Raw genomic sequence first — 72,089 nt, forward strand, 5'->3', positions numbered from 1 at the left:
TGGAAAATTCCACGGACAGAGGAGCCTGGTGGGCTACAGTTCACGGGGTGGTAAAGAGTCAGATATGACTGATCATGCATACACATGACATGACATGTCATGACAGAAATGCTTCTGTCAAAGGCCTTTTTTGAAACTTAACTGAGATATTAAATGTAAGGGGCTTAGAATAATACATGGGCCCAGCGTAAGCTTTCAATAAATATTAATCACAATTTTGAGATAGCACAGCATGGTGTTTGAGAGTAGGGCTCTGAAGCCAGGCTATCTGAGTTCGAATCTCTGTTCTACTCATTCCTTCTAATTTTTCCAAGGTGACCTTAATTCTTTATGCTGTTTTTATATGACATACATTCAACAAACACTAATATTATATTGAACAGTTAAATGAACAATTTAAAAGTTAAAATTAGTCCAAGGTAAGTAGTTAAAACAATGCTAATTCTGACATCTGATTTGGTTTGTGGCCTTGTTTTTCACATTAATACTGACATGAAAACCTTAGTCAGATGTGCCTGGTTTATAAACCACAGGACAAGCTTTTGCCTTGTCTTTCTTTTCCATTGCCCACCCTCAAAATATGCAATTCAAATGATGAGAAATTGAAATATCAAAAAGAACACATTCAGTGCACTTCAAAATAGCAAGCATTTCCCTAATTAGTAAGTTGTTACAAACTGAAGGATTTGGGAAATGGAATGGATTGACAACATTTTATAGGGAAGAAAGAATTAGATTTAAGAACTTTAGTGTTTATCCAGGAAAGATTAAAAAAATAAAATAATATCCTTGGAAACTACATGGCAGTTTCTAATAGGAAAGATTTTTAGTCACTTATCACTGTTTGCAGGAGTGTTTCATAGTTTCTGACAGTAGAACGCTTGCTTAAGGAAAAAAAAAAAAGATACCACCACCCACATTTTGTCTGGAGTTAATATGTATTTTTCCACTTGTCAGAGTGTGGGAGGCTCTCTGTTTATGTAATTACAGCTTTCAAAAATTGCTTAAATAGACATGAGTAAAGAAGTGAAACTGCATGTGGAATATTCGGATGACACTGAATATGTTGGGTCTATGGGATTTTCTTAGAAAAACTGAGATGTTTTTTCAGCTCTCGCTTGGCTAGAACTGTGCTTTATTGGAGGTTCAGAAACAGATTTTCCACAGTTGCTGACAATCCTGACAATGGTCTTGATGAGTTTTCCATATAAACAAGCTCCCCGAAACAACTGAACCCACCTCTGTCAAGGACACTTGGGAAAAAGCCACGAATTCTGTCTTCCCATATAGCCTGGGGTGTGGCGTAGCCAAGGAGATCAGGAGGAGGGAGGCAAACCCTGACCAAACTTGCTACAGTTTTCTTCTTTTCCTCATGGGCTCATCTTTATATCATATTAAGAACAGAAGAATTAGACATGAGTGTGAGTGCAGAATGAACAGGAGGTTGAGAAAAAATTGGGCTTGTGTTTTTGAGGGGCAAATGGTCACCCTCACTCACCTTTATTCATTTTTTTGAACTGGTAAAAATATGATGAGTATGTTTTTCAAAGTTCCTTGTGTCTTTATCATGGTTCATATTTTTAAATCTATTTTTTAAATTTCTAAACAGCTTTACTGAGGTCAATTAATATACCCTAAACTTCATATTTTAAAAGTATACAATTTGGTAAGTTCTGACATATGTATAAAATCAAGAAATAAATATATTCATCATGTCCAAACATTTTTGGGCCCTCTTGAAATCCTCCTTCCTGCCCCTCCTTGTCTTTCTGCCTCACTTCTCCCCATCACCACCTCCTCATCCTCTGGTAAGCCACTGCTCTACTCTCTGTCTTAGTAGATGGGTTTGCACTTTCTAGAATTTTATAGAAATGGAATCACACAGAATGTATTCTTTTTTGTAACAATTCTCTCACTCAGAAAAATTATCTTGAAATTCATCCATCTTCTTGTGAGATTTCTTTCTTTCCTTTCGCTGAGTAGTATTCCAAATCGTGTAGGATATATCACAATGTGTTTATCCACTCATCTGTTGATAGACATTTGGATTGTTTCCAAACGTTAGCTATTACAAATAAAGCTGCTATGACATTTGTGTACAAGTCTTTGTATGGATATGTGCTTTTGATTTCTTTTGGATGAAAAACTAAGAATGGAATGACAGAAACACATGGTAAGTATATTTTTAAATTTTAGAGAAACTACTAAACTATTTTTCAAAGTAGTTATACCATTTTAGATTCACACTAGCAGCACTGAGAATTCTGGCTCCTTCATATCACCAAACACTTGGTATGGTCAGATGTTTCAACTTTAGCCATTCTAAGAACTGCAATTTTAATTGACATTCCCCTAATGACTGGTAATGTTGAGCCGCTCTTCATGTGCTTATTTGCCAACCATATATCTGTTCAAATTTCTTTTTACCCATTTTTTGTTGAGTTGTTTGTTTTCTTAATATCAATGTACATTTTATATTTTTAAATAAATTATTCTATTAAGAAGGTTAACTATCCTGGCTCCCAGGTTGGGTGGGGCTGCAGGCTATGTTCAGCAACTGGGTAGGGCCATATGCTCAGCTCTACTGCTAGGTGAGATTGTAGGCTGGGCACCATGGCAGGGCAGTACAATAGACTGGGCTCTGAGGATGCTCAGTATCACTGTTTGGGCTCCCCTGTCATGCCACTAATGGTTATGCTGAGTATGGCCAGGGCTGCTGGCTTAACTCCCTGCCAAAGTGGGCAGTAGGATGCAGCTTCTGGGTATCTGTGGCCAGGCTTCCCAGAGGGGTGGGACTTGAGACTGTGCTGAGCAGTTGGGCAGGACTGGGTGGGTTCTCTATCCGCTGAATGGGTTCCATATCCGCTATGACCAATTGACTGGGAGTCCAAGTCAACCTAGTTCCCTGGCCAGAGGGGGCCATTGGCTCTGCAGATGCGCAGAACTTCTGGCTGGCATGTCTGGTCAGGTGCTGCTGTGAGCAGGGACATTACCCACAAGATCTAAGTGCTGTTTACTGTAAGCCCACCACAGTCTTCTCCATCTATATCTGATCCACAGTAGTCGAGCTCCATATATCCCTCCAGTGATACCCATGAGAAGAGATTGGAATGAGCCTTCCAGGAAGTATCCCACAACTTTGGCCAAGCTGGATGTCTATCTTGGGCTCTCCTTTATCCACTGGAGAAACTGTAGGCCCAGGAGGACCCTCTCAAAGCAGAGCCGTGCAGGCCTGGGGGAAGGCCTGAGGTCAATGTAAAAGTACTCCTCTTACCTTTACATTGTGGTCCTTCTCAGTCCATGTTGTCTTGGAGGGTGTTCCAGCATCATCCCTGGTTCTGGGAGTTTCATCAGCTAACTCTAAGTTTAGTGTGCTCTTCTTGTGCTAATAACTTAAAGTTGATCCTGAGGTTACTGTTTGAGACATATTTTTCTAATATTTTTCTAATATTTAATTCAATAAATTTTCTTCTACTGTAAGTCAGTCAGTCAGTTCAGTTGCTCAGTTGTGTCCAACTTTTTGGGACCCCATGAACCACAGCACGCCAGGCCTCCCTGTCCAGCACCAACTCCCGGAGTTCACCCAAACCCACGTACATTGAGTTGGTGATGCCATCCAACCATCTTATCCCCTATTATCCCCTTCTCCTCCTGCCCTCAATTTTTCCCAGCATCAGGGTCTTTTCAAAAGAGTCAGCTCTTCACATCAGGTGGCCAAAGTATTGGAGTTTCAGCCTCAACATCATTCCTTCCAAAGAACACCCAGGACTGATCTCCTTTAGGATGGACTGGTTGGATCTCCTTGCAGTCCAAGGGACTCTCAAGAGTCTTCTCCAACACCACAGTTCAAAAGCATCAATTCTTCGGTGCTCAGCTTTCTTCATAGTCCAACTCTCACATCCATACATGACCACAGGAAAAACCATAGCCTTGACTAGATGGACCTTTGTTGGCAAAGTAATATCTCTGCTTTTTAATATGCTGTCTAGACTGGTCATAACTTTCCTTCCAAGGAGTAAGTGTTTTTTAATTTCATGGCTGCAATCACCATCTGCAGTGATTTTGGAGCATCTTCTATTGTAGTTTACTGCTAAGTACTATCCTACAAATTTTGATATGCTTTTCTGTGTTCATTAGTTCACAATTACTTTCTAATTTACCTTTTAAGTTTTTCTTTAACTCATACAATATTTGGAAGAGTATTATTCATTTTCCAAATACTTAAGACTTTTCCAGAAACCTTTCTGTTGTTAATTTCTAAATTAATTTTGTTAAGGTCAGGAAACATACTTTGTAGGACCTGAATATTTTCAAATTTATTGAGATTTGTATTCTGTTTTAGAATATGGCCCATCTTGGTTGATGTTTAATGTGCAAACTTAAAAAGAATGGGCAGCTTGGTTGTAATTGTTCTTTATGAAGAATTCTAGTTTGTAAGTAGAAGGATAGCTTCATATCATTATTATTGCATCAAATATTCAAGATTAACCTCCGAACACTGCAGTGTCTACTCCATACTAGCAAAGACTTTAGCCCAAGCATGGGCTTGTTCCTACAGAGTCATAAATGGCTATGATCCCACTCAGACTCTCAGGCTATTCAGTCTATCAGACAGTATTAGACAGCAATCTCTGGAGTAACAAGTACAAATCAAGATCCCTGAGTAATCTGTTTGGCACAAAGAATGTTCCTATTCTTGAATGTGTATCTTTGAATTTACTATCAGAGGAAAATCAGATGGTGTATAGGTGAGGGAAGAAAACATTTACCATGTTCTTGGAAAGATATATACAGTTGTTGGGGAGATTTGTCTTCTCAAAGTGCTCAAATCAAACTTTCATTTTTCCTTTTACTTGTTAAAGAAGTTTTTCTAATTCCTCCATTGAAAAGCATAGAGACCTAATATCTAAGATTTGCTGTTGTTGTTTTGAGAAGAAAAATAATGTAGAAGAAATGGCTTCTAAATTAAGCCTTTCAGGATTCAAATCTTGGCTTTTCCACTCAAGATGACTTATGCCACAGAAGATTAACATGCAGATGGAAAGAATTAATATATTTAAACACTTAAAACAGTGACTCAATAAGCATTAGTTGTTATTATTGCTGGAAATTTTTTAAAATGTGATGAATCCAAGGTAAGTAAATCTAAACTTGGCAAAGTAATTAAAAATCATTTTAATTCTAGTATTCATCTGTACAGTCTTTTTCTTCATTTTAAAGGAAAAAATATATTGCTTCAACAAAAATGGGAGTAGCTTTCTGTGTCTGCTGGGATCCAGTTCTGCACTGCGAGCTGTCATGTAAAGGCAGTGTGGCTTAGACATTCATACAACGTGTACTCATATTCTTTTGCATCCCTGCCAAAATCATTTAGAGATAGCAAATCAGGGCTGAACAGCAGCTTTCTATACACAATTAGATATCAAATTATTACCAATTAAACCCTGTACAGTTATGGTCCAAATTAAAAGAGTTTATTGCTCAAATTAAGGTTTTTGTGAATAAAGAATATTCAGCACTTTCTTATAATAGAATGAGCTCTAAGTATGCTCACAATATTGACTTATGAATATTTGTTCTTTTTTGATTGTTGTTTCTAAGGATTCCCATCTATATAACCAGAATCAAATGGTCATATTAAGTATATAGGAAGAAGAAGATTGAATGAAATGAGGAATCAAGGTTTTGGTTTTGTTTTTTTTTTCACATCCAGTAGTACAGGATGAAAATGAACTCCAACTAATTTGGACTTTCTTTCAATTGTATTGATTCTCCTATGAGGAGAAAATAAGAATTATGTTTGACTTTCTGAAATGTGTATTTTTTTAACATTATAGAAAGCCTCAGTACTATTTGTCAATATTAATTTTAAAGTGCCCTGTTCCCTTTGTATTATGTATGGTGCCATTTCTAAAATTAAACTAGATGTCACATCAATTGCTTATATCCTCATTAGTAGGAATCATGTTTTATATTACACTATAGGAATTAATTCCAAAAATAATTTCTTGGATGGTAATTGATTTAATAGAGTTAATGTGAAGTTTATTTTTCTGTAAATTTACTAGGAAGTGGTAGAAACAATGATTTGGGGATTTTAACAGATGGTAAAGAGGCTAACAACATTGCTTTTTATCTTGAAGATCTCTGTCCAGCAATATATTTTTTTGATCAGTTGAGATTATTGAAGTGGAAGACAAAGTAAACATATGAAGATGAATTGAGCTGATGTAAGAAGAATATGATTCTGTAATGCATGTGTGCATGTTAAGTTGCTTTAGTCATGTCTGACTCTTTGCAACCCCACGGACTGTAGCCCACCAGGCTTCTTTGTCCATGGATTCTCCAGGCAAGAATACTGGAGTTTGTTGCTATTCCCTCCTCCAGGGGATCTTCCCAATCCACGGATCAAACTCGCCTTTCTTATGTCTCCTACATTGACAAGTGGGTTTTTTACCACCAGCGCCACCTGGGAAGGCAATGGTTCTCTAATACTTGAAGTTTTTTCTAGTTTATGAACTTCTTAGTTAGATAATGTCTTTTCCTATTGGTTTATATTTTTCTGATTTTGAATCTATTATCAATTACCTACTGCTTATTATATTAATATTTGTATCTGGGGTTTTGAGAGTCATAATCAGTAAACCTCACTGAAATCTGGTTTTGTGTCCTGATGCATTTGATATTTTTTACTTCTTCAACAGACCATCACTTTGCTTTCATAAGAGAAATGGAACTTTATTTATTTATTTATTTTTTTAAAACCATGTTGTGGGGCAGCTTTCCGCCCCCGGGGGGCGCCTGCCGAAGGCCAATGCAAGAACCGTACGCTGCCAGCTCTCCTGCTATCCCCTGCGGAGTGAATCTAACATGGCGGACCGAAATGGAACTTTAGACAATAGTAGAATGGTACCTGCTAAGAAGTACTTTTTTATACAAACAAGGCAGAAATGCTACTAGCTTGCTGTGGTGACGGGGCATGTTAACTTCTCACTGTGTCTTTCTGCTTAGGAATTAAAGACAGACTTGTCAGTAATAATTTCCAGAATAATTTTTAAAAATCTGATTCCCTCTCTTGTCAGTTTTAATAAAGAGTCACTACTCTCTGAGCTTGCTTGGAAAATTGTTACCTATCAGCAGGATAGAAGACAAACATATACAATATTGACAGCTGTAGAAAGTATGTCCCTAATGATGGCAATTAAGAGGTAAAAATTGCTTTTTAAAAAACACAGTCATTTGTAAATTTTCTTTTGAAGATATAACTTGAGTTCTAGAAAGCTGACAATTGAAACTAGTAGTCAAAAACTAATTTTATAGTCTAACCTAAAAGCAAGTTTGCTCTGATGAGGGGTCAAACGGTGAACTAGACAGAAAAAGACTCCATAATGCTTGAATCAACCCAATACATGTATCTAATCACTGATAGAATTTGTGTGAACAATGATCTTTTATCATAAAATTTAAATATATCATTATTGAGAAACAATATAAGAACAATAAAATTCTCCCTGTGTACTGAGAGTGAAATCATTGTCTTATTTCAAACAAGTGTTTATGTTCCTCTGGTTAACTATAATGATTTACATTTTTAGTTAGACAATTTAGATCTGTTCTTAGGTTTGTCAGATTTATGTCATTATGACTATTGAACCTAACATTTTGTGTTGGTACTGGGGCAAGTTCAACATCTATGTAATCAACTTATTGTACTTCACTTCACTGTGTATATAGGAAATACAATTCAACTTGCAATATAATAAATATATAATATATTAAGTCATTTTATAGTGGTATCTAAGTAGAAATATAAAGTAGAACTCTGAGACTAGAATGAATGAGTAAATGGCCTGCAAACTTGCTGGATGAATACATGAATGAGTGAATGAATGAGTAGAATACGTTGAATTTACTGGATCAGACTCAGTTTTAAAAATTTTGTGGAAGTATAAGCTCCCCTGAAGTGCATCTCTGATATGAACATTGGCTGCTCTGTAGAGAGGTTGTGCTCGCAGTGGGCTGATTTGTTCCGTAAGGTGCATACAACTCGAGTGGGATAATAAGTTAGGTGCCACCCACCATAACAGAACTTGTAAGGAGGAAAGTTCAATAATAAATGATTCTGTGTCAAATATGGCTAACAATGTATGAAGAATTTGAGATGGCCCCTGGTGTAAGGAGACCAGGAAAAGGAGAGCAGGGTCTGCTGTCATGAAGTCATGTTTTACAGCTTGATACTTTTCCTACTGCCATGCAGCTTAGCAGGAGAGACACCAATTATTGTCAACATGTTATTCAATTATTTTTTTTTAACCATCAGCTTGGAGAGAAATCATCTCAATGTCAATGTTACTTTTTGGGAGAGATGGATGGGGAGAAATAATTCAGGTTTGAAAATAGTCATCTAAATTTACAGCTGTATATGGTCAAACAACTATTGATGCTTGAGAGTTTCCAATTGCTGGTAATAGACTGGAAAAAAAGATAATGTGTTTGATCGATCAGCATGAACAAATTTCATTTAGGGGATCAATAACAGTTTATACTTGACAGAGCTGAGGGACCACATTTATTTTTTTCCTTTGATTGAATAAATGTTTTCAATGGGACTGCTAATGTAAAGCAATCCTAACTGTTTCTTAACTTGAGGCACAGCTTTGGCTGTGCTGTTATTGCAAGCTATGTGTATTTAAAACTAATATACAGAAAAGTGGATAGCCAGGGGCTGGAGCAGTTGAATGAAACTAATGTACAGTTTATTAAAACAACACATGGCAAGAGAAAGGTTTCATTTTCTTGGTGTCGAGCAATGGGAAAAATAGGAGAGAGACATCACATTTCATGGTGCTAAGCTTTTCTGGTGTTTATTTTCTTTGTCTCCCCCTCTTTTGATTAAGATTATACCCTTCACTGAATGAAATAAATTATAAGAAATATTAAGTAGCAAAAAAGAATCAAATACCTGTGACCAATAACCTCAGGGTGAATCTTCTCAAAGCACTCACAACACTGCCTGATTTAGCAATCTATATACACATCTGCCTGGCACTTTTTCCCTAGAGCCATCTTCCTATCAAATATAGCACTTAGCTCAGTAAAGGTTTGTTGAGTGAATAAACGGTTGAATCAATGTCTAGTGATGATGGAGGATAAGTCACCTCAGTTGTGTCCAGCTCTTTGTGACCCAATGGACTGTAGCCCACCAGGATCCTGTGTCCATGGGGTTTTCCAGGCAAGATACTGGAGTGGGTTACCATGCCTTCCTCCAGGGGATCTTCCCGACCCAGGGATGGAACCCGTATCTCTTCCTACTCCTGTATTGGCAGGTGGATTCTTTACCATCCTGCCAAATAACCTTATTGCTGATCCGTTCATTTGGCTCAGTTGGTAGGCCTGAGTTTTGGGATATCTGCCCACTGTGCAGGATGGAAGCTCTCCTCACTTTCTGGATGCAAAGGTCGTGTGCAACTCACCAAATGGTATCACTACAGGAGAGAGGTTTCCCACTGATTGTCTAAAAAATGGAAGTGAAGGTGAAAGTCCCGTGCACTATACAGTCCATGGAATTCTCCAGGCCAGAATACTGGAGTGGGTTAGCTTTTCCCTTCTCCAGGGGATCTTCCCAACCCAAGGATGGAACCCAGGTCTCCCACATGGCAGGCAGGTTCTTTACCAGCTGAACCATAAGGGAAGCCAATGATGGGTAGGTATTTGGGTAGTTCTGGTTGCAAAAAGATGAAACTGGCATTTTAAGCAGAGGAATTTCCTGATCACTTTCTTTTTCTTTCACATCGGAGAGAAATAGTGCCTCTTTGAGCTGGGAGCCATTTTTATTAGCCTTCAGGATTCCTTCCTCTGAAGGACTGTCATTTCTACCACCCTGATTTCCTCTCTGGGATTAGAAAACAGAGATTTTAGACACACAGCTTTTCCTTTGTCTTCCATGCATCCTAAGTCACTTCAATCATGTTGGACTCTTTTGCGATGCTGTGGACTTTAACCCGCCAGGTTCCTCTGTCCCCCGTATTCTCCACGCAGGAATACTGGAGTGGGTTGCCATACCCTCCTCCAGGAGATCTTTCCGACCCAGGGATTAAACTCACTTCTCTTAAATCTCCTGCCTTAGCAGGCGGGTTCTTTACCACTAGCGCCACCCGAGAAGCCCTTTCTCAGCCTTAGTTATAGTAGAAGAGCTCTCTACAGAGGTCTTGGGTCAAGTTCCACGATAGTCCAACCACTCTATTGATGTTTCCTTTCACAGAGATATGGCGGCACCACTATCAGGAACAGGACAGTCAAGCTATTTTATGCAAATACCTTCAATTAGAAAAAGAGGGGGTAAAGTTTCCCCAGCAAAGAGTTTCCTTTCTCTGAACAATGTATACAAATTCTTCCCCAAGAGGCTGGAGTTGCATCGCCCTGTAATTAAGTTTGCGACGATACAGATGACAAGCGTGCCTTGAAAAGTGGGGGAGATGCCAATAGTACATACAGCGCCTGGTTCCAGCTGCCTCCGCCAGCTCCAAGTTCCCCGGTATGTGCCTCCGAGTGAGAGCGGAGCTGGTGAGAAGCTGCTCCTGAGGAGGAGAGCTGTGCCAGGTCTATTTTAGGCACCGGGGCTTTGAATTGTTTAAAATGCATATTGTTTGCGTACATCTCACAAAGGGAAATGCCAGCTCCCAATGCCCCGGGGCAGCTTGTATGTCAAAAGATTAAGTCTTCAAGTCCTACAGCCGAGGGGTCATTATCAATGTACTTCCAGGTCACGGTGGATGCAGCAGAGTTTGAGGCAATGGTTGACCTTTGGATGGCTCTTTAGGGGGATGTGGCTTCTTAAGGCATAAATAATCATTTTTAATTTGTTTGTCTGAGTTCTGTTTGTTTATGAATGCAAATGTATTGCAACATATGTGACTTAACTCTTCTTGGGAAGAGAAAAGCAGTTTTCATAGCATTTCTCTCTTTCTAAACAAAACACTTAATGCAGGAAAGAAGAGGACAGAATAAATAATAGCGATTAGTCAATTATATTCTGTTACTTGGCAGTTTGAGATGATCATTTTAAAATTGTGCTTTAAAGTGATCAGTGTTAAAAAACTCCCTCAGTATTACAAAAACAGTCTTTGTTCCTTTCCTCACATATTTGCTAAAATTTAAAATAACTTGAAGATGCGTTAAAAATCTTCCAACTATTTATATACTTTTGCCTTTAAATCAAAGTTTTTTGTTTTGGAGGGACTAAGTGTTCATACTAGGCTTATCTGGGACTGAATTAATTTCTGATATCTTTTGTGATCTCTTCACTTCTGTGGAGGTACAAAAGTTGAATATGAAGTAAAATAATAAATCCCAGAACAATAAGCAATACTCATGATTTCAACAAGCTTCCTTTTACTGCTATCAACTAGTGTCTACTATTCTTAAGGCCCTGAAAGTTAAAAAAAAAAAAAAAAAGACCTGCAACTTATGCCTAAATGAGGGAAATAAAGCAGAGGGGATCTTGGAAATACAGTGGTGAGCAGTAATTAATTACATTATTCTAATTTAGCTATTAAAAGCAATATATTTAATGGAGCATGAGTGATCTGTTCCTGTTGTAGTGAAAATTCACGTTGGCTTTACAGACAGTAGAAGGTCTCTGAAGAGTGTGTTATGAAACACAGATTATATCAAGATAACTATTGTAACAGGTAAGTGACATTAGCTATTTTAAGAATAACAGTGACAAGTTTGTAATGGCACAATATGATAGAAATTTATATTTTGGTCTCATAAAAGCCAAAACAGGTATTCTGAATTGGTGGCTGCCTGTCCTCTAAGTGGTGATTCAATGAGCCAGACCCTTTTCATCTTGTGGGTTTTGCCTTCTTGATGCATGGCACCCAAACACAGCCAAGACACTCCGACCCACCCCCAGGCTGGCAGAAAGAGCATGAAGGACTTTGTGTGGGAGGCTTTTGTGGGTCAGTCACTTCCACTCAAAAGTTACTCACTGGAGCTAAGTTTAGTGGCCACACCCTACTACACAGAAGGGAGGAAAAGACAGTCTAGCTGTGTTCTGAGGAAGAAGAAGAAATAAGTTTGGTGAAGAGCTAGCCAGCATTTGGCACAGCTATGACATTTTAAAATGACATCACATCACTATTAGTTCCAGTGATAATAAACTCCACAGTGGATGTGACACTTTATACCACAATACCCAGAAGAAAGCCATTTACTTCTTTCAAAGTAAAAGATTTTAAATAACTGTACTTTGCACTGTCTGTAGTGATATATTTACTTTTGAAAGAAGATATGGCAAGGGTCCCAAGCCCTCTTGGAGAATTGCTGCAGCCATGGAGAGTGGTGATGGAAGCAGAAGTCAGCTCCGCTGTAAACCTTATGTTGGGTCTCTGGCTTCCAGACAGCCCTGGTTTCTATCCAGACCCACTGAATGGTCATGCTTGGAAACAAGCAGTCCCATCTAACATGCTCCCATTGGCTTGGCTCTTGCGACACCAGCTAGTTAGGCAGTAGGTGGTAAACATTTTCTAAAAAATTCTATTTTTTAGTAGCTGACTTAATTTTCTTTTGATCTTTCAACAAAACTTAATAGAAGTAGTTGTACATATCATAAATGACAGTGACATGGGTACATTTACAATGGCATATTTAGCTGAATCATTAATATTTAGATCTTTAATATAATTTACTTAAGTAATTTATACTGATTTTAAATATGTGCTGATTTCCAGGATCATTATTGCTATTCTTAAGCCTGTGACATTTGCAACTTCACATCTCTGTACTGCTCCAGTTGTTATCTTGTCCTTTTTTTTTTATCCTTTTTTTTTTATCCTTTTCTTTCTCTTTCTCATGTTCCTTAACCTCTGGCCCGTAGACTAATAAATTAAGTTTCTACTTTGTGGAGGTGCTGTCTGTTCCTGAGTTGTAATGAATGCCTCCTCATTAATCAGAGAGCAGAGATCTTGATGGAGATGTCCCCTTTTCTCCAGTAAACCTGATGTCACAGTGCTATGTCAGGGACTTGTACTGGGTCTTTGGTCTCTATTTTTTTTGTGTGTATAACATCCAGATAAAACCCACAAAAGGATGCAAGGATTATATAAACAATTATCAAAGTGGTATCATTGACAGTATAGAGCCTGTGCTGATTTGAAACATTCAAAAGGGTTAAATTTTTCTTTAGAGCAATGGCATAATTTAATAATTAGTTTAGATATGTATTTCACCTATTATAGAATTATAAAATTTCTCTGAGAAGCTGAGAAATACCATTTGTATTTATTATAATAAGATCAATTTAGTGAATAACCTGATAAATTCATCTTATTCTTCCAGACCTCAGGACAAATAAGGATCAAGAATTCAAGTTGATTCCTTGATTCCAAAAGAAATAGTACAAAATGAATGAAATTTTAAAAAGTAATTGCTTCTCTAGTCACTTGGCCCAGGTACTGTTGAAATAAAATTATTTTTACTTGAAATTAGGAACTTTTTATATGGGTGAAAAATATGGAATTCAGACCATGTGGATGTTCTGTGTACATTAACTCACTTTTTCAAAATCCTGGATGTCCAGAGTGACTTCAGATTGCAAGAGAATGATTGGGTCTAGTGTTTCCATGAAGGAATTTCTTCTTGGTATTTCTTAGGAGAATTAATGTTTTTATGAATCTTAAATTCTAGAAAAAATCAATTCAGAAATCGAGAAAAATGTATTATTTCTATAGGAATTAAAGCTAAACAATCCTCATAGAAACATTAATGGGACAACTTCACAGCAGAGGCAAGAGTAACAAATGCTAACATGTGAAGTCTGAGAATAAAGCTGATGCTTCTTGGAACAGGGGATGGATCAGGGGAAATAGAAGTGGTCAAGATACTAATGAGTCAGGCTTGTTTAGTTCTAGAATAGCGGAAGTGAAGTGAAAGTTGCTCAGTCGTGCCTGACTCTCTGTGACCCCATGGACGCTGCAGTCCGCTAGAATAGTTGCCAGGTTGTAAGCTGTGTCTGTGGTCCTGTCTTTAGTTAGTGGTTCATCATCCTTGTAAATAAAATAAATATTAACAAGTTTATACATGTGGTATACATTGTAGAAATCCTGTCAGTGATGCTCCAAGAATAAACAAGTTTTGGAAGGAATATAAATACTTAAATTGGTAATTTCGACATTTGATTCATGTACTGCCTTTAATTTTGCTGTGTGATCAAATGTTATTTTGTTCAAATACCACCCAATAATATTCACTGGCATTTTCTAGTGTTTGAATGTACTCCATAGGTTACCATTCTTTGTAAGTAATACTAAACTTAATAGCTTTTATTTATTAAGTAATTTATGACCCTATAATATCAACTATAGAATATGAAAAGTTTTGAAGGTATCAAGAAACAGAAAATCAGTCAGCTCATTGTCAGACATGTTTTAAATCAAAATAAAACATTCATTTAATACTATATCTCTTTTTAACAGAGAAGTTCTGAGACTTTAACCCTGTCACATCGAATGAGTCATGTTAATATGATGGTCACTCATTACCATTATATAAAGACAGTGTTATGAAAAATACAGTAATAACATATTTTTTAAAAAATTCCCAAGAATTTGCAGAAATTCCAGATTTTCGTTCCCAAGTCCAAGAGATTTGTGTTTATTGAGAATTTGGAAATCCTATTCAGCTCTCACAGTAAGTTGAAGTGAAGGAATACTTTTAAACTCAACAGCTAGAGTGAGCAACTGAACCTCTAGGGTACAGTTTGAGTAAATTCAATGTTAACAGCTCCACTCAATACAGAGCAATGCTTTTAACTCTAGTAATACCAATGTGGGTGAATTCAGGTACTATCCTCTGAAATGTGAGGGTAAAATAAAAATCTAGCTGATGGGTTTAAGATTAAATTGCCAAGGCATTTGTTGAAAACATTAAACATAGTAGGACAGAATGTAATCCCCTGTAATAATTTAATACTATTCAAAGCAGGTTATTGTCTAAGACGTGATTTATCATGAAGTATACTCCTCAACCCCAAAGAGGTCCAGGTTATACCACATACTTCTCTCGTGAGAACTGGAACTCTTCATGTTATTGATATATTTAGCAAACGTTCCTCTGCAGGCCCTGTTTTTCTGGATGGAGTGACATTATTTGACTGGATACAAGGCAACTCTATAAGCCTTCATTTAGTATCTGAAGATTTATCTTAAGACTGAATGCCCTGGAAAATAACAAACAGCTTTCAGCTGCAGGGACATCCTTCAGTTCTCCACCTCAGTTGTGTTTTACTTGATTACATGATCAACAAGTCATTAGGCTTCAGTGGGAAACTACGAGCAGACCAAGAGAAAAATCATCTTTCTAGGTAATCTTTTCAGATAGTACAGTCCTACCATTTTATGAAATAGGATAGAGGTAAAATTGAGGCCTTTTTCTATGTTGTGATAGATGGGCTGGAACAGAAATTATGGGATCCAAGCTCAGGCTTTGTTTCTGTGTGCTACTGGGTAAGTCAGTTGTTCTCTTGTTAAATAAATACAGTAATAACATGATTTTTGAGAATTTGAAGAAACTCCAGGTTTTTGATCCCAGAGATTTATGTCTATTGGGAATTTGGCAATCCTATTCTCGCTTGCTAACTTTGAAGTTCTTGTTCATAAAAAAAATAGACTGAACTGGATATATTTTTGATATACTACAGCAATAAAGGAGCTTGATTTTCACTGCCACTGCCTTGGTCCATGCCCTTATTCACTCCAACTTAACTATTTCACTTTTGATGATTCTAGTCTCACATTTCTCTATCTCATCTTCCACGTTACTGTTATATGTCTCTCTAAATACAAATATGGTTATTTCACTATTCTGTTTACAACTCCTCAATGGTTTCCAACTTTCTATAAAAGAAAGGAGAATTATTTTGGGTGGCATTTAAAATTCTTTATGACTTGGTTCTGTTTCTATCTCCAGCCTCATTGCTTTTTATTCCTCATAATACATCCATCATTATATCTTACCCTTCTACATAAAAAATGAAAGTATATGAAATTGATTTTGTTCTCAACCTACTCTTAATTTTGACTTTATACTTATACTATTACACCTGGAAGAAATCCCCTTTCTCACCATTTGTACCTAGTATCCTTCCTTTCATTTAAATGAAATTTTCTTTGCGTTTCCACTCCACAGGAAGAGTTGATCATTTCTGACTTTAGGCCAACCACTCCATTTAGCACAAACTTCTATGTGACTGTGCTTATCACAGAGTATTAAAATTCTTAATTTTTTTTCTTATAGGTAATCACTAAATCTTATTTTTATACATTTAAATTTTTATCTATCTAGAGACTGTTGCCTGGTTAGTCCTAGATACATGATGGTTTAATGGAATTAGCATTAATAGATGCCAGCTCATTAAAATCAGGAAATGTAATTATTTTCTTCACTACTGTATACTCAGTACCAAACACAATATCTGAAAAAATGTAGATGCTCATTGCACATCTGTTACATGAATGATAAGTAGATTAATAAATGATCAATACTTTTTATGAGAAGATACCAACACAGGTTCATTTCAGCTGTAGTTATTGCCACTCTGGTCTTATGAAAAATTTACATTAGTAGATTATGTTAATTTGATGGGAATATGATCTTTTGAAAGATAGTATTAGTTTAACATGAAAGAGGAGAAAGTTAAATTAAAAACTTAAATTATCCTCTTAAGTCATTCGTACTCCAAAAATGGGCTTCAAAACTGGTCCTTTTATGCCTCTCATTGTGTGCTACACTCGAGATCAGAAGGCGTTTAACCCTCGTTTCACCACATATACGCTTTGTTACCTGTTCCGTGTGCTACCACCTTCAACTGTATACTTTTGATCAGTCTCCTCATTTCAAAACTGGAGACGCAAATTATTTTAGACTTTACAAGGAAGAGTAAAGCCAATCTGTAGAATAGTCAGCTTGTAATCCATATACTGCCATGCAAAGGAAAGAAATTATTCTTCTATCTATATATATCCTTAATTCTGAAGTTATTCTTCAGGTCTAAACCAAGTCCTCTCTCCTAAACTTTAGTTCTAAGAAATTTGTGTCCTGTGAATGTGAAGATTAACCACTTACCTCCATCTGGGGAAGGAGTGTATGTTCTATTTAAAATAAAGAGAGTGCTTCTATACTTTCAATTTCCTCTTCCCCAAATGTATTGGTCAGCTTGGGCTCGCATAACAAAATATCATAGACTGGGTGGCTTAAACAACAAAAATTTATTTCTTGCAGTTCTATAGACTGAGAAGTCCAAGATTAAGGTGTTGGCTGATTCACTTTCTGGTAAGGTATCTCTTCCTGGTTTGCAGACAGCCATCTTGTCACTGTGTTCTCATGGCAGAGTGAGCGAGCTCTGTGGTATCTCTTCTTATAAGAATATGAATCCTGTCAGATCAGGACACTACTCTGATGATCTTATGCAACTTTCATACTTCCATAAGATGCTATCTCTGAAAGTGAAAGTCTCTCAGTTGTGTCTGACTTTGTGACCACTAACTGTAGCCTGTCAGGCTCCTCTGTCCATGGAATTCTCCAGGCAAGAATACTGGAGTGGGTAGCTGTTTACTGCTCCAGGGGATCTTCCAAATCCAGGGATCGAACACAGGTCTCCTGCATTGCAGGTGAACTCTTTATTGTCTGAGCCACCAGAGAAGCCCAAGAATACTGAAGCCCGAAAATACCGTAGTCTATCCCTTCTCCAGAGGATCTTCCTGACCCAGGGATCCAACCGGGAACTTCTGAATTGCAGGTGGATTATTTACCAGCTGAGCTCCCAGGGAAGCCCCAATACCAGGTAAACTGTCATCCCAGGGGAGGGGTGGTTAGGACTTCAACATACAAATGGTTAGGGGACACAATACACAGTAATACACCAAATAATAACCATGAAATATTTTTCATTTTCATACATCAGATTTTCAGTGGACACTTATGCCTCATCCTGGTTATATGTGTTTTAGTTAATCAGCAGTGTGTATAGATTATATATAATTTATTGTGGCTTTTTGTATTTCATTTTATCTCTTAAACTTGTAAACCCCAATATTCCCATCCCTAAACCTCTATTGGCTATGATTAAAGCTTAATAAAGATTTTTTGGGCAAGGAATAAAAAGATTCTCTTCTACATTTTTGTTAATTTTATGAATTAGCAGGAGATATTCAGAAATAGAGTTGCCTACATGTTGTTTGAAAATTGTTTACAGCAAATAATGAACAAAGCAAATCAGATTGCCAAAGGCCTAGCTGTTTAGAAAGTGTAACACATTATTAATTAAAATACAAGTCAGCTTTTCCAGCACTTGTAGCCCGTGGGTATCGAATGTACTCCACTTGATTGAATCAGGTAGTGGCAGCACAGGCATTTTTTATTTTGTGCTGAAAGGGGTAACAAAAATGTAAAGCTCTTTTCTGCTACTTCATTTGAAAAAATATTATTTTGGAATGAAGGCCTACCAGCTGCAGCAGACAGGCAGAAATAATATAAAATCTACATTATACCCTTGCACTGTGATTTTAAACAAGGGGTCTACAACATCAGACGCTCTTCTGGCATTGTATTAGAGGCAGACCTTTGTCTATGGCCAAGGAAACAGTTTCCATGGAGATGCAAGAAGGCATTTGACAATGGTCACTGTTTTGGTGAAGAAAATTAATCCAAGCAGGAGACCAGTTTATAGTTATAAGATTTTTTTTCTGTGCAGGAGGAGGGGAAGAAAGTGTTGAGAAGTAGCAATGAAGAAAAATACACCTGCCTTTTGGGTATTCTTTTTAGCATGCTGAAGTCAGTGAAATTGTGAGAAACCACAAACTATGTTTCCAGTTTCAGCCCTGATGAGAATTCTCAGGTAAAAGAAAAAAATAGTAAAGAGAATGTGATCTTTTATAATACACTTAAATATTTAGTTCACCCTTAGGATAAGTCAGGGAAATAACGATGAGAGTTTTTGTTTTTAATTCAAACACTGTTAACCATTAAAGTCAGAGCTAGCACTTTTTCATTCTGCCTTGTTCCAAGCTCTTCATGGAATTTTTATTCACTTTTTATTCATCTCTGAATTTCCTTTATCCCCCAAACTGGGAAAATAATTGAAATAGCCTTTTCATAAATGTTTGTTGAATGCCATGAACACATCAAACCATGATGCTCCATAGAGCAGTAAATACAATAATTTGAAAGGATTTGGGGTGCTACCTATACAGTCAGCTTTACTCAAGGCAGAAGCCCCTCTAGGTTCAACTTAGACAGTTTTGAAATATTCATTAACACTTTGAGGCCACTAGTGTTGGCCTCAAAAGAGAACATTTACAGTTTTAAAATAGTTTTAAAACTGTCTGGAGAATCCCAGGGACGGGGGAGCCTGGTGGTCTGCCATCTATGGGGTCGCACAGAGTCAGACACGACTGAAGCGACTTAGCGGCAGCGGCAGCAGCGAAGAAACAGGCTTTGTAACAATGGGCAGAACACTATGGACAAAAAGTAGAACAGAGTGAGTCAAGTGCTTTATTGACCTGTGGGAACTTGGTCTCATTCCTCACTGTCAGGGTATTTCTGGGAGAATTAGTTACCCCTGGTCAGGGGATTAAACTTCTTCCTCCCTTATTTCACTCAGGTTTGAAATTTTTATACCAATGGATCAGACTGATTTCTGTCTTTTGCAAGCAGATTTCCTAGATTTTTAATTCGTGTATCCCTACAGTTCTCAAGTTAAGGCATTCAGTGAAGCAAATTGAATAGCAATCAGATTCACTCAGTTCTATTCCCCGTTTTAGTCCACGTCTGCGACATTCTAATTCATGATCATTCTCAAGGTAGGTTTTGCTCTGAGAGTTTAGTTGAACTTTGCTCATAATTTTGAAAGCTTTACCTGAGTAAGGAAGCTCTTCCCTGACCCAGGCTCACGATGGCCTGACATGTTCCTTTGGCCTCAGAGAGGGTTCAGGTATCTGTCTGCAGCCACAGTGAGAAGGAACTGGCTCATGAGTCAGTATTCCAGAAGCAACTTCCTGTCTGGCCTCCTAGGAAGGATGCTCTACAATGGCAAATTACATGTCTCCACCCTCCCTCCCTTCTTCCCTCCCTCTCTCTCTCCTGTTTTCCTCTTCTTATAAAATACATGCTAAATCTGTCTGTTCCCCCCCTCTCTTTTGTTCTCTTCTTTCATTCCTTCTTTCCCGTGTTCAGTATGAGGTCATGTTATTTTTTTCAGTCATTTTTAAGCCACTGCCTTGTCAACACTCCTTCCTGAGTTCCCACCTTTCCTTATTTCTTTTCTCTGCTTTAGGTCCAAAATGATTTTTTTCCTACCCAATGCCTGTTCTGCCTAAAGAACTTGCCTTAGGATTTAAGGGCACATATATACAAGATTGCAAATTGATCGTTGAAAAATAGATGGCCACATCTTTTTTTTTCCTCTTGTTTCCCAGGCTTGATAAGCTGTTTGCTGGGCCATGAGATGACAGACAGTTTTCAAAGCTGTCTTGGCCTTTCTTGTTTTTTAACTTCTTCTCTCGTGGAAATGTAAATCTTCACTCACTGTTGTAGAGCAACTGATTGTGACCTAATGTGTTAGCAGTTCTGTTCCCTGAAAACTAAAAATAGGCCCTAATCTTCTCAACATGTGAGGATCCAAAAGGGGTTCTTTGATTAATAGCTGCCTGTATATACTGGCACCCGTGTCCTCCTTCCAGCGCCCCGCTGGTGGGGGAGGGGGTATTGTGAAGGGGAGGCAGAGTGGCAGTGTTCCCGTTTGTTGTGGATAACTTGTCTTGTGTCCAGGTTCTAGCTCTTCCCTGACTTCTGTGCTCCATTGAGGAAGCCACTTCAGTAAGCAAACACTAAAAAATATACCACCAAACATAAGCCACATGTTTTTCTTTGATTTTGAAGTTTATTTCATTTTTTTCATTTTCTATGTCAGTCTTCAAAAGTTTCGCACAGCCATATTTCGCTGCCTAGAATTCTGGAGAACCTAGTACTCAGTGATGCTTAGTAATTAAATAAACCCTCTCCCCACAAAAGACCTTGGCATCAAAGTTCAAATTATCATCTTTTTTTTTTTTTAAATCACTGGTGGCCTTTGCGGGGGTGAATGAAATGCCCATTGCTAGTAGTTCTGATAGGCTCAACACCTGCCTGTATTTGAAATCCTCATTCAAGTACATATTGGGTCAAACCCCAACCAGATGTAGGTACACAGCCAAGTTATTGGATTTCTTGATGATGAATGGAAAACAGACAATGCACCTGTCTGGTTGCAGAAAGGATTTGCATAAAAATGAAGGAACAGTACATATGCTTATGTAAAGTGTTGATGAACAAGATCACCTATATATATGCAAAAAAAAAAAAAAAGCCATACAGTTTTTCTAAATGAAATCATGTGAGATGGTGTAAAAACACACACACACATTTGGCAACAATTAGGAAATGTGTTGATAGGCTGGGGCCATGTTAGAATGATTTGATTTCCTGGCACTTTTATCCTCTGAAGAAGGGAAACACTATTCTGCCAGTCAATTAGGTATTAGATTAGTGAGGGAACTAATTACAAAATGCTCTTTGTCATTTGATCGTCAGTGGTTAAGGCTGAAGGTGGTGGGTGGTGAAGATTAGGAAACACACTATCCATAGTGATGTGAGATAACAAAACAGCAACACTTTTTAATGAACATCAAGTCTCCAAAGTGGATAATATGGCTGGTATTAACTCTGCTGTGAAGATTTCAGATTCTCAACTTAAATCAACTGACTTTTTTTTTTTTTTCTTTTTGGCCACTCTGGGCAGCATGCAGAACTTCGCACGGCCTCTGAACTGGAAGCGCAGAGTCTTAACCACTGGACCACCAGGGAATTCTCTGAGGAGGAGTTTCTCACTGAGAAATAAGTGATAAAAAAGATAAAGAAAAAAGTTTTCTAGCTTGTTCTATCTTGTTTTTAAATCTGAAAATACCATCAGTTTGTTCCTGAAGTTGCTCTTGCATGGCGTTATCTGTCTGGAGCAGCCCCTTCTTTATCCTACAGGCCACCATACTGTTTAACTCTTTCCTAAGAAATCCTCTTTGTTCTAACTCATCGATTTTCTAGAACATCTTTGTAATGATACTCTGATTCTGGCTGAAAATGCATTGACAAAATAGACTTCATGCTTTGAATCTCATTTTTAATATGAAAATATACCTAATAATTAAATCAGTTATGAGAGATAATTATCTTTATACTCAAGCATCATAGCTATTGCCATAAACATCTAGACTAGGTCTTTTGTTTTCCAGGGTTTGTTTTTTTCTTTTAAGAGAGAGTTAATGTAAGATCTATGATTTATAGTTTAGAGTGTAAATGGAAGCTTCACCATAGTGATCCTAAATATATTACTCAGGAGTCTAACAACCCAGATTGCATGTATTCAGTTATTTCTCTGGTGTGGATCACTCCTCAAGTGATACAATCAGAAAACTCTCAGAGCACTTTGTCATGAAGGAACAGTCAAGTTTGTTCATATTTTTCAGATATAGATACATTCCTTGCAGTGGGAACATTCAGCCTCAGTCACCTGACACTGTTTTCCTGTAATGAATTGCTCCGCCTTTGTTGCCAACTCCAATGGGCAAGGCTAGAGAAAGCAATCAATCAGTTCTCAATTTAGTGGCCCTGAAGGGTGCTCTCCCCTGTGACTAAACAGCATCTGTTGTTCCTTTCCACTGCTGGATCCAGAGGCCGGTGGTGGAACCACTTGAAGTTGCTTCATGTGGACCTCCCTGCTGCCATTGCCTCCGCCTCAGTAATGAGTTTCAGGAAAGCAAGTCAAATGTAGAAAGACTGAAAAGTCCCTCCATGTCTTTGTTGCCACTGCTAGCATGGAGATCACATTTCCACTCTTCTTCCCTGGGTGGGTTGTCTGATTGCCATTCCAGATCTGTTCTCTTCTCTTCTCTGCCGTGGTCTACACCTTAAGATGCTGGTGTCAATGGACCTTATACACATGCTGGTTTGCTTTTTTTGCCTTCTGGTTGGGTTTGAGTAATAGGAGGGAGACTGTGAATATGGGAAAAGAGAAAGGTCACAGTAATTATTCCTCTTCACCCTCATTCTGGGATGTAGCTTTAGAATTGGCTGCATTTGGTCTTGTAGGATTTTACCTTGATCTTTCGTCTGTAATATATTTTTTGTGGTCTCATTTTTTGTTTGATGGGTTGGCCTGTGTTCCTGTCTTACCAGTTGTTTGGCCTAAGGTTTCCAACAATGGAGTTTGCAGGCTGTTGGGTCGAGCCCAGGGGAAAAGTGGAGGGGATGAATTGAGTGAGTGAGTGCACTGACATATATAGACTATCATGTATAAAATAGATGGCTGGTGGGAAGCTGCTGTATAGCACAGGGAGTTACCTCGGCGCTCTGTGATGACCTTAGAGGGGTGGGATGGCGTGGGGAGAGGCGTAATAGAGAAGGGATATATGTATACATATGCCTGATTCACATTTGTTGTACAGCAGAAACTAACACAGTATTGTAAAACAATTATGTTCTAATAAAAAATTTTTCTTAAGAAAAAAGTGCTGGCTGCATTGCTTACATAAGGTCTTTGTTCCTTTTGGTGACTCCTCTCCCACAATCACAGCACTCAGTGTTTGGGGGGAATATTGTATCCTACCTTTGATCCTTCAGACCTAGGCGTGGTAATAGATTTTGCACTATTGCTGTTTTCTGGGTGCTGCACCATTCCTGGTTGGTTCCCATAACTCTGTCCACATTTATGTAAATAGTTTCTTTATTAAATTCTTTTTAATTACCTCTTTTGAATATGACATTTATTTCCTGCCAAGATCCTAACTGATACATGACGAAATGTTTATTCCTGAGAATGTCTTCCTTTGTAGCAAAACTACAATGTAAGGGTCAGTCCATTAATATCTTTATGCTTTCATGGGGATTTACTCAGTACTTTATTGGTTTCTCCTAAACTTTGTGGATTTTCTGTGTCACTCTGGCTGATTTTAATAAATATGAATCTAATTCAGGTAGTTTTGGGGGAAGAATTTTCCTCTATCCTTTACCTTTCAACTGACCTCTGTGGTTCATATACAGATTGGTCCACCCTTTCCAACAACAACAAGTCTATATCAGTTATTTAGCAGATTAAAAATAAATAGATATTAGTTGTCCAAGATGGAGAAGGAAATGGTAACCCACTCCAGTGTTCTTGTCTGGAGAATCCCAGAGACGGGAAAGCCTGGTGGGCTGCCGTCTATGAGGTCGCACAGAGTCGGACACGACTGAAGCGACTTAGCAGCAGCAGTTGTCCAAGAAATACGTATCAAAATCATGGTGAGATACCACTTCACAGGGATAACTATAATTGATAAAACATAATAACAGCAATTGGCATTAAAGTGGAGAATTGGAAACTTATCAACTACTAGTGAAACAATAAAGTGATACTGATAGTCTGCAGTTCCCCCAAAAGGTTAAAACATAGATTTACCCTATAACCCAGCAAGTGATTCCACCATTATGTTTATTTCCAAAAGAAATGAAAACTATGTCTGCATAAAAAATTGTACACAAATATTCATACCAGCATTATTCATAATAGTCCCAAGGTGAAAACATCCCAAATTTCCATCAGCTGATGAGTGGATAAATAAAATATGGCACAGACATATAATGGAATATTATTTGACATAAAAAAATTACTGATACATGCAGCAGCATGGATGAACCTTACAAACATTACGCTAAGTGCAAGAGGCTAGTCACAAAAGGCCGTGCATTCTTAATCATTCAGTTGTGTCCACCTGTTTGCAACCCCATGGACTGCAGCCAGCCAGGCTCCTCTGTCCGTGGGGATTCTCCAGACAAGAATACTGGAGTGGGTTGCTATGCCCATGCCCTCCTCCAGGGATCTTTCCAACACAGGGATCAAACCCAGGTCTCCTGCATTGCACATGGATCCTTTACCAGTTGAGTTACCAGGGAAGCCCCACAAAACGCCATGTTTGTTTAATTCCATTAACATGAAATGTTAAGAAAAAACAAATCTGTAGAGATAAGAAAGTAGATTAGCAGTTACCAATGGCAGGTATGGGAAAGACTGAAGCAAAATGAAGAGTCACTTCTGTGGATATCATGGTTCTTTTCAGGAAATTGAAAATATTTAAGAATTTATTGTGAACCCACTAAAAATCATTGAATTACATGTCTTAAAAGGTAATTCTTGTGGTATGTGAATTATACCTCAAGTATAAAAATAGGTAAATGGATGAACAGAAAAAAAGAGACCTCTTCTTATAACTACCTTCCAACATATATAATTGGTAAAAAGGAGAATTTATGAAATGAAAAAGAATTTATAAAAATGAAAAAGATGTAGATTTCTAAAAGAGTTATAAAAAGCTAATCTAATAAAATACATACCATCATGTAAATATAATCTATCCAAATCTCTCACTTCTAACACTGAAAAGTTTCAGGTTCTTTGGATTATTTCACATTTTATACCAAATGAAAGGGTGAAAAGCAGGAAGAATTTGAACCAAGAATGCTAAACAACTTCTGCAGTAATTTCATTCTTACTCAAAATAAAACTAGTGTTTACAACACAAGAGTTCCAGATGGCCATGCAAATGAAGACTCAGGAATATGCCACATATCGTATTATTGATGTTTAGTATTTATTGAGCACTCACAGCATGCAAGGCGCTGAAAAAATAAACTATATTCCCAGTCATGCAAATTATAACCTAAAAAAGTATATGAAGTCATATTACCTACTGTCTTCAATGGATTAATAATGCATGTAATATTCCAAAGGTCAGGCTCAGACATATTAATATTGGTGCTGGGAATATATCCTGTTCAAATTAACCTGTTTTCTTTATCCCCTCTCTTTTCAGGTTTTTTTTTTTTTCTGATATAGTTCTAATATTTTAATACCATAGTATAATCCCCAATATTAAAGTTCCACCAGTAAATGATTTTGCAATATAAAGCAGTATCTGTAAGATTTTGTTCGAGTTTCATTTTTGCCTTTTATAAAGATGCTTCTAAATCTACATCATTGACTTGGATCCTCCCTTGCAAAAGGGTTAGTTAACTAATAGTAAGTTTCACTAATTGAGAGAGCAGCAATTTAAAACATTTAAAACCAAAAGTCTCTTAACTACATGTAGGGGCTGAAAATTATTTCCTAAACAGATATACATCCATTTTTCATTTCTTAGTTTTAAAAATGGACAGGAAACTTGTAAAAGGTGTGTTAGAATAAATCTTCATAGGCTTGTGCAACATTACTCATTATAACAAGAGAAGACAATTACATGCTTTTACACCTATAACATACCTAGGCTGCCATGTACTGGATTTGTCTACATGGGTGCATATCTCTTGGGAGTTTGAAGCTTGTTCATGAATGCTGTGATAAATGCTTATGTAGGTGAAGTAAATTTTAGTTTGGGTTGGTTTACACAGCAGGGATAAACAGAGAAAAGAAAAATTAATCAAGAGATTAGCAAAGAAGATAACCCAGATGCTATAGCTTACGTCTGTGTATGAAATTATGCTTTCCTTATATGCTTACAGCATACTTTGAAATCTGACATCTATAAAGTGCAATGTAAAGGATAAATCCACTTATCTTCTCTAAGTTTTAGATTAACACTGAGTGATTTTAGTAGTAACAATGATTTTAACCTAGGCTATCTTTTCAGTATTTCCTTTTGCAATTTTCTTGTAGCAAGAGGCAGGGACTCTGTATTTCTGTGATTTTTTAATAATAATTTTATTATAATTGTTACTGTTGAAAATATGCATTCTTCTAATTCTTCATCGTCTAATTTACTCGTTAGAGAGAAAGATGGTCTAAGATAGCTACTGTTGTGGTGACATGCTGACAAGTGGTGACAGTAATAGACAATTTACAGTGAAATTTGCATATGATTGGCTTCTGGGCATATATTTATTCTATATTCTACATACACTTGTCATATATCTTACTATATGAACACTTTGTTTGTGGTAAGGGATTTAGATTTTATTTTTTCAAATCTGTCTCAAGATCAACAAAATATCAAATGCTGGAATATCAGTGACTTGAATTGGCAATTCCCGTATATAAAACAAAAGAAAAAAAGGCTTCTCAACTCGAAGATTGTCCCTAAGATCTCTGGTTCTCGGATGGCATTTAATTACTTAGGACAGCAAATGGTATCTCAAAAGTAGCTCACTTTTCTTAATTTAAAATATTAATGATCAAAGACTACCCTAGTTACATAAAAAGCACAAGGAGAAACTTTAGATATAAATTTAAAATAATTTGTATAATATTTGTACTCTAGATTTTTCATTTGCCACTTTTGTATCATTCCAGTGAAACGTTTTTTGAGAGATCAAGAGAATGCTTAAAGAAATGCTAAGTATCCAGAGTCCAGTTTCTGAAACTTTCTTTTTTTATGACATCCTGTTGCCTCTCATTCCTCATTACCTGGTGAGCACTTCTGTGAGGCGAGGACCATACAAAGGGGATGGAAATCTAATATCAAGTGGGTTCATTGTGTTCAGAACATGAAAAAAAAAAAAAAAATATATATATATATACACAAAGTAGTTAGGAGGAGAGACTGCCACTGCCACCTGATCTCTTTCTGTAGCTCTGTGGATCAGAATAAAAATCTGAATAATTCTTGTTAAAATATGATATTATTGAATAGAGGACAAAGATTCTCCATTGCACATATGCTACACACGCAGCTAGAGCTAATTTTCTGCATTTCCTTTCGATATTCTCTTTCATCCATGCCAACCTCTCCATTCTACCACTATTGTCTCTTTTCAGTTCATTCCAACTGAGTAACTCACACCTTGTAATGTCATCTGTCTTACTTGGGCTCTTATCCAATTTTATCTGCTAATCAAGGCATAGCTGAAGTGGCACTTTCTCCATGAATCTTTCTTTGTTTACTCTTGTCTGCACTGATTTCTCTCATTTCTGAAGTCCAACAGCATTGAAGTATGAAAGCTTATATATTATCTACAAAGATATAGGAAATAATTTCTTGTTTCAATCTACCTTCAACCTCTTGATTTTCTAAACTATGTGCAGTTTTCTGACGTCTGGGGTCCCAACCATTAATTTGGTACATAGTAGTACATAATAAATAAATGTTGATTAATTGTGTCATCAATGAGCTTGTTCTTGGCTTCCTTCACTATGGATGCCTTTGTCAACAAAGAAATCAACATATGTGGTTTGCGGAATCCATTGCACATCTTTACTTATGCTGTTAATGTAGGAAAATAAGATAGATAAGATCATCGTGATTATCCTTATTTCATTTTATACATGGTGAGGCAAGGAAGGGAAGAACAATACACAACAGTATAACCAAGGGTTGGAGGGTGGGTTTTGAAGATCAGCCTGCTCTTCATCCACTGAATAAATAATACATGCAAAACTCTGAAGGGGTATATATTTTTCCTACCCTTCAGCAAATAAAAGAATGTATAAAGGCTTTCATGAGCCACTATGTATAATTCTTTTTTTAAAGACCAACATGGGTTAAGCTGAATCAGTAACTCTTCTCTAATACTGAGTTCATAATCTATGTAGCGGCTACTATCATATTATATAAAGGAGCTATATATGTCTCTTTTTCAAATGTAAATATTCACGAAGAAGTAATAAGCATAAAGATTTTATTCTTTCCCTACCAATGAGATGGGAAAACATTTGTTGCTGTTTAGTCGCTAAGTCCTGCCTGACTCTTGTGACCCCAGGCACCATAGCCCATCAGGCTCCTCTGTCCAGGGGATTTCCCAGGCAAGAATACTGGAATAGTAGAAATCCCTTATAATAATAACCTCATTTTGCCAAAATTTTGTTTCTGTGTGAATAAAGTGATTTTTGAGGGAGCATCATTAACAAAGAAAATGAGAGGCTATTTCCAGAGAGACTACTAAAACAGGTGGAAAGATTCTGATAACTGTGTAATCTACCTACTAGCATAGCACAAATAGAAACTTTCTGTTGCAGCTCAAGAATATAAATAGAAGTAAAAGGTGGCATTATTACATGAATAAATGAGTTAGTCAATCAATCACTGACAAAGCATACTCTGTAATCAAAAGATTTTTCATGTTAAGATTAATTTCATGTAATACAAGTCTAAATATTACATAAACCTCTGTGACATTGAGTTATACTTCATAGGATAAAAAGAGCACTTGGAGCAGCCAAAGAATGGCAGACAGTCAGGAGCAATTCTTTTGGATTTCAGGATATCTGGGTGGCCCCTAACCAAAATCTGGGGATACAAATTCAAAGTATAGACTTACACTGTCTAATGCCATAACCAATAGCCACGTGCAGTTACTTAACAGTGCTGGCAGAGACAGAATTGAACAACAGGAGCAAATTCCTTGGAACTAAAAATGTTAGCCTGTCACAAGCATGAACTATATGCTAGGTAATCTAGTTCAACGGTAGAAGCATTGACTATTGAATAGATATTTCTCCTCTTGTATCTAAAAACAGTAATAGCATATATTGAATGTATATGTATCATTGCAAGGCTTTCACATTCTACTGGGAAATCATTCATCCTGAGCATCACATTGACACAAAGATCCACCAGAGAAGACTACACATTTCAAGTCAGTTAATTATACTCACCTCTTTGCAGGTATGCTCAAACCTGACTCTCTCAGTACACAGCAAAATCTTCTAGCAAAGTGAGGATGATAATTGATACAAGAACCACTTTAAACTCAAAATGGTTCTATATGATAAATTAAGCCAGAATGGAGGAATCCAGAAAAATAGCTCTTTGCTTTTGCCTTGATGTTAAGAGGTGATTTCCTATAAAAGAGTCAACAGACCTATTACCATTGTTGTTGTTCAGTTGCTGAGTCATGCCCGACTTTGTGACCCCATGGACTGCAGCATTCCAGGCTTCCCTGTCCTTCACTATCTTCCGGAGTTTGTTCAAACTCATGTCCATTGAGTTGGTGATACCGTCCAACCATCTCACCCTCAGTCACACCCTTCTCTTCCTGCCCTCAATCTTTCCCAGAATCAGAGTCTTTTCCAATGAGCCAGCTCTTCGCATCAGGTGGCCAAAATATTGGAGTTTCAGCTTCAGCATCAGTCCTTCCAATGAATATTCTGGACTGATTTCCTTTAGGATGGGCTGTTTGGATCTCCTTGCAGTCCAAGGGACTCTCAAGAGTCTTCTCCAACACCACAGTTCAAAAGCATCAATTCTTCAGTGCTCAGCTTTCTTTATGGTCCACTTCTCATATCCATATGTGACTACTGGAAAAGCCATAGCTTTGACTAGGTGGACCTTTGTCAGTAATGTCTTTGCTTTTTAATATGCTGTCTAGGTTTTTCATAGCTTTTCTTCTAAGGAGCAAGTGTCTTTTAATTTCTTGGCTGCAGTCACCATCTGCAGTGATTTTGGAGCCAAAGAAAATAAAGTCTGTCACTGTTTCCCCATCTATTTGCCATGCACTGATGGGACAAGATGCCATGATCTTAATTTTTTGAATGTTGAGTTTTAAGCCAACTTTTTGACTCTCCTTTTTCACTTTCATCAATAGGCTCTTTATTTCCTCTTTGCTTTCTGCCATTAGAGTGGTATCATCTGCATACCTGAGGTTGTTGATAGTTCTCCTGGCAATCTTGATTCCAGTTTGTGATTCATCCAACCTGGCATTTTGCATGATATACTTTGCATATAAGTTGAATAAACAGAGTGATAATATACAGCCTTGTTGTAATCCTTTCCCAATTTTGAACCAGTCAATTGTTCCATATAAGGTTCTAACTGTTGCTTCCTGACCCACATACAGGTTTCTCAAGAGACAAGTAAGGTGGTCTGATATTCCCATCTCCTTAAGAATCTTCCTACTACTATTACTCATCCAGTTAATGCTGAAAGACAGCTGCAGTTTCTTTTTTCAGATGGGAACACTCGCACAAGGCACATGCTGATAATTCTTCAAAACAGACATTGTTCTGATAGCTTCTCAATCTATCTGTTAACTTCTATTTGCATAGATTTTTCCAGAACTGAAAATTTAGGAAAAGGATAAACTCCCCAGAGATTCAAAGTATTTCAATAGAAGAACTTAGCCTAACAACTCTCTGGGAGAATCTTGGTAAATACCCACAATCAAATTTTATTACCATACATGCAGTTTTAATGTCTTCTATGAAGTCAAGGTCATAAACTTCCTCAGAACAATGTCCCTTTACATGGACTAATGGTTTTCAAAAGTTTAAGAAATCCTAGATATGACAAATATGAGAGGGCGAGTCTTTATATGTTCTTTATTCCCCACCTACAAGCAGAATAGTGAACAAATAGGTATTATTATTCAACTGGTCATGTGAAACTATAAAATCTGCACTTTATTGTGAACAAGAGAAGGCATTTTATAGAGAAAAGGACACAATCCACTATTCTGAGAGGCATTTATAAATAAACTGTTTTTGAGATGGGGAGTCCAATAACTGCCATAGTCTTTCCTCTCCACCTGGGGACTCCGAGATGGCGCCTAAACTAAAGTTCTTCATGACTTTTTTCCTGTTTTATTTCCAAGTTAGATGCATGCAAACCATCACCAGGATGGCAATTTACCTTTTCTTTCATTTCATAAGCCTTTCATAAAGTCAGAGAATATTAGAGCTGATAAGACCTTAGCATACATTGAAACTTTACCCTTGTTTCATAGGCAAGCAAACTTTAAGGAGGAATGAAGACTTGACATCTGTCAGCTGGAGAAAGAACAAAACCTAGAGTCTGAGTCTGTTAGTACTCAATCAGTTTTCTTTGATTTCTCCAAAGCACATTTCTTGAGTCCTCGATACCTGGAACCATTGTAAGACTGCTACCTCAAAGCACCAAGGAATCTCTACTTTGTTACTTTTACACACCCCAATATATGGAGAATGATTCAGCCATAATATGGTCAAGTTTTTCAATAATGAAGGATTTATTTAGTGTGGACTTTTATAATTCTAAAACATTATTGCTGAGAATGGTTTTCAATACTTGTATATGGAGTGGGAATAGTGAAAGCCTGTTCAAGGAGCTAAATAGATTTTGGGGGCCATAAGCCTTATGGTCTAAAGAATCCCCAAAGCTTGGTTTGGCTCACTTTTCTTTGTATTTGTCTGTGAATCAGATACCCTCTTTCGGGAAGTAAGTAATCCTGTAACGCCCAGATGAAAGATTTGAACTGTGTCTGTTGGTAAATACAAAGATAGAAAGGATTCCTTTACATTTTGGTAGGATGAGAAGATAAAGCTTAGGGGCTTGTGTGTTGATTAGGAAGGGAAACGTTCATGAACACACTCGTTCTCAGTCGTGTCTGACTCTTTGTGGGCCTATGAACTGTAGCCCTCCAGGCACCTCTGTCCATGGGATTCTCCAGGCAGGAATATTGGAGTGCACTGCCATTTCCTCATCCAGGAAATCTTCCTGACCCAAGGATCAGAACCATATCTTCTGTGTTGCATACACTGGCAGGTGCCTTCTTTACCACTGAGCCACCCAGGAACCTAGGAATTTATCTTATTTTTTGTAATGATATGAAAATATGATTTGTTTCTCTGTTACTTAAAACATAGTCTGTTCAAAAGAGTACAAGATTATAAACCTCTTATTGAAGGCTTTTAAATCATATTACATACATCTTCATTCAGCAGATTTTTCAAAAATGGAGGCTCAATTTGTATTGCTTGATAAACTAATAGCTTGTTAATTTAAAAAGATTTCTTTACACCAATTAACTTAAAGTAATGGACCAATAACCTACAAAAATGCAAAAAAAAAAGGAGTCTCAAGAGATTAATTACTTGCCATTAAAAATGAAGTTATTTTTAAAGGGAAAAAATAGATTCCTTTCTTACATTCTGATGCTTTTATCTTTGCAGTTCTATAATAATAGGATCATTGTTGAAACATCGATCTCACAACATGCATGTCATGAAGTCATATGGATTTTGTTAGTGTCTTTGTAAAAGTGCATCTCTTTTTTCCATCCTTGCTATGCTCAGAGCCCCATTACCACTGGCCTGAATGACTGCGATAATCCCCTCACATGTCTACCTTTCTCTTCTAGTCCATCTTGGTGACAGTGCTAACTCATGAGAAACAGACCAACAAGCAGACAAAGCTAAACAACCTGGACCTGTCATACCCTTCCTCAACAGCCTGCCTGTTTCAGATGCACTTAATCTTTATCACAAGCCTTTCCCTTTCCATCACCCCTTAAACCTTGAGCTTCTCTCACAGATGCATTCTTACCACCCTGGAAGCATAGTGCTCCCTTTCAGAACGCTTCTCACTGTTGCTTTCTTCTAGGAATTGCCTTGTGAGATCTCCCTCTCAGCTTCAGTTTCATCATTTTGGACCCAGTTCATATATCAAGGCTTCCCTGCTGACTCAGATGATAAAGAATCTGCCTGCAATTCAGGAGACCCAGTTTCGATCCATGGGTTGGGAAGATGTCCTGGAGAAGGGAATGGCTACCCATTCCAGTGTTCTTGCCTGGACAATTCTACAGACAGAGGAGCCTGGTGGGCTTCAGTCCATGGAATTGCAAAGAGTCAGACACAACTGAATGACTAACACTTTCACTTTCAAATATCAAGATTCCTTCTACAGTCATTTCCAACTCTCCAGGTAGAGGTAGTTACTCTCTCAATTTAGATTTTCGTGTTACTTTCTACATCTATAAAAAGGCCATTTGCCTTGTTTTTTTTTTTTTTTATCTTTTTTAAGTTACCTACTTAATTGTCTACCTCTTCTGGTAATTCTGGTAATTGTCTGCCTCTTTGGGGGCTTCCCTGATAGCTCAGTTGGTAAAGAATCCGCCTCCAATGCTGCTGCTGCTGCTGCTAAGTCGCTTCAGTTGTGTCCGACCCTGTGAGACCCCATGGACTGCAGCCTACCAGGCTTCTCCATCCATGGATTCTCCAGGCAAGAACACTGGAGTGGGTTGCCATTTCCTTCTCCAATGCAGGAGACTGCTATTCAATTCCTGGATTGGGAAGATTCACTGGAGAAGGGATAGGCTACCCACTCCAGTATTCTTGGGCTTCCCTTGTGGCTCAGCTGGTAAAGAATCTGCTTGCAATGTGGGAGACCTGGGTTCGATCCCTGGGTTGGGAAGCTCAGCTGGCAAAGAATATGCATGTGTTATGGGAGACCTGAGTTTGATCCCTGGCTTGGGAAGATCCCCTAGAGAAAATACCCTAGAGAAGGTAAAGTCTACCCACTCCAGTATTCTGGCCTGGAGAGTCAGACAGGACATTCACTTTCACTTTATTCTGGTGAATTCTTTGACAATGGCTTTCAAACTTGTTTAATGCAACTACCATTAGAAATACATCTCTGCACTGTGATCTAGAACATACACATATACACACATGCACTCACACAGACACATGCTGAAACACAGCTTCCATGAAAGAATGTATTTACTTACTGTAGGTGATGCCCTTTGATATTTCCTACTATATGCTTTAGCCTATATTGATTTCACAACTCAGTAATAGGCCAGAGCTCTCAATTTGAAAAGCTATTCCCTAGATGACAAAGAATTGCGTCACCTATTTTGCATCCTCAATGCCTAGCCCATGGAAGGCACTCAATAAATATTTGTCAAATGGATGACAAAGCGAAGATAATATTTTCAAAACTATTTTTTGAACTGTTTTTTTCTCAGCCATAATACGTTTTATTGTATTTGTTCTCTGTCTTGAGCCTAACTTTGAGCTGTGTCCCTGTTTTTCTGGTGCTTGGGAAGAGAGAAGAGAATAGAGGTAATCTGGCTCATATTTGCTGCTTTAAGGCTCTGTTAAAGAAGCATGAAGCTGATGAGCAGAGGAGCTAAACAGTGGTCTCAATGAGTTTTGAACCTCTTTAGCTTATTTCATTGATGATTTTTCATTTCAATGGGCTTTTTGACAATGGCTTTCAAACTTTTTAAGTGCAACTATGACTAGAAATACATTTCTACATCAGGAAAATCAGAGAAATACATTTCTGCAAAATCAGACATTGTAAGTAAAAGCATTTCCTGTTCAAATTATTTAAGTTGATTTTGAACCTCAAGATACTCCCATTCAACTCAAATATCCTTGATAACAAAAAATTAATATTGGTCAATAAAGTTGGTAAGGCTGGTTCTCCAGTTCATTGATATTTTTACATTTAGTTTGCTTCCTGTTTTTAGTTTTTGACTTTCAGTGTTTGACAGACTGTAAATTTTATATTATAAATTTTATGGTCACAATCCAGACTCTGGGTTCTTAACAGATATTAATAATCACACCAGAAACATTTTTCTTGGTTCAATGGCAACCTTGTCAGTTTGTAACCAGGAGTAAATAGAACCTTCAGTTCAGCCCATGTGTTCATTTTGAAGCTTAGAGAGAATCAATCAGCCTTTTCTTGATGCTGAGTGCAAGTGGAAAGCTTGCAAAAAGTCAGTTACAACTAACTTTTGGATTTAGCTGTCTATTGAGTTTTTATGATTATTTCTATAGAATTCTGTTTAGATAATAATGAAATGAAAAGTATTTTCTTGTGCGTTTTAGGTAATGGACTTAAAATGTGATCAATGGGTTCTTACTAGCACTTATGATTACCTCTTTAATTTTGAGATTTCTTCAATTTGAAACATTCCTAATATCATATCTTCTTTGTATTGGAGAAGAGGGAACACAGCTAGGTACAAAACTGGCTTTAAAAAAAAAAAGATCAGAATTAACTCTTTAGCCTCAGTGAAATCCTTGATATTAACTCTAGGTGTGGTTTTGAAATAATTTTTTTCTTGTCTGTTTTCTTTCTTTTTTTTTTTTTTCAGACTCTATTCTCCTCTGAAAAAGTACTCTGTGGAATCTCACTTTTTTTTTTTTTTTTTAAGTAACATAAATAGAGCTTTAGTGAAAAGCTTGAAGGGAAGTGCCTGCTTATTTAGCCACACAAAAAACTTTGCAGCACTTCCTAAGTTTGGGGGGCTCCACCCAATGTAGCCTTCAAACCACAATTTTAGAACAGAGCAAGGTTAGGGGGCTATCACAGGAAACTCTAGCTGTTCTTTCCAAAAATACGTGCTCAGCTCTCTATCTTTCCGAAATTCCTTTTGTGTGTGTGTGTGTGTGTGTGTGTGGCTGGAGAAGCATCCAGGCACATGGATTAGAAATAGCTCCTCAGGACACCAGTCCTTCCCCTGGCTTTCTAGAACTACTGGCCATGTTATGTTTTTCTAAGTGCAGTTACTTGGACCACCTGCATTAGAGTCACCTGAAAATTCAAAATGTTCTGAGTCCTGTTACAGACACACTGAATCAGAATCTCTGGGGTAAATTCTGATGCACACTTGAGTTTGAGATCCTATGATGAGGAGAAATATGGACAGATGCCCCTTCATAGTCTTAATAATAGGCTAAGCAATGAATCCTTTACAGAGGATGTGAAGGCAAGCTATCAAGAGCCAAAAATATAACATCTCAGCCCCCCCGCCAACCCTGCACCAAGCATATCCAGGGCTCTTGGCTCTGGTGTTTTATGAGTCAAAAAGCACAAATACCACCAGACAGAAGCCAAATATTTTCTAAAAAGGAATGGGCCTCTCTACAGTTCTATCCTTTACCTAGGAGAACCGTTGGAGAATGATACTGACAAAGAAACTATAGCATTGGGACTGTACTGCCAGGGCAGGTGCAGAATCCAAAAGCTGGGTACAAAGCATACAGGAGGGGTCTCCTCAGATTCTACTTAAAATCCATCTGAAATTTAGAGGGATGATCATTTGGGAATGTATGGCCACCAACAGAATGAATGTAAAGAAATAAAGATTAATGACAATTATAGAAACAAATCTGTTTCCTAGATAAATTTCATTTCTTTGACTGGCATTTCAATTATGTTATTGTGTTTACATGCACAGGTTGAGTTGTCCTTTTTATCTTGTGATACAAGTTTATTTAACAAACTTGGAAATGGAATGTTGTTGGATGATCTTGCCCAATGATGATGCTGATGACAGCAGTGGCACCATCGCAGAATGACCTTGTAGCTGACAGCAAAGACTCTGCCCTTGGATTGCCTGAGACTGAACGCTGGCTTCAGAAATTATTAGCTACATGCCTCTGGGGATTTACTTAATCCGTGTCTCAGATTTACCTGTTAAGGCGAAGGTAATGATAATACATTAGCTACCTTTTAGAGTTGCTAGGAAGAGTAAATTGGCTGATACCTCCTTTGAACAGTGTCCATGCCATAAAGGTGCTCAGTTCAGTTCAGTTGCTCAGTCATGTCCGAATCTTTGTGACCCTTTGGACTGCAGCATGCCAGGCTTCTCTGTCCACCACCAACTTCCAGGGCCTACTCAAACTCATGTTCATCATGTCAGTGATGCCATCCAACCATCTCATCCTCTGTTGTCCCCTTCTCTTCCCACCTTCAATCTTTCCCAGCATCAGGGTCTTTTCAAATGAGTCGGTTCTTCAAATCAGGTGGCCAAAGTATTGGATCTTCAGCTTCAGCATCAGTTCTTCCAATGAATATTCAGGACTGATTCCTTTAGGATGGACTGGTTGGATCTCCTTGCAGTCCAAGGGACTCTCAAGAGTCTTCTGCAATACCACAGTTCAAAAGCATCAATTCTTCGGCACTCAGCTTTCTTCACAGTCCAACTCTCACATCCATACCTGACCACTGGAAAAACCATAGCCTTGACTAGACGGACCTTTGTTGGCAAAGTAATACCTCTGCTTTTTAATATGCTATCTAGGTTGGTCATAACTTTCCTTCCAAGGAGTAAGCATCTTTTAATTTCATGGCTGCAATCACCATCTCCAGTGATTTTTGGAGCCCCCCAAAATCAAGTCTTACACTGTTTCCCCATCTATTTGCCATGAAGTGATGGGACCAGATGCCATGATGTTAGTTTTCTGAATGTTGAGCTTTAAGCCAACTTTTTTCATTCTCCTCTTTTACTTTCATCCAAAAGCTCTTTAGTTCTTCTTTGCTTTCTGCCAGAAGGGTGGTGTCATCTGCATATCTGAGATTATTGATATTTCTCCTGGCAATCTTGATTCCAGCTTGTGCTTCATCCAGCCCAGCATTTCTCATGAGGTACTTTGCATATAAGTTAAATAAGCAGGGTGACAATATACAGCCTTGACATTCTCCTTTCCCTATTTGAAACAAGTCTGTTGTTCCATGTCCAGTTCTAACTGTTGCTTCTTGACCTGCATACAGATTTCTCAGGAGGCAGGTCAGGTGGTCTGGTATTGTCATCTCTTTAAGAATTTTTCACAGCTTGCTATGATCCACACAGTCAAAGGCTTTGGAGTAGTCAATAAAGCAGAAGTAGATATTTTTCTGGAACCCTCTTGCTTTTTTGATGATACAGCAGGATGTTGGCAATTTGATCTCTGGTTCCTCTGCTTTTTCTAAATACAGCTTGAATATCTGGAAGGTCATGGTTCACGTACTGTTGAAGCCTGTCTTGGAGAATTTTGAGCATTACTTTGCCAGTGTGTGAGATGAGTGCAATTGTATGGTAATTTGAAAATTCTTTGGCATTGCCTCTTTTGGGGATTGGAATGAAAACTGACCTTTTCTAGTCCTGTGGACACTGCTGAGTTTTCCACATTTGCTGGCATATTGAGTGCAGCACTTTCACAGCATCATCTTTTAGGACTTGAAATAGCTCAGTGGGGATTCCATCACCTCCACTAGCTTTGTTCATAGTGTTGCTTCCTATGGCCCACTTGACTTTCAATTCCAGAATGTCTAGCTCTAGGTGAATGATCCCACCATAGTGGTTATCTGGGTCATGAAGATTTTTTTGTATAGTTCTTCTGTGTATTGTTGCCACATCTTCTTAATATCGTTTGCTTCTGTTAGATCCATACCATTTCTGTCTTTTATTGTGCTCATCTTTGCATGAAATGTTCCCTTGGTATCTCTAATTTTTTTGAAGATATCTCTAGTGTTTCCCCTTCTATTGTTTTCCTCTATTTCTTTGCTTTGATCACTGAGGAAACCTTTCTTATCTCTCCTTGCTATTCTTTGGAACTCTACATTCAAATGGGTATATCTTTCCTTTTCTCCTTTGCCTTTAGCTTCTCTTGTTTTCTCAGCTATTTGTAAGGCCTCGTCAGACAACCATTTTGCTTTTTGCATTTATTTTTCTTGGGGGTGTTTCAGGCACTAGGTGGCGCTAGTGGTAAAAAAACTCACTTGTCAGTGCAGGTGACATAAGAGACACAGGTTTGAGCCCAGGGTCGGGAAGATCCCCTGGAGGAGGGCATGGCAACCCACTCCAGTATTCTTGCTTGGAGAATCTTGTGAATAGAGGAACCGGGCAGGCTACGGTCCATACAGTCGAAAAAAGTTGGACACAACTGAAGCAACGTAGAACGCACACACATTTGCTGAATCATTGTGTGTGTGTGTGTGTGTGTGTGTGTGTGTTAGTCGCTTAGTTGTGTCCAACTCTTTGAGACCCCATGGGCCCCACCAGGCTCCTCTGTCCACGGGATTCTCCAGCAAGAATACCGGAATGGGTAGCTATCCCCTTCTCCAAGGGATCTTCCCAACCCCAAACTGTATGAAAACCAGGGTTTGTTTCTATGTACTGGAGACCACTCTAATGCTTTGCAAGCATCTGGTCCATTAACTGTCCTCACCACTTTATGTAAATTAAAGCACAGGGAGGTTATGAAACTTATGCTGGATAAACTCAAGAAAGTCAGTGGCAAAATCTGAATGAAAAACAGCGTGGGCATCTTTAACTTCTTTAGTGATTAATATGGTTCAGGTTCCCAGTGTTGCTGGCAGAGTTCTGACATGACTCTTCAAGATGATGAGATATCATCAAGACAGGGCAGGAGAAAGGGAGAGAAGAAACAGAACACCGAGGAGAGAATGCCTGATGGTCTAGCTTCTCCAATCTTTTTTTTCTTATTTTCTACTTAATATATAATCATTTCAGTATTAAATTTTCCCATGAGTTTTTGATTCTTTAGAAATTATTATTTGATATATCTTTGTGTATCCATGCTTGAGTGTATTCAAGTGCATGGGACTCAAATTATAATTCCATTTGTCTTTGTGTTTATTCGTTATCTTTGAGTGTAACAGTTGGGAGGACTCTGCATGATGTCCCTGGCTCAGTCCTTTGCCTTAAGGGGAACAGCGCTGGATGGGTCCCCTGACTAGAGCCCAGCAAGACCAACTTTTCAAGTGGGTGCGTGCTCAGTCACTTCAGTCCTGTCTGACTCTGCAACACAGGGACTGTAGCCTGCCAGGCGCCTCTGTCCATTGCAATGTCCCTCCTGTCTAGCTGAGAGGTGTTCCTGTCTAGCTGAGAGGTGCTGTCTTCAACAACCTTCTGGGAGAGGCAGGCCCAGGCTTCATTCAGAGTTGTATGACTTTATTTCCTCTAACCCCCTATTGGTCATAGGCTCATCCCCTTTTTTATAGTAGATGAACAACTCTGTTTGCATCTTGCTGGACTTCAAAAAGATCTTTGTATGCAGAGCTGTTACAGAGCGGCCAACGATCATGGGATCATTTATTTATATTATTACGGCACAATAGAAGTTACTTTGGTCCTTGACTATGTTCCAGTGACTCATGGTATTTTTTTCCCCATGTTCTTTGACCTCTGCTCCTTTCCATATTCTCCCATCTCCCATAAACTTACTTCAAAACCACAGAAAAACCACAGCTGTGTTTGTTGATCAGGGACTCAAAGAATGAAAGTAACTGTTTCCATGAGGAATCTTCAAAGGAGCTAAAATTAGTTCTCTATTGTCCACATATAACCAGATATTAAAGGATTTCGGAAATGAAAGTTGTCATTTCTTGTTTGGAAAATATTTCGCATGATAAAAAATAGAAAAGTTACAGAGACATCTCCAAGATCAGCAGAATTGTCTATTTTGTTATTACATTAGAGCATTACAAATGAGATGACAAACAAATCACGATGAATGCAAGATAGAGAGTAATAATAGATTAAATGTATTTAATCATTGTAAGAGGCAAACATGATTATCAGAACATAAAATATGAAATGTCAAAGTCAACAAAAATATGTAGAATTAACAAAAGAAGATAGTGATTTATGGAAATTATGCAAAGTGTTCTAGACCTCCAGAGGGTGCTATTGCATTTACACAGAAATATATATAATTATGTACACATTCTTCTGAAATTAAAAAAAAGGAGAATTTTGAGCATCTCTAATTTGTTTCCACATAAAGTGAGGAAAGAATCAATAACCATAACAATAATTTGTCTTCTAAAAGATTAACTGAAGCTTATCTCATTTAACAAACCTGTTTTTTTTTAACCTAAAGATCAGTTACCTAATAAAAGAACGAAAAAAATCAAATCATTTCAGATAGTATTTACAGTAACTTTCATCTGAACAAAATGAAATTTGCATTAGTCATAGATATTAAATTGACTATATGTTTCAAAATACATTGAGAGATTTAAAAATCTTTTAAAGTTTTTGGAGCATCAAGAGAGAAATCACAAATTAAAAAAAATTTTTTTAAAGGAAAAAAACTGCAGATTTTGAAAATACACATAACGTCTTTACCCAAATAAAATTATTTTGCATTGTTATCATCTGGAGTTTCATACATATTCTTACAGTATGGATGTTTTTACCTCTCAAGGAAAATGAATCTGAGAGGCATGGCAAATAATTAGTAAATTGGGTCTTTGTATTTTTCCAAAGCTACATGAGAACAGTGGATGGATATATCTTATAAGATTTTAAATTTATATGACATGGCTGTAAATTTGTATACTGAGCTGTAATCTGTAAATATCTGTTTCAAATATTATTCTTTTTAAAAAATAATTAAATTGGTTTAAATAATCCTTTTTGAAATTTACTGACATATTTGTTTCCTTCTGAATTCTGACAGCTCTTCTGAATTCTTATCATATTTACAGAACTGTTTGAATCATAATGTTATTTTTAGATTCATTAATTACTACCACCAGAGTTTCATACAGAAATGTCCCAGCAATGTGATAAAGGAAAAATTTGAATTGTTTCAGGTCTTTAAGTTTAATATTTGCATTTTCTATAGTTTAAAATTATCCTGGCATTGTTTTACTATAAGGTGAATTGTTTTCCTCCAGAGTAAAAAAGAAAGGATTAACAAATGGTCAACTCTTGACAACATTAGTTAATAGTCAATGACATCATTTAATGCAAGCAGTAGAACAGAAAGTCATTCAATCTAAAAAGTGTCCCTGAATTTATAACATCTTTTGTCATGTAAGTGAAAAATCCATTTGGAAAACATAGAAAATAATTGATGAGTCATACTTAAATGGAAATGATTAATAGGACTAATAGTAAATCTACATCAGGAAATGAAACAAAATATTCCCTGAAATGTGCAAATGTTGCTAGAGACTTTGTGGAACACATATAAATAACAGTACAATACGATGGGCCATGTCTGTGACAGCCTTCTCTCAGGGAGCGCAAGCTAGCGTAGAATCCATTCTCTTCACATTTCTTGGAGGGAGGAGGGTGTTATCAATAATATTCCCTGTGGCTATATGAGAACAAATAACTGGGATGAGAACAAAGTGGAAGCATATGGAGGCAGATGGGTGGCAATTTCCCATGTTTGTGGGTGACTGTGGACACAGATGGATCTGTCAAATGTTTAACTTGAGCTGACCTGATGATATCAGTAAAGGAGGTTTCAATCAAAGAGGCTCACAAGTAGGAAAGGAAGACAAAATATAAATTTCTTTAAGGTTCAGACTCACGAAATATTCTCATTGGGGACTGCAAGTCGTTTGATAGAGAGATCTTGAGATTATGGTATCTAGGAAAATACTGGGTAGGCTGAAAAGTTTGTTCCATAATATCCTAAGGAAAGACCTGAATGACCATTTTGACCAACTCAATATTTAATACCCTAGAGGATACCTTGGAACGAGACCTGGCACGTGATAATGGCACGCTGGTGACAAGACCATGAACTTATGAATGTCTTACCTTCTTCTTTTTTCTTTTAATATGCCCTTTTTATTGGGCCATAACAGTCCCTAATGTTAGACACTATATTCTACATACAGGCTAAAAACTGTCAGCAACGGCATAGTATTTGGAGCTTTAAAAAAGAAAATAACAGTTAAGAACAAAGATAACAAAAGAACATTAGTTACATTCATGATCTTGAAAAAAAATCTCCATTTGAGTGTTATTTTTCATAATTCCCAAACAGATATAATTTCAATGAGGTACTGTATTTCAAAGTACTCTGGAACCATAAAGGGCTCTACTGTATTAGCCTAATATAGTATACAATTTCCTCTCAGGGGAGATCCCAGGCATCTTCTACAGCAATAGATTCTTACTCCTTTCTTAGGAAAAACAAATGAGAACTTGAATAAACAGAATAGTTTATTTGAATAGTTAGTCCTGGGTTAAAATCAAGGATGAAGTGAGTCTTATCTAAGACTTCTTCATTTAGGCTGAGTGTGAATGATGAGCTCTGTGTTCCCTCTGACTCTAGCTCTTCAACAACACCTTGCACGGGCTTCTGAAAAGATGCCTGAAGGAGACGACACAACTGCTAGAATGATCCACTGGATACATAGTCTGCCAGAAGCTTTGTGCGCAGATGACAGTGTTATTGATAACATTTCAGACTAGAGTGTTTGTACCACCCTCAAAGCTCAGTGCATATAAATTCATGTGATGTTGTCTTTTTTATGGATCCAACAGAAATGGGACCAAGACAGAGATATTACAAAGAAATCAGTTCTTTTCTTCAAAATATTGATTTTTGAAACCAATCATGTTTCAAAACATCTCCATGTCATCTCTAGCTGTGATGAGAATCATCTCAAGAAAAAAGGCTGGAGTAACACCCTACCATTGGACCCTTATGTATTTTTCCTATCTCCTATGTCTGGGGGAATATTGGAAACTATCCTGACTCTCTTTAGGTACAGGAGAAGGGAATGCACATTGGCATAATACACCAAACCAAAATATGAGACATTTACAGAGGGTATTTGTGAAGTGATGAAAGAGAGTAATATGGAGAAAGTAGACTGACTCTGAGTCTGAAGGTCAAGGGCTTCCCTTGTGGCTCAGCTGGTAAAGAATCTGCCTGCAATGCAAGAGACCTGGGTTCCACCCCTGGGTTTGGAAGATCCCCTGGAGAAGGGAAAGGCTACCCACTTCAGTATTCTGCCCTGGAGAATTCCATGGACTATATAGTCCATGGGGTCGCAAAGAGTTGGACAAGACTGAACGGATTCTGACTTTCACTTTCTTCTTCTGAAGGTCAAAGTACTCACAAGGTTTTTCACACTGTGGACTGGGCACAAAGACTCACCCGTGAGCCCAGTTTCATATCTGCTAACTTGAGGCTGGAGTTAGACTCTGCTGTTATTCAGTAGCTAAGTCATGTGTTTCCATGGAGTGTGCACACCAGGCTCCTCTGTCCTCCAGTATCTCCCAGAGTTAGCTCAAATTCATGTCCATTGAGTCAGTGATGCTATCTAACTATCTCTTCCTCTGCTGCCCCCTTCTCATTTTGCCTTCAGTCTTTCCCAGCATCAGGATCTTTTCCAGTGAAATTCTGTTTTAAGCGTGAATCTGTGCATACTTACCACTGTGATACTTTGTATTCTGTATTTAAATAAAAAGAATACTTAAAATTTTAGTAATTCTCATGAGTATATATTTTAAAAAGTTAATTTTTTTAAATGTAAGATTCTAAACTTTATTCGCTAATACATAGATGCTGTCATTTCAACTTAGCGTGTGGCGACTTTGGCCAGAGTTTACACATAACTCCTTCAGCACAGATTTAAATATCTAAGGCATTCTACTCTTGAGCTAGTCACATAATAGCTTGACTTTACATTTTATTGAAACAAATTCCTCCATTTCACTATGCTATTTTACTGAGAGAAGTACTTACTAAACAATGATTTTAAATGTCCATAAAAGTTGCTACAAGAAAATATCCATGTCTTCTTGTGTTATATTCAGTTTCTACAAATCTGAACCTGCATCTATACACAGATTTATGCAACTGGATATAAATCTCACAATCATATCATAAATCCTATCCATTTGTGAGGATTAGCCTGTTCAACTAATTCAGTGAGGTAGGGTTGTAATAACTTCACTAGTCCTTTATATAAGACTCCACAGGGGAATCTCCCAGCATTCCCTCAGCTTGCAAACAAGAGCAGTCCACCCGCCTCTGACAGACTTACTCTTCAGTCAAGCGAAACTTCCCTATGACTATAGAAGTCCCTCTATTTCAGGTAAAACAAGTCAAGGATCACAAAATTTCTTTTTTGTTAAGTTTTAAAGCAATTCATAGCCCCAGTACAATAAATGTAAAAGACGAGTCTGTCTAAAACGAGAGTGACTGACTTTGCTAAATCCTCCAGTCAACCCAGCTCAGTAACTTCTGATGCCTCAGGAAAAGCACAATACATGGGAGACAGCAACCAGATTGGAAAAGGGAAGGTTGGGGGAACCTGCTCACTATTTTGCTGCTCCATAACGTTCTCTAAATTCAGTCCTGAAATCATACATATTGTTGTCCAAGCATTGTCTACCTTTCTTTCTCCTGTACTTAACTGTAAAATTTCTCAACATGGTGGCTTCTCTGCTGTGTTAATCTTTCTCCCCTTCTCTTTTTAATCCCTAAAAATCTAGTACTGACATTTCCTAATTTAATGGAGATCTCCTATTCATCAAATTAAGTGATCTTTACTCAGTTCTCAATATTTGCTGTTCTTACACTGTGGACACGTGTGCCTGAATTTCTCTTGATAAGAAACTAATCTTCCTGGCTTTTCTTCTATGTCTTTGGTCTCGGTTTTGTGTTTTCTTCTCCTTGGTTCTTTCTCACACTGCCAACAAGTAGATGTCTCACCATCTTTTCAACCGTATTTTCGTTCCTAATCCCTGATTTTCTCCCTTACAGAGTTCATTCATTCTCATGAATTTAGTCATCACCTCTGTGTATGATCAAAATTTTAGCCCTAACTTCTCTTTCTCTAGCTTCTGATTTTCTAGTTATATGCTGAACATTTTGGATCATTGTTTACTGATATCTGAAACTTTCAACACACCCAAATATGAACTAATCTACTCACCTAGACCTTTATCCCCAGATGTCTCAGCTTCTGTCAATGGCACCAAGACTGTCTTCTTGGCAATGGCTCAGTGGGACACCAGTTCCATAAAGCCTAGGCACTGGATTCTCAAAGTGTATGACTTCCATGAAATAAGTGCAAAATATTGTGCCTGTATAATTTTTATATTACTTCTTCTGAAGACATATTTTAGAAATTGTATCACTGTTTCAAAGAGGTCAGATATCCAAAAAAAAAAAAAAAGAAGAAAACTTAAGAACCACTGCGCACTGCTGCATTTAGCACCTGTTTTTCTATTTTATATGTATATGACAATGCTATAAGAAAGTCACAAATCCACATTTTCAGATTGCCCTTGCAATCATTTTGGTCACATTTTTTAACTATTACATATCAGCATAAATTATCAGTTGTTGGTTTGATTTTGCTCAATGAACAGAAAAGAAGCAGAATCTTCTGTCCAGAAAAGGAAGTTTAAATCTTAGATGATAATTTAGTGTACAAAATTAGGAAGCTTTCTTCACATTTAAAAAATATATCATTTTATTTCTACTGTCAACTGTGTTACTTTTCCTTAAAACATTTTATTATTTATGTGTGTGGACAGTCTAGTTTTGTGTCTACCTCAAATCAGGAACTCATGCATAAAACTAAAAGGTCAATTTGAAATATCTAGCTGTTTGGCATCATATGGATGAAGAGGGATTACACTCTCAACTTATTCAACTGTTGCAGTATTAGAAGACAATATACTTGAGGTTTGTTTGAGTGAATTAGACGACTTTTTGTATAAAATGACATCAAAAGGTAAATCTATCATCTTCACGCAGATTATGCTCATATTTGATTTTTTTCCCTTATTTATTTGTTTTCTTCCTGATAAGCTATTGAAGAAATGCTTTTCTATAAAGATGTGGAAGACATGATAACTTATAGGGAGCAAGGTTTTCTAGAAATTACTTTTAATAGAAAATAGTCTAATTTAGAGACATTTTTAATATTGTATTGGAGAAGGAAATGGCAGCCAAGTAGTCTTGCCTGGAAAATCCTGTGGACAGAGGAGCCTGGCAGCTACAGTCCATGGGATCACAAAGCATGAGACGTGACTGAGCACAGATAACAACCACATGATCAGAAAATTAACCACACTGTGGAGCTGCTCATTTTTCTTTTTACATGTAGTATTTCTGTTTTGCATTGACTCTCATCCTCATCTCACTTATCACTATGAAATAAAGCTTATAAATTAGACTTCACTACCTATAAATTAATGTACTTATATTTTCTATGCCAGGGACTGCTGGGTGTCAGAACACAAAGAACAAGACCCAGTTCTTGCTCTTAAGGAGCACAGAGTCTAACAAATAGTACCTACCTTACAAAATGTTGCTGTATTTATATTAGTATTATTACTACTATTCTTCATTTTGAATGATTATTATATTATACCTAGTCCCAGAAAGGACATGTATAACACGTTTTATGGTAATACATTTTACTCAAAAGGAAAAATGTTCTCTAATATAAGCAAGATTTTCTTTACAAAGGTGGAGAAATGTTGTCAATTTTCTCCTTGAACTTCTACTCCCTTGTAATCAGGAACTAATTAATTAATTAGCTAATATTTCTAAAGTGCATTGAAGATGAACAGCGTCGTACAAATGCTAAGTATTTTAAAGCCATGTGTTGCCTCATACACTAGATAGGATTTTTTTAAGTTTGTAAAGGACAATTTGAACAAATTACATTTCATCTAAATGGAAAGGTGTATTTCATCTACATTTCATCTAGTTGTATACTGAAGGTAGGGGGTAGGTGGAAGTAGGAAAAGTTGGATGGAAAAATGCAAGTGTAATTAAGGGAAGGAGAATGACCCTTTACATTTCTCTTCATTTATCATTATCACAGGACAAAAGATATACATGCATTCCTGTGTAACTCCTGGAAAAAGAGAATACAAATCTATTTAAATGGTATAGCATTAACATTATAATGTTCTCATAATTATCAAACTGTTAATAGAACCAAGTCAGGACTTCCCCATGAAGTGATTATTTTATAATGTTCTTGGAACTTAATTCCAAGGCCAGAACATCCAATTTGGAATCCACAGGCTCTAGACTGGACTGCCTCAATTTGTGAGATAATTGTCAACACTTCTTTAACCATGGATTGCATAACTCAGGATTATACCAATGCCTGGGAAGGGAAAGGAATGAAGACTCAAGGTCAATGACCCACTGCTGACCAATGTAGGAAATCAATCAGCTTTCGAATCTGATTTCTCAACCTGAGTAAATTACTCAGGTAATTTATTAGACCCACACTTAGTTTTGTGATTTTTAAACATGAGTCATATGGGAAATTCAACTGTCTGAGGAATTATATTTGCTTCAGTTAAAGGTGGTTATTTTTGAATCTTTTCATACTTCTCTTCCTTTCAAAGCCAGTGACACAGATGTTTCAGAATGAGAGAAACAGAGGCCAATCAGAATGCATTACTATTTTGCTGTTTCGCTCTCCAGGAATTATTTTCAGATTACTGCTGGTGTGGTTTTTTTCTCTTGTGAACATCTGAAACTTTTATCTTCATCAAAGATTTAAAACAGGTTCCTTCACTTGATATTTAACTCTCTGAGTAATGGCAGATGTGCTTACCAAGTGGCTCTGTGGTAAAGAATCACCCTGTCAGTGTAGGCGATATAGGAGATATGGGTCTGATCCCTAGAGTAGGAAACGGCAACCCACTTCAGTATTCTCACCTGGGAAACCCCACGGACAGAGGGACCTGGCAGGCTACGATGCATGGGGTCGCACCGAGCCAGACACAACTTAGAGACTAAACAACAATAGATAATGGCAGCTAGTTCACCAGATCAACTCATCTCTCCTAGTGCATTCACAAATGCTTATATGACAGCGTACTATTTTCCAAGGGAAAATGAAAAAGGCATCGCCTTAACCTAAAGAATGGTAACAGCCAATGTTTTATAAAGATGACGACCCTTGAAGCTCTTATGATCAAATGTAAGAGATGAAATCTACTCTTTTGCTAAGATATGCCATGGAGGAATCTAAATCTATATGGCAGTTGCAAAGAAAATGAAATCCTAAAGTCAGTTTTCCTTAGTTCAAATTCTTGCTCTGTCGCTTAACTAGCACTGTGAGTTTGAGATAGTTATACAATCAATATCTCAATTTCTTCATTCTTAAAATTGGTACAGTAATAATAGTTAGCTTATTTGATTGTTGTGAGGATAAATGATTCAAATGATTTAATTATTTGGAACAGTGCCACCTCTATGTAAGAATTAGTAATTAATATTATTCTGCACGGAGTGGGTGGCACCCCACTCCAGTACTCTTGCCTGGAAAATCCCATGGACAGATGAGGCTAGTAGGCTGCAGTCCATGGGGTTACAAAGAGTCGGACAGGACTGAGCGACTTCACTTTCACTTCTCGCTTTCATGCACTGGAGAAGGAAATGGCAACCCACTCCAGTGTTCTTGCCTGGAGAATCCCAGGGACGGGGGAGCGTGGTGGGCTGCCATTTACGGGGTCGCACAGAGTTGGACACGACTGATGCAACTTAGCAGCAGCAGCAGTATTCTGGAATAAAGAGTACAGTATGTTTATTAAAAACTCTGGTTCTGGCATTAGATACAACTGTGTTCAAATCCAAGATTTTCTATGTAAAGAACTTGGAGAAACTACCCAATTTCTCTGTCTTGGTTTCTTCATCTACAAAATGGGTTAAAAGAATCAAATCAGATTACACACATAAATTACCTCACACATGGTAAATATGAACATTTCTTTTTCCCATTTCCCATTTTGCTTGACTATTTTTCCACAGGGTTATACTATGTCATGGTCTAGTGATATCTGATGGAAGATGTTTTTATATTTGTGTTACAAATATCCAGATTGAGGAGAACATTTTGAGTAATAAAGTAACACCAAGTGTTACTATGTGTGGACTGTTTTCTCAACTCTCCTTAATAGTTTGACACAGTTAAAAAATTAATAAAGAAAGCTATTGCTATCTAGATGCAAATTAGTATTGGTTGCAAAGTAAGGTTTCTCAGGTAAATATTTATTCCCATATTTCTGGGTCACATATTTCTGGGAAGTTTAAGCATCTGAGGCATGTAGCCTGCTTTTCGGCATCTTTCAGTAAATGTGATTACACTCAATCTTCGTACTGAAGTTCTCTATGCAAATGCAGGAGGCTCTTGCCTTGAGAAAAATCTTTAAAAGTTGCACAGCTCCCCAGAAGCAGAGGTTGGGAGGGAGGCATGCTTTGTGTCATACACATTAATTCAGTTGGCACATTACAATGTTAAACTAAATGACATTATTACAAAGCTGTGCTAAGAAGTGTTGACAGGTCCATATGGTAATTTTACAATGTATAATGAACACACAGACTCCTTTCTTGCAGAAATTTATAGTTCAAATCTATACCCAGGATATCCAGTTTTATTTCCAGAAACTTAAATTGACTTATTACGATGTAGTGAATGTATAAATTAGTTCCAGTAGTTAAACTGAAACATTTCCCTACAGACTCAATTAGATTCATTAATCTGCTGTGTAGACCTGTAAACGGCCCATTGTTCTTTTCCCCCCAAAATGTCAAAAACTATTTCTCTAACTATAAAATATCTCCTACAAAAAATGTTTTAAATGGTCAGAATTATTGTATATTAGAAACCCGGAACTACAAATTATCTTATTGAACAGGTACGTTTTTTTTCCCCCAAAGAAAAATAGGGTCTAGCCCTTGCCAAGTAATTTAGTGAGGTTAGAAACTGCATTCGGTGCTCTATCACATATCTAAAACGCGCTGATATTAACAAAAGATCATCTTTTCCCCTGTCCAGCTGGATAAATCAGCTGGCCTGGGGCATACTGTGTATGTTCCTAACCCCACAGCTTTTTCATTTGGCAACTTTTGTTGACGTGCCTCTCTCCGCCTGAAGTGTGACAGCTTATCAGTCCATTGTGATGTTCCACGGAGGCTGAGTAAAATAATACAGCCTGTTAACGAATTCCATTTCAAACGATGCACACCTGAGTCTTACCTTTTTCAAAATACCACCCTCCGTGTGAGAACTAGGGAGGCCACGGCACAGCAGATATTTAAACACAAATCCTTTTTTTTTTTTTTTTTAAGCTACTGTTGTGGAATTTAACAAAATAAAAAGAAAAAAACCTACAAAACATTTTATTAAAAAAAAAACATTTTATTGATTGATGAAGGTGACTGCTTTTACTTGCTGCACGGTATTTTTTTTTTTTTTGCTTCAGTGATTTATTAAACATTATTTCTTGTTTGAAAAAACCTTTGCAACTCTTACCTTTGACTTTTGTTTTTTTAATGGCTCAACTCAAGTCATCTTTACAGGTCTGAATTTAATGTTAAGCTTGGTTATGTTTCTTTAGTCTCAGATCAACATGCAACTGTTCTGTTTTCAAGATGAGAGGAGGCTGCTTGGATCATTCTCTGACAAACTGATACTAATGTGATCTGAAATTGAAATATTTAACATTTAGTGTGTTAGTTGCTCAGTTGTGTCCGTCTCTTAACCCGCAAGTTTCCTCTGTCCATGGGATTTTTCAGGCAAGAATACTGGAGTGGGTTGCCATTTCCTCCTCCAGGGGATCTTCCTGACTTGGGAATGGAACCCGGGTCTCCTGCATTGCAAGCAGATTCTTTACCATTTGAACCACCAGGGAAGCCCCATTTAAGATTTAATTGATTGAATTGAACAGAAAATATTTTCAGCTCTCTTTAACAGGGAGAAAGGGAGCGATTTTTAAAAATATGGGGCTGTCTCATAAGTCAAGGAATAAAAACCAAATAGTCCTCATGAAAAATTTGGAAGGATTCAAATAGTTCCCTCTCTCCACCTTTCTCTTCACTTTATACTGTTTCATTCTTATTCAGTTGCTGCTGCTAAGTTGCTTCAGTCGTGTCCGACTCTTTGCAACCCTATGGACTGTAGCCCACCAGGTTCCTCTGTCCATGGGATTCTCTGTGGAAGAATACTGGAGTGGGTTGCCATGCCCTCCTCTAGGGGATCTTCCCAACCCAGGGACAGAGCCACATTTCTTATGTCTCCTGCATTGGCAGGTAGGTTTTTACCACTAGCGTCACTCGGGAAGACCAGTTTCAATTGTACAGCAATGTAATTCAGTTATATACATGTATACACATACATATTTTTTCTCAGATTCTTTTCCGTTATAGGTTATTACAAGATACTGAGTATAGTTATCTGTGCTATACAGTAGGTCCTTGAAGTTTATTTTATATATAATAGTGTGTATCTGTTAATCTCAGACTCCTGATATATCACTCCCCATCCCTGCTCTCCTCTATCCATTTGGTAAGCATACATTTGTTTTCTGTGAATCTGTTTCTTTTTTAAAAATAAGTTCATTTGTATATTGTAGATTGCACATATCAGTGATATTATATGGTATTTGTTTCTTTCTGACTCACTTCACTCAGTAGGACAAGCTCTAGGTCCATCCATGTTGTTACAAAGGGCACTATTTCATTCTTTAGTAATCCCAATTTTAGAAAAAAGATTCTGATTAGTCTACATTGCTTCAGTTCCTACCTCTGAGACAATCAAACATAACTAGAGAAGGACGGAGCAGTAGGGAATAGGGAGTGTTTGCACTGAACAGAGATTACGTAAAAATGAATTCCTCTCACTAGCTGCTTGGAGAGAAAGGAAAAGACAGGTAATTCCCTGCAAATGGTGATGATTAGTAAGTGGAGGGTAGTGTTGAACTGAATACACAAATGTAGTAAATATCTATCCACCTTATTTTTAAATGTGCTTCCTCTAAGGCTATTATAGATCTTCTTGTTATCTCCAAGCCCAAGATTATGTAGAAAGTTAGGTGCTCCAAAAGTAAAGATATTGGACTTTTCCTGCAGGATGATATTTCCAGTGAGAAATATAATGTGTTGGAATAATCATCTTCCTGTTCACAGTCCCATGTTCATCTGCTCACAGGACACGCACAATTTTCCTGCCAACGTACAGCATAACATTTCCTTCCCCCACCCTTTCCATTTCATTAATATGGAGGTGGGGAAGGGGTGTGCCAGCTTCTTCTTACAACATATTTCCCCCTAATTTTTCAACTTATCACCTCCCTTCTTGGAATCCTAGCGTTTCACGACAAATCGAAGAGTTCTTGTTTGTGCAAATCTGTCTGATGCTGGTATCTGCACCTGCACTTCTGGGCTGTGGCGAAGGAGCCACACGTGCACAATAAAGGTGACTCTCCCACACCCAGGAAGGGCTGCTGGAGGCCTGAAATCAGCAAATCCAGCTCAAGCTTTTCCCTGCCCCTACAATTTGGGGATCACTTCTGTTCCAGCAGACTGCTTCATGGCTCAGCACATTGCATTCCAATTCAAATACTTTATCAAATAACTCCTATGTGCCGGGTGCTGTGTTCATTAGTTTCAGAGTTGCAAAACAAGTAATATACTCTTTCTGCCCTTGTAGAGACTGCCACCTTGATGGGGTGACAAGGTAGTCTCACCAAGAATTTTGGTATAAGGGACAATGTGAACATGGTAAGTAAGTTTGTGTTGTGTTAGTTAGGGAAGGGCAATCCATTTCCTTCTCCAGGAAATAAGTCTGAGGAGGAGTAATAAGAGAAAGCCTTCTTTGAAAATAAGTTTAAAGGATAACTAGGAATTTAATACAAAGAATGTTAGTCAGTCAGCCATGTCCAACTCTTTGCAAGCCTATGGACTGTGGCCCACCAGGCTCCTCTGTCCATGTGAGTCTACAGACAAGAATACTGGAATGGTTGCCATTCCCCTCTCCAGTGGATCTTCCCAATCCAGAGACTGAACTTCTTTACTGTCTGAGCTACCAGGGAAGCCCTAATACAAACAGACATAGAGCATATTCAGCCCACTGGCATATTTGTATTTATAATCTGTTCAAAAGTGAATAGTCTTCAATAGAATGTAAGTGAGAAGGCTGACAGGTGGTGGAACTGAGGTCTCCTCTGCTCTCATCACAAGGAGAACTGAGAGATGTGAGAGAGGAGAAAATGGGGCAGAATTAGTGGGGACAGAGCCTCATGTTGAACAGGAGGCCTGATGCAGAATTGCTTGTTTAGTCAGTGTGTGAAATTGCTGCGTGTCCGACTCTTTGCAACCCCAAGGACTGTAGTCCACCAGGCTCCTCTGTCCATGGGATTTTTCAGGCAAGAGTACTGGAGTGGGTTGCCATTTCCTTCTCCAGGGGATCTTCCCAACTCAGGGATCGAACCTGGGTCTCCCGCATTGCAAGCAGGTGCTTACCATCTGAGCCACCGTGGAACCAAGCAATTGGAGCCAATTAAACATGGTTTAGTTGGAACCATGGAACCAACTAAACAAACCAATTGCTTGTTTAGTCAAGTGAATTCAATAATTTGTAAACTCAAGTCATGTTTCTAAAGGGTCTACCATTTGCCAGGACCTATCACACAGTACCTGTCTTGTCCATTTTTTAGATGGAAAAAGTGTCTCAAAGGAGTTGACAGTTTGCTTAAGACACAAAATTAGTAGGTACTAGAGCTGAAGACTGAACCCAGCATGCTGGACATATGAAATGGTAACATTTATCAGGAGAATTAAAAAAGGAGGTGGACAAGAGCTCACGGGACTTGCTTTCTCCTTAGCCGCCTGAATTTGCCCCTCTCTCTTCTGTATAGTCCTTATCCCTCTAGGCAGCTTTAGTTACCAGGTTGTAATTAAAGACCCCACACCAGCAGAAACGTGTTGATGTGTTCTGTAGATCCACCATTATGTTTGACTTAGTTACTTTCTATTTCTGCTTCTCTCTAGTTACCTTTTAGCTTCTGCCCTTCTGTCAAGTCCTGCTTAAGCTTCTGCTTGACATACGCTCTCTCTCCTCGTCCAACCAAACTTAGAGACTATGTGATTAACCCAAGCACCATCACCATCCTTATGAAATGAAGCTTTGGGCTAGACTTCTTCTAGACCATAAACCAGGCTTTATGTAGGATACTATGGGTCAGATGCTCATCACGATCCAAAAAAGCTAGAGCTGAGATGGTTGGTTCATGTGACTTGACCTTCTATATAGAAGGGGCTCACTATAGACAAAGAAAAAAAGCTGAGACATATAGTTTCAAGCACTCACTGAAATCAATTTCACATTCATCTCAGTCTGTTCCGAGAAAAGCTGAACTCTGAGAAGTGGTGTTCTTTCCAAAATGAGAATACATTTCTTAAGCTAAATATTGTTATATATATTTCTTTTTGTCTTCTACTGCAGTAACTCATCCACAGTAGTACTTGATTATAGCATAGGGATTAAGAACATAGACTTTGGATCAGTCAGCCAGCTAGAGGCTTGCTTCTTAGCTTGGCTACTTGTTATCAATAAGACTTTAGTAAATTACTTAGATTTTCTATGCCTCTTTTTCCTCATCTGTAAAATTGCTATTAGTAATTAATGGAGCTTATTCAAGGGTCAAATGAAATAATATCTATAAACTGCACATAATAAACACATAACAAAATGATAGACCAGTTTTTTAAATTAACTGATACTGCCTTAAGATTAATAGATGCTCAAATACAAAAGTTACTTGGAGGAAATTAAGAAAAAAAAGAAGAAATTTTTTGTAAAATGATTGCTTTCAAAGACCTTGGGTTTGTTGTATTTCTTGCTTTATTAAAAATGTTTTATACAGCACCAGAGCGGCCAAAAGAAAGTCATGGTTCTGTTTAGTCCTCTATTTCGTTTGCAAAAATTATATTCTAAATCTCTATTCCTTGAGTAAATGTACCTTTTCCATAAAAATTTCTGAAAGAGATGCTCTAATTCTTAAAAAAACTCAATGTGCTAATGACCACAAAAAGATAAAACTGAATGTTAATGCTATAGTTGGTTGGGCCAAGATTTTATGCATAAATAAATGATAGTGACACATTTTTAAAATGTATACAAACATAAAAGGACAAAGTTCATAAAGCAAGTTAATCACAGTTTATTTTTTGGTGTGTTTAAAAAAAAAGTCATCGATGACCTTTCGGAAGTGAATACAAGAGAAAGAAGTAGCACTTGAGTTTGGGGAAAAAACATCAAAAATTATCCCTTTTGATGCATAAGAACATTTGCATATCCAAAGCCAGCCTCTCAACAGTGCTGTGATTTTTGTTTTTTTGTTTTTTTTCTGAATGATCAACTCTCTAATTAGCCAATTATCATTGCAAATAGAGAAAGGGACAAAAATCACAAACTGTTAGTAACTTAAAATAGAAATCTACATCACTACATATGAAAGAAGAGTTTAAGTAGAATGAGTGGCTGGGGATCAGGATGAAATTGTTTTTACACCTTCGTCGAGATAAAAATAACATTTTACAATGTGGTATCACTTTTCTCTGAGTAATGAGAGCAATTTTGACATCTGCATGACTGTTATAAAGCAGTGTGCGTTCCATCTTTAAAACAGCACAAAGTAGCTTTGAAGTATTTCATAACCTTTATTAACAATAATACAAAAATATTCAAAAGCTATTTAAATGATTGTAGGTATGACTATTAACTGTCTATATTAGCTGTAGTCAATGTATCCATACCTCCAAATAGTGAATGAAGCACACGACTAACATTTGGAAACCAGTATCATTGCCTGGAGAATTCCATGGACAGAGGAGCCTGGAGGGCTGCCCATGGGGTCAAAAAGGAGTTGGACAAAACTGAGCGATTAATGCTTTCACTTGGAAATATCAACCTCTGAAATCATAACTAAGAAGAATCAACAGAAATTAATATAATAAGCCATCTGTAGAGCTAACCCACAGTAGGAGATATTTTGTAAATAATTCTACAGTGTTGCCAAAAACTTACCAGGCTGATGCCAGTCAAAAATAAAACTGAGGAGCAATAGACAAAAACTCCAGAAATTATTCCATGTCTATGGTAATCACAATCACAAATGCCATGTTAGTTGTAAGAGTAGAAAATACATTTCTGAAAAAGAATTTGTCAGTAGTCCAATACACTGCTCTAAGGCAAAGAATTGGGGTAGGGGATGGTTCTCTGTTTATTCAGTGGGTATGTTAGCCACAAAAAGATCTGCTGCCTCAGCAAGTGCACAGCTGGGTCCAGGAGTGGATGGCCCTGCTCTGGACTGACCATTAACTAGTTAATTGGGCACTAACCCTTCCTATCAAAAAGCCATGCCCTGCTTATACAACCAGTCTCAGTGACCTGGTTGGTTGGGTCTCGTGGTAAATTAAAACATTGGCCTTCTGGTTTATATACTTGACTGTTTTGTGTTGCTTAGTGTGAGTCAGACCCTGGAACCTACTAATCCCTGAGTGAATTAATAAAGAGAGCTTTCTCCATGTGTGTAACTGAGGTCTGACTTCTGGAGTCTGGAAGCTCCACCAAGTTACAGTTCATCTCCAAGTCAACGGCTAACAGTGGCTCAGTGTTCCTACAAAATATATCTCACAATAGACTATACTTAACTGAATGGAAATGTACTTACTTTATGGTAAATGCTTCTTGCAATGCAGATACTACTAAAATTATTAATATAAGATACTAGGCAACAAATTGAACAGCATAAAAGTCATACCTCCATAAGTGCTTTCTCTATTTTCTGATCATTTTATTTACATGACAGATTTGACACTAGCCATATACTTCCCTCAACTGTAGTATTTGCTACGAGTCTGATCTTTTCTTCTAAATTTTCATTTTTTTGAGGACAGGTATCAATTTATCCATGCGTCCTCTCACAGGCTAGTGTAGTACCTTGTGTACTGTAATTACATACTCGAAAATATCTGTTGTGTGAATAAAATGCCTTACAATTTGCATGTCCTACCTTGTCAGATTGTGTCCACTATCTTGTATTTACAGAAATCAGAAAACTTGGAACTGCATTTCCAATAATTTCTACTACCATCAGAGTCCTGGTTAGACTCCACCAAGGAAAGGTCCTTGCTCGATATTCAGAAAGAGAACAAGGCACCCGTTGCTCTTGTAAAGCAATGGACAAATGTGAAAGCTTTTGAACATCCTGTTGAAAATCATCCATTTTGGTGCTGTAGATAGCCAGGGTCATCAACAGAAGATGGATCAACAAAGAACTGGATTCCTCCCAGTTCTTTCCCTTCCTAATTTCCCAGAATCCAGCAGTAGATTTCCCTGAACACGTTCACAGTCCTTCCAACTGTGACACAGGCACTAATTCTCTCTGTCAAATACCCTTCTGCCTAAAATTTCCAGAGTAATCTCTGTCTTCATAAATAGTGGCCGATACACTTGCAACTAATAATTCCTTCATTTTATTATTTCTATTGTGTCCTTATTATGAAAAAAGGTCTTCAAAATTTTGAACATTCTTTACAGAATGTGAACCTTATTAGCACTGGAGGAAATGCCATCAGTCTCAAGTTCCAATTATGAATGAGAGATCATCTTGTTTGTTTCCCTTATCACAGAATCCTATTACTGTCCAATCTCTGAAAACATTTTTTTGCCGTATTTTCTTTGAATTTCTAATATTTTAATATGGAAGGCAAATCTTGTCATAGTTATTCTATCATGGCTAGAAGTGGGTTTCTCTAGTTTATATCTTGGAGAAGAAGTAAGTTCTCTTTTGAAGGGAAAATCAGTCTCTCCCACCAGTGAGCTTATGTGTTACGTTATGTGAAAAAGCAAAACCCTGGTTCATGGTGGAATGCAGAGATTTTTTCATAATGAAGCATAAAGTGTTCAGTATGTTGATGTCAAAATGTATTACCCTGGGGGCAAAATTATTATATATTAAGAAGTACAGTCAAAGTTTGGCTGAGACAAAAGGTAAGGGATACACTATTGACTTTCCTCCTGCCAGGTGCCAGAGAAAGGTGGAAAGTGGAAGAAGCCTAGTGTATGAAAGTAAGGTAACAACAGTCCTGCAGAGGAGATGTAGGCTGCAACTGCTTTTGCTCTGGACAAATCCTACAGACTCCAGAAGCTGTGGTACCCAGTATCCAGTCGAAAGCTTTTACCCCTGGATTTAATTCTTTTCTAACTCCCAAAGCCTCTGTAACCCTTTTCTTAAATATCACAGTCTGTTTTTATCTGTTTTCTGCTGGATTAGACTCTATGCTCAAGTTGTGGTCAAAAGGATCCAGCATTCAAGTTGCAATCTGGAAAAGGTGTTTTGTGGTGGTTTTATGCCACCTTTAAGGAACAGAATAAAAATTAGAAGAATTTGACTGGCTGAGAATATAAAAACAAAAAGGCTGAATTGGTGGAATATGTAAGCAGTTTTCAGGAAATTCCAGGCATGTTAAATTCCAGTGAAACAGGACATTCTTTTATCCTGGGAGGAAAAGGGGAAGGACCAGTATTTATTGGGTTATTAATTGGACATATACCCCCAAAGGCCAGGGCATCTGCTATATCTTCAACAGTTTTTCAAAAAAAAATAGTGGTATTAAATGAAATTAGTTTCTTCAGGGCATAGTTCTCTGAGAAGTGTGAATATATAGAAATGGAGAATTCTTTTTAAAAAGTCTGAAAAGGACTGGACTTTCTTTAAACAATTTAAGAATTTCCTTATTATTGCTAAAACAAATTTATGGCACAATTTTCCTCTTTTATGAAATTAAATTGTTTTTATGATTCATTTTCGTAAATATATGAACTAAATGTTTTCACAGTATCCTCTGTTATACTTTGGTGACATGAATACCTGGCTGTTCTACTCCTGACCCACCTACATATTCTGCATTGTGCGATTTAAATTTTCTATATGAAGGTCCATAGTGGTTACCTTTATAGGCTAGAAATAAACCCAGTATACAGTTCAAGTTCAACCAAACTGAATTGTTGGACATCTGAGGGACAGAGATGAGTGTGGAAAAAAAAAAAAAAAATCGATCACTGTGAAGGTTATGTGGTTTAAAGATAACAGCCATTATTTTCAAGGAACCAGAGGCAGAAGGGATTTCTTTGAGGAGTTAGATATTAAAATTTTTGACTTTTTAAAATATTTACCGGACATTTTTTTTTTTAAGCTCTTAGGCTTCTCTTATAGCTCAGTTAGTAAAGAATCTGTCTGCAATGCAAGAGACCCTGCAACACAGGTTCGATTCCTGGGTCAGGAAGATCTGCTGGAGAAGGGATAGGCTACCCACTCCAGTGTTCTTGGGCTTTCCCTGTGGCTCAGCTGGTAAAGAATCTGCCTGCAATGCGGGAGACCTGGGTTTGATCCCTGGGCTGGGAAGATCCCCTGGAGAAGGAAAAGGCTAACCACTCCAGTATTGTGGCCTGGAGAATTCCATGGACTATACAGTCATAAAGAGTCAGACATGACTGAGCAACTTCCATTTTTCACTTTTCTTAAGGTCTTAATCATAAGGGATTTGATTTAGATCATACCTGAATGGTCTAGTAGTTTTCCTTACTTTCTTCAATTTCAGTCTGAATTTGGCATTGGCCACCTCATGCGAAGAGTTGACTCATTGGAAAAGACTCTGATGCTGGGAGGGATTGGGGGCAGGAGGAGAAGGGGACGACAGAGGATGAGATGGCTGGATGGCATCACTGACTGGATGGACGTGAGTCTGAGTGAACTCTGGGAGTTGGTGATGGACAGGGAGGCCTGACGTGCTGCGATTCATGGGGTTGCAAAGAGTCAGACACGACTGAGCGACTGAACTGAACTGAACTGAAGGTCTTAATGCCAGGAATAGATCCATTCTTTTCCTCTTGTAAGCAGAGGAATATATTTGTTGAACAGAGAAACATATCTGTTGATGCTAAGGCTGCACTCTTCCTTGGATTTTCATCAAACTCAACAGAGTATATTTAGTCTAGTACATGGTAACTCAACCCAAAGACATTTCAAGGCCCCAGGTAATTTGCAACATGTTTATTCACTTAGTATTATCTAATTTCCATAATATTTATCCTGATTACTTTGAATTATTTGTTATAAACTTTCTTAAAGTAATTCGTGGGAGAAATATTTTCATTTAATAAGAGAATGGATTAGAGGACCTTGATAAACTAAAATGTTTCCGAAAGGATAAAAGTCCTGAAGAGGACTGTTCGCATGGGAATGACAGGAAGCACACAGAGCACATCATTATTTCTTCCACTTGTACTCCTAGTGATTTCCAAAAGGGAAAAAACTTGAGTACACTCATAGAAACTTTGAGTCATCAGGCATTTTTGCCTGTGACTGCCTACTTAATCCAGGAAGAAAGTGAACATTCATGAGTCAGAGCCCTTAGCTTTGCCGAGTTCACTTAAAAATGACAATGGAATATTGTAGAAAAAGAATTTGCATCAAATAATCTGGAAAATATTTGAAATAAACCAGCACTTGGTCAGTCTTATTCTCCTTCCACGTGGGTGTGAAAGAAATAGAATTGTTTCTGGAAATCTGTTTTTCTTCCATAGGAATGAGCCTACCATCATAAGAAGCTGTAAAGCATTACAATAAAGAGGGAGTCTGATACAAGCAATGGCAGGACAAGTTAGACTTGATACAATAGCAGCGCCTGAGTAAGATGGTGTTGTTTTATGTGGAGGAACTGTGCCATTCATTTCTTAAAGTTCTGGCTGTGTTGATTTAACTTTTGTGGAGAAAGGTAAAATTGGCTTTAGACTCTACATATTAACTTGTTAGTACCCCAAGTATTTATTTATGATTAGAAAAAAATTAGTTCTACCAACTTCAAGCGATGGCCTAGAAACAGAAACACACAATAAGCAAATAGTCACACAAAATAACTGAGTTTCGTGCTCTGAAGGGCAAGGACAAGATGCTAAAAGAATGACTACAAAGAGATCCATACCCAGACAGGGGGGCCAGATGATCTCCCATGAGGAAATTACTAAAGTCATCTCGAGAGATAACCGATTGAATACAGGAAAAGGAGAAAGGGCATTGCAGACTGAAGGAGACTGAGGTCGGGCATGCTCAGTCGTGTCTGACTCTTTGCAACCCCATGGACTGTAGCCTGCCAGGCCCCTTTATCCGTGGAATTTTCCAGGCGAGAATACTGGAGTGGGTTGCCATTTCCTTCTCCAGGGGAATGTTCCCTACCAAGGGATTGAACACGCATCTCCTGCTTTGGCAGGTGGATTCTTTAACCGAGTCACCTGGGGCCACATGTGTAAGTATTCTTTGTGCGGAATTGAATGTGGGAAATCTCATGGTTTAAACAGAAAACAAATAGTAAAATGGTAACTAGAAACCCAAGTAGATCAATAACTACATCAAACATAACTGGTCTAAATATTTAAAAAATAGTTTTTCAGGACAGATTACTAATAATAAAAACAGCAAAGCCTAATTATATACAGATTACAACTTATGTACCTTTAATGTAAGGACACAGAGAGTTTAGAAGTAAGGGTAAGAAGACAGAAAGCATCACTAGAAAGCAGCAGGGACTTTTAAAATGATAAAAAGGAAGTCATCTGATAAGGTCAAATAATTCTAAATTTCTAGACTTTTAGTAAGCTTCAAAGTAGACTGAGCAAGAATGCCAGAGCTAATAGAAGTTATAGATAAATCCACAACCACAGAGGATTTTTTTTTAACCAGTCTTCTAATACCAGATAGAACAAACAGATAAATGATGGTAAAGACATAAAAAAGCCAGATCACATCTAAATACACTTAATTATATTGCAACTCTGCCCCCAACAATGAAAAAACACAAATTCATTTCAAGAGCAGAGGGAGTATTTGCCATGACTGATCATGTGCTGTGCCACAGAGCCAGATTTTTAACAACTTTCAAATGATTGACTTAATTCAGAGTAAGTAATCTGACCACTTAGTCAAGTGAAATTGACTAAAAAGGATTGAGTGGGTCTGTAACTAATTCCTCTCTTGTCAGAAAACTGGAGGCTGACTTTTGATGCTTATCAAATTCCTTATAATTTTTGACTGATGGAATTTACTATCTAGATTTTGGATGAGGATTTTTCAGGGATTTTCTTATGTGTGATTATTAGTCTGAGAAATGTTTGCAGCAGAAAATACCTGGTATATAAATAAACCTGCACAATTTGGATACATGAGCCACTACTGGCCTGAAAAATGGAAACGAGTCACATACTCCATCTGGCTATGTGACTCACTTCAGTTCAGTTGCTCAGTCGTGTCCGACTCTTTGCAACCCCATGAATCACAGCACGCCAGGCCTCCCTGTCCATCACCAACTCCCAGAGTTCACTCAGACTCACGTCCATCGAGTCAGTGATGCCATCCAGCCATCTCATCCTCTGTCGTCCCCTTCTCCTCCTGCCCCCAATCCCTCCCAGCATCAGAGTCTTTTCCAATGAGTCAACTCTTCGCATGAGGTGGCCAAAGTACTGGAGTTTCAGCTTTAGCCTCGTTCCCTCCAAAGAAATCCCAGGGCTGATCTCCTTCAGAATGGACTGGTTGGATCTCCTTGCAGTCCAAGGGACTCTCAAAAGGAGTCTTCTCCAACACCACAGTTCAAAAGCATCAATTCTTCGGTGCTCAGCCTTCTTCACAGTCCAACTCTCACATCCATACATGACCACAGGAAAAACCACAGCCTTGACTAGATGGACCTTTGTTGGCAAGGTAATGTCTCTGCTTTTCAATATGCTATCTACGTTGGTCATAACTTTCCTTCCAAGGAGTAAGCGTCTTTTAATTTCATGGCTGCAGTCACCATCTTCAGTGATTTTGGAGCCCCTCAAAATAAAGTCTGACACTGTTTCCACTGTTTCCCCATCTATTTCCCATGAAGTGATGGGACCAGATGCCATGATCTTTGTTTTCTGAATGTTGAGCTATAAGCCAACTTTTTCACTCTCCACTTTCACTTTCATCAAGAGGCTTTTTAGTTCTTCTTCACTTTCTGCCATAAGGGTGGTGTCATCTGCATATCTGAGGTGATTGATATTTCTTCTGGCAATCTTGATTCCAGTTTGTGTTTCTTCCAGTCCAGCATTTCTCATGATGTACTCTGCATAGAAGTTAAATAAGCAGGGTGATAATATACAGCCTTGACGTACTCCTTTTCTTATTTGGAACCAGTCTGTTGTTCCATGTCCGGTTCTGACTGTTGCTTCCTGACCTGCATACAGATTTCTCAAGAGGCAGATCAGGTGATCTGGTATTCCCATCTCTTGAAGAATTTTCAACAGTTTATTGTGCCTAGTGGGATACAAAAGTTGAGAGATCCCCAAACTAAACATCCCCAACTAATTCACTAAGCACAAAATGTTAGTGTTTGTTATTCCGAATATAAAGGACATCCTGGTTGAAAAAAGGTGTCCAAGGAAGCTGTGTTTGGTGAATTCAGGGTCTCCGAGTTATTGCTATGGTATTTTTTATGACTCTATCTTGAATCCTTTGCTAATTGCTAGTAATGCCTGATGCTGAGTAAGCCCATGTGTTAAGTAAGTCTGACTGATAATGTGGGCATTGTAATTAAGAAAAAATTAAACTCAATTAAATATAATAAAAGTGAAAGTGTTAGTTGCTCAGTCACGTCCAACTCTTTGCGATCCCATGGACTGAAGTCACCATGCTCCTCTGTCCATGGAATTCTCCAGGCAAGAATACTGGAGTAGATAGCCATTCACTTCTCCAGGGTGTCTTCCTGACCCAGGGATCGAACCCAGGTCTCCTGCATTGTGGACAGATTCTTTATTGTCTGAACCACTAGGGAAGCCCACAATAGAAGTTAACTGAGTTTTAAATAATACATGAATAAAGTAAGAAATTTCAATAGAAATTAGAATACATATTAGATAATAAAATATGATAAATTGGGACTTGTGGGTTGTGTTTAGAGAAACAATAATAACTTTTGATCATATGTTACACAAGAAGGGAGATTGAAACAATTCTCTAAATACATATCTTAAGAAGTTAGAAAATGATCAGTAAATGAAGCCTGAAGGAAGAAGAAGGCAAGAGACGATAATGAAGGTAAGTTTGGGAATTAATGAAGTGGAAATCAAAGATACAATAGAGGAAAACAACAAAGCTAGAACTTGGTGTTACGGGTTGGATTGTGCTTCCTGCAAATATATGTTGAAGTCATAACCCCCAGAACCCCAGAATGTGACTTTCAGACATAAGGTCATTGCAGTTGTACCCAATTAAGATAAGGTCATACTGGAGTCATTTCCTTGTAATCATTCACTGATGGAATTCACTGTTTAGATTATAATTGAGGAGTTTTTGTAGTATTATATATGTAGAGTGGGAGAACAGGCAAGTAGGTATCATTTGGAGAAGGCTTTCAGAGAAACCCCAATTTCTATTAAACTGATGAGTAGATGGAGAGATGAAGGAAAAGGTAAACAGCTCCTGTTTGGAAAAAAAACAAAAAACAATAGTATTGGAGCTGGGTGAGTCCCATGCAAATGGACTGTGTCCATGGCCTTTCAGAGAAGAGGAGAGCAAACAAGGAGGTAGGTGAGGGCCAGATGCTAGGGATGAGAAGCTGGGAAGGCAGAGTCCCAACCACCTCACATCAAGGGCAATAGCAGTTGATATGGGAAGTGAGAAAAGCAACAAGGTAAAATAATCTGGATGCATATGTTGGAAAAGCAAGAAGAGAATGATGAATAAAGAGAATTTTACTAAAGGAGTAGAATGTAGCATAGTCACACAATTTTAACTGCAAATTTGGAATCACTAACTTTTATGCTACTTTACTTTATACTGCATTTGTCTTTTGGTTTCTAAGTTCCGTAGCAGAAACCTAATCCTATTAATGCTTTTCACTAATATATTATTTTGCACATATTGGACAATGAGTTAAGACAGAACAAAGATTTTAGAAACCTAAATATGTCACTAAATCTAATGTTTGTTATAGATGATTTTACACAATGTATTTAAACTCAGTATCAGTGTACACATCTTTAAAATAGCTATTAAGTGTGACTCATGAAAATGTGGTGAAGATTAAATAAGAAATAAAGTACCTTGTGAAAATACCTGATGATTACACAGTATTGTTTCAATGAACTATAGGCCTTTGCTTATCTGAATTGAATTTCACTGTATTGGACTAAAGTTTAGATAGTTTTTAACCTCCTTTTTAATCTATTTATATTTTTACTCAGTTATTTCCTGTTTATTTATTTTCCTATGCTCATATTTTTGAGGCTTATTAAAAACATAATCTTAAATGAATTAAATTAAAAGAATTTTTGGAAAATAAATTGAACTACACTGCCTTAAAATGTATTCTATATTAAAAGTCATATTTATACACATGCTCAAATTTCTGCCAATCTCTTTGAAATGCATATGTTCTTAAACTAAGATTAAGAAAGTAGTTTGGGCTTCCCTGGTGGCTCAGTGGTTGAGAATCCCACCTGCAAGGCAGGAGATGTGAGTTCAAGACATGAGTTCAATCCTTGGGTTGGGAAGATCCTCTGGAGGAGGAAACAACAACCTCTCCAGTATTCTAGCCTGGAAAATCTGATGGACAGAGTAGCCTGCTGGGCTACAGTCCATGGGGTCACAAGAGTCGAACATGACTTAGTAACTAAACTACTATTATACTAGGAAAATAGTTTAGAGATTAATTCTAATTATACAAGAATTCAATATTTCATAGTCCCCAAAACACCAGTCATCATTTGGGCTGTTTATGATGTTACAAATCTAAATGAATTACCAGAACCACCCTATATCAAAATACATTAAAAAAAAAAGCTTATTTTTTTTTCCTTTTTGTCACCATAGTTTGTCATTTTATGTCAAGTGGACATAAAACAGGCCAGAGATAAGCAAGTCTGCAAAACAATCCCTCATTGTAGTAAAAAAGACTTTTGAGCAAACGCCAACTGAATTAACTCAGTTTATGGCTATAAGAGACTCAAAGGAATATAACACTCACAATAAAGAATAACATCATTGACAACCATAAAAAGCAAAAATTTTAAAATAAATTTTTAAAGTCCTTATTTACCTAATCATATTGTGACATTTTCACAAATATGATTCTGAGTTATATTATGTGCCACAGACAGAATGTTTGTATGCCCCGAAAATGCATATATTAAATTCTAACACCCAAAGTGATGATTTGGAGGTAGAACCTTTGAAGAATGATTAGGTTGTGAATGTGGAGCCCTTACAAATGGAACTGGTGCTCTTATAAAAGACAGCAGAGAGCTCCCTCTCCCCTTCTGTCACGTGAGGTCACAGTGATAAGTTGGCCATCTAAGAACTAGGAAGCAGATTCTCACCAGACACCAAACTGCTGGATGCTTGATATTGAAGTTCCAAGACTATGAGCAATAAATTTCTGTTTATAAGCTACCCAGTCTTACACACAGTCTTACAATGGTATTCTATTACAGCAGCCTGAAGGACTAAGGTACTACAGAAAAACAAAGTGAATGGAAACGAGCAATTTAAGGGTACAAAAAAGTGCTAACTCTTTAACTCTGTGGTCCAATTATTAATAGTTCTCAAAATAGAGAGTTGAAAACAGAAAGGGGAAATTTTCTAAAGTTACGGACAGTGGATCTCTGTGTTGAAGCCACTCCAAGTCTATTTGCAGTACGACTTCCATTACAGAAGCAAGAACCCATGTCCGTCCAGCACCATACCTCCAAATATTTATTCTGATGGTAGAATAAAATAATAAGGCAAACTAATTGGGGTGGATAAAGAAGCACCTAGATTCTACCCATTTTTTCTGACAGACATTTCAGGTATTTAGGTAGAGACAATTGAAGCAAATCCAAGACATCACTATATTAGAAATACAATAGCCATAAAACTAAAAACTGTTGTTCAGTGAGGAATGTTACAGATGAACAGGTTTAAAATATAAGGTTTTGTTCAACATACTCTAATACTCCTTATCAGGTTATTCTTAGTAATTCGCATTGTATTAATTTTACATTTCTGGCATAGGAAATTACACAACCCTAGAGGCATCAAAAACACACTTATTTATTATTTTACATTTCTCTAGATCAGGACTCTAACATAAATCTCACTGGTCTAAAGTCAGGGCTGTGTTCTTTTCTGGAGGCTCTGGAGGAGAATCTGTTATCTTGGCTTTTTCAGCTTCCAGAGGCCACCCACAGCCCTTGGCATTGATCCCCCTCCTGCATCTTTAAATCCAGCAGTGCTACATCTCTCTGACTCATCTGCCATCACATCGTTCTCTGACTCAGCTGGGAAAGAGCCCTCACTGTCTAAAGAATTATGTTTTACCGTTGGACCCACCCATGCATACGTGCTAAGTCATTTCAGTCCTGTTTGGCTCTTTGTGACCCTATGGACTATAGCCCACAAGGCTTCTCTGTCCATAGGATTCTCCAGGCAAAATTACTGGAGTGGGAGGACCCATCCATATAATCCAGAATAATTTCCCCATCTCAAGGTCCTTATCCTTAACTACATTTCAGAAGTTGAATTCACCATGTAAGGTACCACACTCACAGCTTCCAGGGATTAGAAAGTGAACATTTTTGGCTAGGTCATTAAATTCTGTTTTATTTTGTTTTCCTAATTTTCTTTCAAGTGTTGCCCCTATGAGGCTATTAAGGTTCTTATAATTTTAGGGAAACAAGTTTTATTTGTAAGGATGGATAAAATATGTCTAGAATCATAAACGTATTATACCCTCCTGAGAATTAATCACATTACTACTACTAAATACTTTTTATCCTTAGCAATATCCTTTTTTCTGGAATCTACTTTACCTGATATTCATATATTTACTCCAACTTTCTTTTGATTATTGTTGTTTTGCTATGTCATCCTTTCAATTCTTTTCTGTATTTATTTTTGAAATGAATTTCTTCTAGGCAGCAGATAGTGGGGTCTCACTTTTTCATCCAGTAAAACAATCTCTGCCTTTCAATTGGAGTATATAGACTACTGATATGATTGGGTTAAATCACAGAACATTGCTATTTATTTTCCTTTTGTTCTTGTGGCTGTAAGTCTAACTCACAGACACTTAAATAAGAAATCAACCACTTAGCATATCTGGTAAGCACATACGCTAGGCCATCATTTTTCTTTTTTTTTTTTGCCTTTTGTTGGATTGAGTATTTTTTTGCGATTCCCTGTATCCCCTTTTTGTCCTATCACCTATAGCTTTGTTTTGTTATCTTAGTGATTGTTTTGGGGTTTCTAGTCTATATCTTTAACTTATTAAAGTCTACCTTCAAGTGATCATATAGCACTTCACTTGTGGTTATAGGAAACTTACTACAGGATTCTTCTGTTTCTCAAATTCTTTGTGGTGATGTTATCATACATTCATTGAACGTTACAAACTCCAGAAATACAGTTTTAATGCTTTTTGAACAGTTAACTTGTAGTTTAAACTATATAGAAATATCTCATGTATTTATCCACAGTTGTTTTCTGTGCTCTTCATCCTTTGAAGATCCATATCTTCATCCTGTATAATTTCTCTTCTTCTCTAAGTATTTCCTTTAACATGTTTTGTAGTAGAGGTCCATTGATGATACTTTCATTTTTTTTATCTGTCTGCAAAAGTCTTTTCAATTCAAAGGTATTTATTCTATATTTAGAAGCCTAGATTGATAGTTTTTTCCTTTGAGTACTCTAAAGATGTTATTCCACGATCTCTTTTCTTACAGAGTTTCTAATTAGAAGTCTGCTGTCATTATGGTTCTGTCTTTCTTGGTTGTGGCTTTTTTAACTTTATTTATGATTGTTTCTTTATCACTGGCTTTAAGCTATTTTATTATGATATTTGATATGACATTATTCTGTGTGTCTACTTAACATGCTTAAACCTTCTTCTCAGATATATGGAATATAATTATAAAATTGTTTCAGTGTCCTTGTCAATAAATTTTATTATCCATATAATTTCTGAGTCTGTTTCAGTTGATTTGTTTTTTCCCTTTCTTCACACTGTGGATTATATTTTCTTGCTTCTTTGTAAGCCTGTTATTGTATTGTGACTTTTTGTTACATCTTCACCATGATTTCAATCTCCTCCATACTAAAATTCCTTTATTATCCCTGTGTTTAGATTTTTAGTGTTTAAATTAGACTTTCAGAACCTTGTCTGAGTCCTTGGACTGTAAGGAGATCCAACCAGTCAATCTTAAAGGAAATCAGTCCTGAATATTCACTGGAAGGACTGATGCTGAAGCTGAAATTCCAATACTTTGGCCACCTGATGCAAAAAACTGACCCTGATGCTGGGAAAGACTGAAGGCAGGAAGAGAAAGGGACAACAGAGGATGAAATGGTTGGATGGCATCACCGACTCTATGGACATGAGTTTGAGTAAGTTCCAGGAGTTGGTGATGGACAGGGAAGCCTGGTGTGCTGTAGTCCATTGGGTCGCAGAGTCTGACACCACTGAGTGACTGAACTGAACTGAACTGAACTTTGTCTGATTTATAGATTTATTTGTCATGGGTATAGCTTTTAAGGATAAAATAACATTTTAAAACAATAAAATAAATATATATATTTTCTTATTCCTGTTTTACTAACATTTGTATTGTTCTTTTTGAAACTTCTTCACTAGACTACTTAGCTTATTTTCACTAATTCCTATTTTAAAATGAAAGTGTATAGGGGTAAACATTTCTTCTCCCCCAGATAGTCACATCAAATCTCTTTTCCAAATTATTTCCTTATGGTTTTCCTTATCATTTTAAGTCAAACCTTTTACTTTTTGTCACTTTGAAAGCTTTTGGAGATATTTTATAAGATCTAAGTGTATGGACTGCTTTTTATATTCCTGTGATACCATACTCCACATTCACTTGTAGTTTTATGAACATTAACTAGTATGATCACCAAGGTCTTAAAGAGAGAATTGGTGACTTCAACATTTTACTAGTTAGACAAAAATGTTATGAAACACTCTTGCCAATTATTCATATCTTGCAATTGGAAAATAACAATTTATATGAGTCATTTATGGACACCACTGTAAATGTTATAGCATCTTAAAGCTTTGTGCATACTTTTTCAATGTAGTACATCCTCTCAGTCTCACTGACAATTGCATAATCAATATCATGCTATGGTAGATGTTGTGAGCTCCCACATAACATCTTACTTAACACCGTATGGCATCTCAATATGGAATTTCCTCTTGCTTATAAACTGTCTTCTTTCTCTTGAAAGCTGGGTTTGTATCCCCTCTGCAGCAAAGCAAGGCTTGGCTCCACAGTGTTACTGAGCAAATGTTTCATAGCACATTTCTTTTTCTCATTGACCATGAAAAATATTTTTAATTTGATTTATTAAAAAGCTCCACAGTAAAGTTTAATTAAAAATTTCTCACATAGGTGTTAGTTCACTACAATATAGTCAAACATTCAGGCTTGAGATAAGTGACATAGCCCTGTAATGTAAGCACAAAACCTCATCCCTAAAATTCATGAATCTTAGACTTTGGGGTAACGATGGAGAGAGGTTTCACACAACACAGTTTGACAAGAATATATTATATTGCTAACCAGAGACTTTTGTGTTGTTTGCTTCAAAAGAGAGCTAAAGTTAAATTATTAGAATAAAAATTCTTTAAAGCAATATGACCAACATCTAATCCCCAAAGTTGCCTTGATAAGCAGAATCTCTTCAGGCTCAGGTTAGATATTAGTCTTATTTTGCTTAATAGTCAATTGTAAGTTTGGAGTTAGGCTGCCAGCTTTACCCAACAGTCATTTTAACTGACAAGGAAAGTAGACCTCCTGAAAATTGAGTAATAAGTCAATATGAGATTTAAAAAGTTCTAGCAAAAAGAAGTTGCATGAAAAATGTGAAGTATTCCT

This window comes from Bos indicus, chromosome 2 (genome assembly GCF_029378745.1).
Source record: "Bos indicus isolate NIAB-ARS_2022 breed Sahiwal x Tharparkar chromosome 2, NIAB-ARS_B.indTharparkar_mat_pri_1.0, whole genome shotgun sequence".
In the NCBI taxonomy this organism is placed as follows: Eukaryota; Metazoa; Chordata; class Mammalia; order Artiodactyla; family Bovidae; genus Bos; species Bos indicus.